This window comes from Bidens hawaiensis, unplaced genomic scaffold (assembly GCF_021521415.1).
Source record: "Bidens hawaiensis isolate Kalapana, Puna unplaced genomic scaffold, B.hawaiensis_p1.1 tig00008011_1, whole genome shotgun sequence".
Lineage (NCBI taxonomy): Eukaryota > Viridiplantae > Streptophyta > Magnoliopsida > Asterales > Asteraceae > Bidens > Bidens hawaiensis.
This window is the reverse complement of record NW_027491561.1, coordinates 3,077-75,165: the sequence shown is the minus strand read 5'-3', so window position 1 is coordinate 75,165 and position 72,089 is coordinate 3,077. Positions and strand designations below refer to the sequence as shown.

Genomic DNA, 72,089 nt, shown 5'->3' with positions numbered 1-72,089 from the left:
AAGGAAAAGGTCCCGACTGGATGTTTGACTATGATGGCTTATTTAATTCTTTTACTCCAACAACCGATCATCCAGATGAAGATTTAGTTCGTGCTTATTTTGAAGAACATTTGGAAATTCCAAGGTTTGCAAGTTCAAATGATGTTGAAGCACCAATTGTTTCTCCAACTGAAGAATCTAATAATGAGTCTCCTGTTCATTATGATAATGCTTCTACTTCATCTGATGATAATGCAGTTGTGGATCAAGTTATTGAACTTGATAGTGATGTTTCATCTCCTGAATTGGGTGAACATTACACTAATTTATTTGAAAATGTTATTGTTTCTGAGAATCCTACTCTCAGGATTCATAATTATCATCCACAAGAAAACATTATTGGAGAACTTGATGTGGGAGTTCAAACGCGACATCAAGTTGCTTCTTCAAGTGAAAATAAAGTTCTATGTGCCTATGCTGACTTACACTCGTCTGGGATTGTAAATCTTGCTAAATTCACTTGTTTTCTATCTTAATTTGAGCCAACGACTCCTCGTGTGGCACTTCAAGATCCTTCTTGGGTAGAAGTTATGCAAGAAGAATTACAGCAATTTGCACGTTTAGGTGTTTGGGATCTTATCGATAAACCTGCTAGAGTAAAGAAGGCGATTCTGACTAAGTGGGTATATAAGTGTAAGAAAGACGATCGTGGGGTAATTGTGAGAAACAAGGCACGTTTAGTGGTGCAAGGTTTTCATCAGCAAGAGGGTATTGACTACACTGAAGTATATGCTACAGTTGCAAGATTGGAGTCGATTCGAATCTTTCTGGCATATGCTGCTTACAAGAATATTAAAGTTTATCAAATGGATGTCAAGAGTGCTTTTCTCAATGGTGAACTTCATGAGGAAGTGTTCGTTTTACAGCCTCCAGGTTTTGAAGATCCTGATTATCCTGACCGTGTTTACCGATTAAACAAGGCATTATATGATCTACATCAAGCCCCGAGAGCTTGGTATGGCACGCTCGCCGACCATCTAACGGATAATGATTTCAAACGTGGAACTGTCGACTGCACTTTGTTTTATAAAAATATTGGTGATGATCTTCTCCTCGTTCAGATTTATGTTGATGACATAATCTTTGGGATTGTGTAAGGAGTTCGAGAAATCTACGCAAACCAAGTTCGAGATGAGTTCGATGGTAGAGATGAATTTCTTTTTAAGGTTGCAGGTTCATCAGTCTGCGAAGGGAATCTTCATTCATCAGACAAAATATGTGAACGACGTCTTGAGCCGATTCAAGATTACTGCCGGAAAAATCCGTTCTACTCCTCTTCCCGTGGGTCACAATTTATCACCGGATGAATTGGAGGATACCGTTGATCCGACCCTCTATCGTGCTATGATTGGTTCTTTAATGTATTAAACTGCTTCTTGGCCCGACATAATGTTTGCTATTTGTTTATGTGCTAGGTACCAAGCTAGTCCCCGAGTGAGTCACCTGGCAGCGGTCAAACGTATTTTGCAATATCTAAGGGGAAATCCTGACATCGGGTTATGGTACCCCAAAGATGATACTTTCGATCTTACCGCTTATTCAGACTCAGACTATGGAGGATGCAAGATCAATTTCAAGTCTACTACAGCGGGATGTCAATTCTTAGGAAGCCGGCTTGTTTCCTAGCAGTGTAAGAAGCAGACAACGGTCTCCACTTCAACCGCTGAAGCTGAGTATGTTGCAGCCTCGAGTTGTTGTTCCCAGGTTTTGTGGATACAACAACATCTTCGCGACTACGGTTTGAAGTTTCTTACTACTCCCATCTTGATTGATAATTCTGCTGCTATTAGTATCACCAAAAATCCCGTACAACATTCTAATACGAAACATATCGAAATTCGATATCATTTTATATAGGATTGTTATGAAAAGAAATTAATTGACCTTGAGAAAGTACATACTGATTTTCAGAAAGCCGATCTATTTACCAAAGCCTTTTATAAAACACATTTTCAATTTTTGCTTGGTTTAAATGGATTGAATACCCTTGCTGAGATCCTAAAATTAGGATGATTATTTTTTATTTTAGTATGTTTTAGTTTCAATTTTATTTTGTTTTTAGGTTTTAGGGGGTGAATCTTAGAAAATACAAAAATATTGTGCTTTTCGTTTGTATAGATAAAACCCAAAAACATTAGAAAATTTTGAAAACTCAAAAATAGTGTGAGCTTTCCTGGTTTTGATATTTGAAAAACCAAAAACATCTTAAAAATTAGAAAATACAAAAAGATTGTGATTTCTGCTTGTACATAAAATTTTGAAAAAGTCAAAAAGAATGTGAATTTCTCGTTTTGTAAAGAAAAATCCGAAAAGACAAAAAGATTGTGTTTTTTAAGTTTATAAAGAGAAAAACCAAGAAGATTTTTGCTTATGTTCGCTGAAAATTATGTCATTTGCTTCTATTTTGAAGGACATATACTTGTATATGTTTGGTCCTGATAATTTCTCGTAAATATTCGGGTTAGCCTTTTACCTGACAAATGGAAAGTACTTGGGGCATTCATTAAGCTTTCTATTTTATTTTAGCAGAGAATTATGTCAGTTATTTAAGTTTGTGAAGCATGCTTGCATGTATTTGTCCTTTTATCTACTTGTAAATGGACATGATAGCCATTAATTTATGAACTTGAAATTAACTGGGGCAATTGAATTTTGTTTATGCTTCTCAAAATTTTGAGTTTTTGAAGCAAAAAAGAGTAAATGATAGTACATTGATTATTTGACCCCAAATCCAACAAGAAATAAGCTTAAAAGACTAAGTGATTAATTGCATTGGTGCATTGATAGGTCTTAAACAAGTTGTTAGAGTAATGTATGTGATATAAACCTAAAGAAAAGCCAAATTGAAAGAGGTGTTAGTCTCTAGCAAAAGTCTCGGTGAGGATGGCAGAAATGTAATTACCGGTCATACTCAAGCCTTATAGTTGTTGGTCACCCAAAAATATAATAAAGAAAATAACAAGCGTTAGGATTCTGGACACTGTGAGTCTTTATGCGGCTTAATCATCTGGGTATTCATATGCATGAATATTTCACTCGCTTTTAGAGCAAACCCAAAGTCATTAAACTTGATCACTGTTGTACTACGTACAATCCAAATTACTGACTTGATCAAAATCCGCTGTTAGTCATACAATTGTTCCTCCATTGCGTGTGTCTTAATACCAATAAGAAACGGACCCCAGGGGATACAATGTATGTAAGCCAACAGATGGACTCGTGCATACTCACTCACAGTAAAGGAAACTTGACGCATTGCTCAAAGGTTTACAATTGGTATCAAAACTTTTGATCAACACTATAACGGTTTAAGTCAAGTTGGGGTGATTTGGCAAAAATCAAATTAAGCTTGAACCGAGATTAGGGGCTGATACTTTCTGATATTCTGTGCGCTAATTGTACTATAAATCATATCACAAAATGCTCGAAGGTTTGTTATAAGATTTAAGTGGACAACAATATCAATGACCGACTTAACGCCTGTCATAATATCGCTGAAATATAAAACTGTGATAGAAGGGCATTTTGGTCAATATGATTCTCTGCTCAAACTCAACAAAAACACAAAAATATGTACTGCTTTTGAAAAATCATAGAAAAACACAAAAATATTGTCTATTTTTTCAAAAGTTCGGATGAGTTCTAGTTGATTCGTTATCCATTCTCAATGAACTATAGTTGATTCGTGTTATCTGTTCGTTAATCTATCTAATTCGTATGACACGTGGTCATCTTGGAATTTGTGTTATAACAACCTTTTCCACGTGGCATTAGGTGTCAGAGTTTGTTACAAACGGTTGTAACAACCTGATTCGCTATAGTTTGATTCGTTATAAACTGTAGCTGGTTCATCATTTTATTTCGCTAAGCTTATCTTAGTGATTCGTGATAGAAAACTCTTCAATTCGCTAAGCTTGTACTTAGTGATTCGCTTAGTCAATTCGCTTACTCATTCGTTGACCATCAGATTCGTTAATCATTAAAATATTCTGATTCGTTACCTGATAAACCTTAACTTTGTTAAGATTTGATTCGTTGATCACTGTTCACAGTTCGCTAAAACTGTTTACAATTCGTTACAATTCACTGTTCACCATTCGTTAACCTTATTCTTCACAAGTTATCCTTGAATTTTTGAAATTTGTCAAAAATGGCTGGTATGTATGCACTAGCTTCTCAAAACATGTTGATGCAACAAATGTTACAACTTGATACCGAGATAGGTTCACATTCGAAATGTCCAAGGTTGATGAAGTTTAGTGACTTTACCAAGTGGGAACCACGGTTTCGTGCCCATATAGGATCAGTTCATCCTGACTTCTCATATTATTTAGATGAAGTTTATACCGTTCCTATGATTGGAGATGAAACTATCGGTTTCAGACCTAAAGCTATATCTCAATACTCACAGGAAGAGAAGAAAGCATTAGAGATAGAAACAAAAGCTTACTATACTCTAACTATGGCTTTATCTGAGAATATCTTTCACCAAGTGGGTAGTATAAAAATCTGTGCCTCTTTGTTTCAACATATCCGAATGAGAAGTATGGGAAACACTGCTGAAAGCAAAAATGTTATGCTTAAGTTTCAATTCAGAACCTTTAATTTACTCAAAGGTGAGACGGTTGAAGAAATGACAACGAGATTCAATCACTTGATTGCAGAGATGGATAAAATGAAGTTGGAAATATCTGAGATTGACAAGATTGATACTATTAAGAGTGCACTACCAAGTTCGTACTCTACTTTTCTAATGGTATTAAAAGAAAACAGTTATTTCAATGAAGACTTGACTGCAAGTGAGTTTTTACAAAATATTAAAGCTCGTGAATATGATCTCAAGTGTCAAAAATCATCCAAGGAAAGTCAAGATCCTGCTTTCTATGGTGGTAGCATGCCTTTAAGTTCAACCATTTCACCGATTACTGCTTTTCATACACAGAATGCTAAAGAAAATGAAACAACCATCTATAGTGATCCTAGAGCATGTTTTTATACTGCTGGTAATTCTGGATCACCAAATGTATATGCTGGTTCAGGAAGTTCATCTACTACAAATCAATATTCATCACCTCCAAATGTCAACATGAAAGTAGTTGAACAAAATTTTGCCTTTTTATCAGCTTTCATGACTTCTTATGAAAATTTGGTTAGTAGCAAGATTGCCACTAGTGATCTGACTGATGAAGACTATGATCAGATTGATCCAGATGACATAGAAATCATGGATTTAAAGTGGAACATGGCAATGATTGTTCGTAAGGTGAAAAAGTTTATGCAAAGAACTGGAAAAGATCTTCCTGCCTTGAACAAGAAATTGGGATTTGACAAATTAAAGGTGAAATGTTACAATTGTCAAGAATTAGGACATTTTGCAAAAGAATGTGACAAACCGAAAAAGGAGTATACTGGTCCTCGTGGTCAAAATCAAAATTCTTCAACACCACGAGGTAATGATGCTGAGAAGAAACCATCAAGTTCTGGGTCATAAGCAATGTTAGCTAATGGAGATGATTGGTCACAACGACTACTGTGTAACGATACTCAAGCTAATTTGGCTTTGTTTGGGCTGACTCAAGACTTTCAAGATACAAGTGGTAGTGAGTTGTCTTCTGATAATGATTCTGGATCTGATTCTGATGACTCCTGTGATAAGCCTACAACTGTCTTTGCTTGCATGGCTAAGATTAATGAGGTTAGTCATTCTATTTCTGCTACATCATCGGTTAAAGTAAATTGTGTTGACTGTGAATCTAATAAACCTAAGTTAGAATCTTTAAAGAATCACAATGATAATTTAGTCAGAGAAATTTCTTCGTTGAAAGATACTTATCGACAATCTCTCGAATCTCAAATGAGATCTCGTGAAAAGATTGAAGCATTGTCGACAAGTAATCATGATCTCAAAGCTGAGTTATCTGTGAAAATGACAATTAATGACCAAAAGTTTCAAGAAATCTTGAAACATCGTTAAAAAATAAACAAACTTGAGAATGAGGTTCTTGAGTTGAAGAACAAATTGGGTAAATTTCGAAATTCTTCTTTTCTGTTGAATGAAATTATTGAAGTTTCTGGAAAACAAAAAAATTCAAAGAAAGGTATAGGTTTTGTTGAAATTCCTCCACCATTTCACAATGATTATAAAATTAACCCTTTTGCTCCAACTGAGGAAGATGTCATTCTTAAAGAACCTGTGATTTCAGAAAAAGCAAAACCGGTTACTAATAAAATGTTAAAATTCAACCTTCAATTCAGAAACCTCATTTTCAAAGTAACAAAGTTTTTGTTGAAAATGTTGACAAAGTTATCATTGAGGATGTGTTCGAACCTGAAATCACACACAAAACAAGAACATTCCAAGTTCAAATCACATACTTTGTGAACCTCATGAATTTGAGGAGGCTGTATATGGTTCATACACAACCAAGGTGAAACAAGATGCTCATGTTAATGTCAAACCAGTGAGGGCTAAGAAACCATAAAAACCCAAAATTTCTGATGAGGATTTGTTGCGTTTCATAAATCCCAATGTCTCTAAGCCATCATCTGCTCGTGTGTTTAAGTTAAAGGGGATGGACACGATGTTCACTGAGAAAGACATTCCAATAAGTATCATTAAACCTGAACTGATTGAGAGTGTGTTTCACAATAAAACCTCCAAGATTCGTGAACTTGAACGCTTGTATGCTCAAGCGAAAACATCAGCTCCCTCTGATCCATTGACTAAAGCAAAGCAAGTTTTAAAACACGCTAAGAAAATTCAATTTGTGAAGTCAACTGGGACAGATACGTTGAAAAGTTTTTCAAACTGTTTTAATTAGATTTCTACTTGAAAAAGAAATCTGAGTTATCTGATGATTTTGCTAAAAGCATGACCAAAAATGGGAGTCATCATTCATCATTCGTGTCACATGTTCCAAATAATTCTCAACATCATCATGTTGACATGCGAAGTTGTTTCCTTTGCGGTCAACAAGGTCATGTAGTGAGAAATTGTGGCCAAAAGACCAATCAGAATCTTCACCCTTTTATCAAGGATCATTCTAAACAGGTTCCTTTGGTAAAAGAGATTCTGAAACGACCTGTGTTGTATGCTGATGATACTCATATTATGTTCTCTACTGTACATCCTCGAAAAGTTGTTCATGTGAATGAAACTCATGGTTCCGTTAAACCTAAGTTTATTCCAGCTGAACCGTTATGCAAAAATGTTAATTCAAATGTAGTTCAAGCTGTGTATCTTAGACGGAAGTCTAAGAAACCTGTAACTTATTCTCAAGTTCCTGAACAACAATTGAATGGAACTAAGTTTAACTTTTCTCAAGAAAACCAAAAGGGGCCCAAGACTAAGGCCTGGGCTGCCTTTTTGAACTAATCATTTTCATTTGTGTGTAGGGTACATCCAAGACCATTTCTGGTGAAAAATGGATCATGGATAGTGGATGTTCTCGTCATATTACTGGGAATCTCGACCTCTTAACAAATGTAAGAAATATTCAAGGGGGTTATGTGGCGTTTGCTGGGAATTCTGGGGGTATGATTACACAAGAAGGTGATGTTTCGAATGGGCATATTACTTTTGAGAAGGTTAATTATTGTGATAAAGTGGACCATAATTTATTGAGTTTGTCGCAAATCTGTGATAAGCAATACACTACAGTATTTACAGATAAAGAGTGTCTGATTTTAAAACCGGGTTATGTGATTCCCGAGGACATGGTTGTCATGCGATCACCTCGATCTAATGATATTCATGTCTTGAATATGAGTTCTAAAGTATCTACATCGATCGAAACGTGTTTTGTCTCGAAAGAAACCGAGAAAGATTCTATTCTATGGCATCGTAGAATGGGTCATATACACGTTCGAAAGATGGACTACCTGATGGCAAATGACCTGGTAGAGGGAGTGTCGTTGAAGAATTTTAAATTACCGATCACTGTGTTGCTTGCAAGAAGGGCAAACAGAAGAAGAAACCGCACCCATCTAAGTTAATAAATTCCATTGATACTCCGCTTGAACGACTTCATATGGATTTAGTTGGTCCAGTGAATCGTGCAAGTATTTCTGGAGACTGGTATTGTCTAGTAGTTACAGATGATTATTCACGATATACATGGGTCTTGTTTATGAGCTCAAAAGATCAAACACCGGGTCTTGTTCAAAACTTAATCACTAAGATCGAATCACTATACAAACAGAAAGTGAGGAGAATTCGAAGTGACAATGGTGTGAATTTAAAAATACTGTCTTGGATTTCTTTTGTGTACAAAAAGGAATTCATCGAGAATATAGTGCCCCATATGTACCACAACAGAACGGTGTAGCTGAAAGAAAGAATAGAACGTTGATTGAAGCTGCTAGAATGATGCTTGCTGATTCAAAGCTTCCCGTCCAGTTTTGGAATGAGGCGGTGAATACTGCTTGTTATACACTCAATCGAGTTCTAACGGTTAAGAGACTCAAGAAGACCAGTTATGAATTATTGAATAATCGTAAACCTAATTTAAAGTACTTGGAACCATTTGGGTATCCGTGTACGATGTTGAGAAAGGATGTGGGAAAGTTTAATGAAAAAGCCATTGAAGGTTATTTCTTGGGGTATGCGTCACCAAAGAAACGGGTATTTAATTTTACATCTGGTTGTGTTGAAGAATGGTACCATGTGGACTGTCAAAAGTACACTACTCCTTCTCAAGGAAAAGGTCCCGACTGGATGTTTGACTATGATGGCTGATTTAATTCATTTACTCCAACAACCGATCATCCAGATGAAGATTTAGTTCGTGCTTACTTTGAAGAACATTTGGAAATTCCAAGGTTTGCAAGTTCAAATGACGTTGAAGCTCCAATTGTTGCTCCAACTGAAGAACCTGATAATGAGTCTCCTGTTCATTATGGTAATGCTTCTACTTCATCTGATGATAATGCAGTTGTGGATCAAGTTATTGAACTTGATTGTGATGTTTCATCTTCTGAATTGGGTGAACATTACACTAATTTATTTGAAAATGTTGCTGTTTCTAAGAATCCTACTCTTAGGATTCATAATTACCATCCACAAGAAAACAATATTGGAGAACTTGATGTGGGAGTTCAAACACGTCATCAAGTTGCTTCATCAAGTGAAAATAATGTCTTATGTGCTTATGCTGACTTACATTCATCTGGGATTGTAAATCTTGCTAAATTCACTTGGTTTTTATATCAAGTTGAGCCAACGACTCCTCGTGTGGCACTTCAAGATCCTTCTTGGGTAGAAGCCATGCAAGAAGAATTACAACAATTTGCACGTTTAGGTGTTTGGGATCTTATCGACAAACCTGCTAGAGTCAAGAAGGCGATTCCGACTAAGTGGGTATATAAGTGTAAGAAAGACGATCGTGGGGTAATTGTTAGAAACAAGGCACGATTAGTTGTGCAAGGTATTCATCAGCAAGAGGGTATTGACTACACTGAAGTATATGCTCCAGTTGCAAGATTATAGTCGATTCGAATCTTTCTGGCATATGCTGCTTACAAGAATATTAAAGTTTATCAAATGGATGTCAAGAGTGCTTTTCTCAATGGTGAACTTCATGAGGAAGTGTTCGTTTTACAGCCTCCAGGTTTTAAAGATCTTGATTATCCTGACCGTGTTTACCGATTAAACAAGGCATTATATGGTCTACATCAAGCCCCGAGAGGTTGGTATGGCACGCTCGCCGACCATCTGATGGATAATGGTTTCAAACGTGGAACTGTTGACTGCACTTTGTTTTATAAGAATATTGGTGATGATCTTCTCCTCGTTCAGATTTATGTTGATGACATAATCTTTGGGTCAACAAACGACAAGTTTTGTAAGGAGTTCGAGAAATAAATGCAAACCAAGTTCGAGATGAGTTCGATGGGAGAGATGAATTTCTTTTTAGGTTTGCAGGTTCATCAGTCTGACAAAGGAATTTTCATTCATCAGACAAAATATGTGAACGATGTCTTGAGCCGATTCAAGATTACTGCCAGAAAAATCCCTTCTACTCCTCTTCCCTTGGTTCACAATTTATCACCGGATGAATTGGAGGATACCGTTGATCCGACCCTCTATCGTGCTATGATTGGTTCTTTAATGTATCTAACTGCTTCTCGACCCGACATAATGTTTTCTGTTTGTTTATGTGCTAGGTACCAAGCTAGTCCCCAAGTGACTCACCTAGCAGCGGTCAAGCGTATTCTGCAATATCTAAGGGGAAATCATGACATCGGGTTATGGTACCCCAAAGACGATACTTTCGATCTTACCGCTTACTCAGACTCAGACTTTGGAGGATGCAAGATTAATTTCAAGTCTACCACAGCGGGTTGTCAATTCTTAGGAAACCGGCTTGTTTCCTGGCAGTGTAAGAAGCAAACAACGGTCTCCACTTCAACCGCTGAAGCTGAGTATGTTGCAGCCTCGAGTTGCTGTTCCCAGGTTTTGTGGATACAACAACATCTTCGCGACTACGGTTTGAAGTTTCTTACTACTCCCATTTTGATTGATAACTCTGTTGCTATTAGTATCACCAAGAATCCCGTACAACATTTTAAAACGAAACATATCGAAATTCGATATCATTTCATACGGGATTGTTATGAAAAGAAATTAATTGACCTTGAGAAAGTATATATTGATTTTCAGAAAGCCGATCTATTTACCAAAGCCTTTAATAAAACACGTTTTCAATTTTTGCTTGGTTTAAATGGATTGAATACCCTCGCTGATATCCTGAAACAAGGATGATTATCTGTCTTTTCTGTTAATTTTGGTTTATTACTTTATTTTGTTTTTAGGTTTTAGGGGGTGAAAATACATTAGAAAATACAAAAATATTGTGCTTTTTGTTTGTATAGATAAAACCTAAAAACATTAGAAAATTCTGAAAAATCAAAAACATCTTAAAATTTGAAAAATCAAAAAGATTGTGTTTTCAGTTTGTACAGAAAACTTTGAAAAAGTCAAAAAGAATGTGAATTTCCTGTTTATGAAGAAAAATCCAAAAAGACAAAAAGATTTTTGCTTACGTTCACTGAAAATTATGTCATTTACTTCTAATTTAAAGACATATACTTGTATATGTTTTGTCCTGATAATTTCTTGAAAATCTTCGGGATAGCCATTTACCTGATAATGGAAAGTACTTGGGGTGTTCGTTAAGCTTTCTATTTTATTTTTAGCTGAAAATTATGTCAGTTATTTAAGTTTGTGAAGCATGCTTGCATGTATTGGTCTTGTTGTCTACTTGTAGATGGATAGGATAGCCATTAATTTATGAACTTAAATTAACTGGGGCAATTAAATTCATTTTTATTATGCTCCTCAAAATTTTGAGTTTTTGAAGCAAAAAGAGAAAATGATAGTACATTGATTATCTGACCCCAAATCCAGTAAGAAATAAGCTTAAAAGGTTGTGTGCTTAATCATTGGTGCATTGATAGGTCTTAAACAAGCTGTTAGATTAAAGTAAGTGATATAAACCTAAAGAAAAGCCAAATTGAAAGAGATGTTAGTCTCTAGCAAAAGTCTTGGTGAGGATGGCAGAAATGTAATAACCAGTCATACTCAAGCCTTATAGCTGTTGATCTCCCAAAAATATAATAAAGCAAATAACAAGCGTTATGTTTCTGGACACTGTGAGTCTTTATGCGGCTTAATCATCTGGGTATTCATATGCATGAATATTTCACTCGCTTTTAGAGCAAACCCAAAGTCATTAAACTTGATCATTGCTGTACTTCATACAATCCAAATTACTGACTTGATCAAAATCCGTTTTTAGTCATACAATTGTTCTTCCCTTGCGTGCATCTCAATACCAATAAGAAACGGACCCCAGGGGATACAATGTATGTAAGCCGACAGATGGACTCGTGCATACTCACTCAAAGTAAAGGAAATTTAATGCATTGCTCAAAATTTCACAATTGGTATTCAAAAATTTTGATCACCACTATAATGGTTTAAGTCAAGTTGGGGTGATTTGGCAAAAATCAAATTAAGCTTGAACCGAGATTAGGGGCTGATAGTTTCTGATGTTCTGTGCGCTAATTGAACCATAAATCATATCACAAATATGCTCGAAGGTTTGTCATAATATTTAAGTGGACAACAATATTAATGACTGACTTAACGCTAGTCAAAATACCGTTGAAATATAAAACTGTGATGGAAGGGCATTTTGGTCAATATGATTCTCTGCTAAAACTCAACAAAAACACAAAAATATGTACTGCTTTTGAAAATCTTTGAAAAAATAAACACAAAAAGATTGTCTACTTTTCTAGTTCGGATAGTTCTGTAAATACATTCTTTAATTTTTATTTTTTTTTACAAAATACCAAAAATATTTTATCTTTACTTTACATATTATTTAATTTTTTTTAAGTTAGGTTTCGAAAAAGTGGAACGTTTTTTAAAGTATTTAATTATCGAGGTACAGGTCCTCGGTAATTCTTTTAAGTTAAATCATTTATTTATTAATTGGATAATATTTAATAAATTCCTTATTTAATTCATTTAATTATTTAAGTTAAAAATTAAATAATGGTCAATTCGTTCATTTTGGATAACGAATTAGGATTGTGTTTTAACGAACTACTTTCTAGTTCGTTCCTCTAATTCGCTTCCGCACTCTGTAACGAAATGCATCCAATTCGTTATGCATACTTAACGAATCAAGACATGATTTGAAGTTATTCTTTATGCCACGTATTAAAATAAGGGTAATGAATCGGCTGATTCGTTATTTAAATCACTAACGAATCTGTTTGATTCTTACATAGGGAAGCGTGTAAGGAGTGTGTATAAAGGACAGCTGTGAAACGATTCGTCCTTCACTGTTCTTTCACCTTCCTTATACCTAAAGCAACCCTTTTCAATTTTTTCTCTGAATTTTCGACCTTCGAATTTCGAACTATCGGGTATTCCACTGTGTTGCTAAGGTATAGATTATCACATCTATGTGATTTACGTCAAAAATGACACTGTATTGATAGTCTAATTATGTGTTTTTGCTATAAGGGTTTTACGGCTTGATAAACTCTGTATCATCGGAGTTATACTGTGTTAATGTAGTTTATTTTGGTTTTATCATGATCGGAATGTGATTCCGAGACCCTGGGTAGACGTTAATCAAAGTTTGATTCTTGTTTTGCCGTGTCGATTGAATGTTTAAGTTTTCGGGGTTTTAGGCTCTGTTTAACACTCCGAGTATACTTAATTTATTTTATTGTGTTGAGCCTCAATCTCAACATCATGTGCTTCGTATTGTATTTCCGAGTTCACTATGACTATTGATTCGGTTATCCAACGATGATTATGGTTTAATTGATGCTGGATTCACGTTGTTGACTTTCAGTGTTCATAATCGAATTTTGACTTTGACCAGGACAGTCAAAGATTAAGCCATTATGGCCATTCGTTAACTTTAGCGAATTGGAACTCGTTCGTGTCCAATTCGTTAAAGATTCAAACGAATTAGATTAGCGAATAAATTATCTAAGAATCAGATGTGGATTCGTCAAATCTTAACGAACTAGATACTAGTTCGTTCCTTTGAATAGTAATTCGCTAAGTCTATTTCGTTAACCTATTTACATGATAGCGAATCACTTGATTCGTTACAGGTTGGTAACGAATCAGAGTGATAATCAAACGAATGACATTTTTTTCCTTTTAATTATTAAAAAGTTATTAACCATTGTAATTAATAAATCATTCCAACCATCTAAACACATCGATATATTGATTACACACGACATATAAACTAATTACACCATCTATAGATAAATATACATAAATGATACCTGTAAATTACATCTCCACATTACTTATACTCGTTTAAATTCTATTCAGTTTACATGGCTGATCAAATGGACCAATATCCACCTGTTGCTCCTCAAGAATTAGAACAACCCCAAGATCAAGAACAACCTCAGGAACAACAAGAGGTTCAATTGCTATCATATGATAAGAAGCACAACATATGTGATTATGTTAATTTGGATGTTGCTGACATAGCCACTTTTGGAAATATTCTGGCATTTCTACGACGATCAGTAATACATTATGCCTTTACTGCCAGACCTACGGTCTATCTGAGTATTATCAGGCAGTTCTGGAATACTGCTGAATTTGTTGAAGCCGAGAATCAAATTCGAGCAACAATCAATCAAATTTCTATCACTATGGATGTTGCGGTGATTAAGAGAGTGCTTAGATTTGGAGACAAAGATAATAAGCCAAGTGAATTTGAAAATAGATTGATCAAGGGTTTATTTACATGTGTTCGTTATGGTAGAAATGTTGAAGAGTCCATGCTTAACAAGAATGGCTTGTGTCCGCCTTACAAGTATCTTTTACACATTGATTCATTGCATGGGTTGTAGTAAAGGTGGTTTTGATGAATGCCGTAGTAGTCTACAATCGGCGTTTGTTGCACTCATTCTCAACAAACCATTCAACTTCTCGGAAATGGTCTTTGATCATTTGAAAGAGCAAGTCCAGCAAATGACTCAGACGAAGAAGTTCTTAATGTATCCTCGATTCTTTCAGTTGATAATTCAAGATTTGATACCAAACTTGGTTGTTGATCAAACTTCATTGGATAATGTTCTTCCTTTGGAACATATGACGGCTGACACTGTCCGTCGAATGAAGATTTACCGTAAGGAGAGACCACGAGACAAGCGTATGATTGGCCATATCATTAACCCTAATTATGTATGTCCTCCCAATGAACGTTGGATTCACGATGACTCGGATTCCGAGCGTGAGGGGGGGAGAAGGTGGGAACGATGACGATGGTAATGATGATGGTGATGGTGGTAATGGAGGTGCTGGTGATGCTGCTCTTCAAGAGCAACAAGATGCTGTAAATGTTGCGTTAGTTGCTACCATTGCAGCTCAACGAGAAAGGAAGAGAAAAGGGAAAGACGTGGCAAGTGGAGAGCCATCAAAGAATAGACGTGTATCAGCTGGGGCTGAGGTAATTATCGGTGTTCCACCGCCTCATCAATCAACTCCTCAACGCCCGGTAGTGCCGCCTACTACTAGCACTCCGACACTCACATTAACGACGACGATGGTGTCTATTGAAAGCTTGGTTTGATTCCCCAGATGGCTTTATCTGAAATACCAAGGCCTCCTGCTACATCTTCTACTATTCCTCCAACACCGTCCATGAGGCCTCCTCCTCCTAGTGATATTTCTTTTATGAGAATTACTCGGCCTCAAGGACCGATTCAACCAGTTCATCCATCCCTGTACAACTTGCCACCTAACCGTCAGACAGATATGTTGTTAAATCTTCTTCATCTGTATGAAAACCAAATGTCTGCAAACCGTCAAAATCAAGAACGCCTTATGGAGAATCAAAGACAGATGATGAGTTATATTTCATTTTGTCAAAAGGAGACTAAATCGCTACGTGCGATTGTTGAGTCTCAGGGGGGTGAAAATGAAAGAACAAGAGGATCTAATCTTGCAGTTGACTTGTAAAGAGGATGCCTTAAAGAAACTCAAGAACAATGATGAAGATCCTGAAGAATATGGTGCAGGAGGTGAGCCTAAACAAGCGCACGGCTCATCTTCCGGTGCTGGTATAAGTGGCGGTGATGACTCGGGTAAGCAGGTTGTTGTGTATCAGGATTCAACTGCAGTTAAGCCGATTGAAAGGATTGAAGCTGATACGGTCATATTTGTGGATGGATAGGGGGTGGTTAGAAGTGTGGTGAACAGGAATGAGATCAAGGTTGGTCAGTTTGTTGATAGGTCTCTGACACGGGAGCAAATTTCCATACTGCTTGGGTTTGAATGATGAATAGTTAACCGCGTTAGAGACAGAGCCTGACGTTGAGGTGGTGAATGAGGATGGTATAACAGATGATCCGTCTATTCAAATGAATACGGATTTTATTTATGAAGACGAGGATGTTGAGAAGGAAGACGTCACTGCTGAGGAGTACCCTGACTTGTTTCAACACACAAATGTTGATCAAGGTACTCCAGTGTTCGATGAGCAAACGGTTAAAGCAGCTGAAGATGATTTGGAAAGGACGTCAAAAGGTAAGAAGGTTGTGGACACTCGGTTCAGCTCGATTGAAAATCCAACCGATGCCCGATATTGCTAAGTTGTTCAGCTTCAAAGCGGCGGGTAAGATTATCAAGGCAAATCAATATGTTGATCAAGAATGAAAAGACGTAGCTGCAGCTTGGGTCAAAGCAAACCAAGTGACCTCTTTCAAGACTGCATCCAAGGTACATGGTGATATCGTCTCGTGGCTATATGATTCCGAGCTTAAGGTATGTAAAATTAAATGGGAAAAGGGAATCCAGTACTACGAAACGATAATGAACGTTCTTACACTACCGCGTTGGGATGTTCGTACCCTCGCGCATCGTCCATTTATCAATCGTGGTGGCTACCGGACAGCTGAGTGGTTTCATCAACACTTACTGTTCGAGGTCAATCATGGTTTCAAGTTCTTCAAGCCCCAGGTCCCGAGACGTAAACGTATTGACGAGATTGATCCAAGGACTGGCTGGAGGAAACTTGTTCTTAAGGTAAAGCCGCCGAAGACGATGAAGAGGGTGCCTATGAAGACGATGCACCAACACATGCATCTTACGTTTGACCGCTGGTACTATGACAATCGTACTGGCGAGGCCGTCATTGTGCTTGGTAAAGGACTGAATACTGAGCTTATCAAGATAATCGACCCGATGTGGTTGGTTAATTTATCTGAGACCGACAATGACGTGCTGCATAAGAACAAGATTCTGTTTGAGCACAATGAAGACTATGACCTGGCTATGCAATTCCAACGTGTTGTGCGTGTTTGTCATGAAAATGGAATTCATAGTTGCAGAGACTGGCAGTCCAAGCGTTTCAAGTGAAGACCAAAGACAAAGAGCTCAAGATGAGGGGGGTGTCTGTTAGTGCACGATTTTGCGTCTTGAGTCTTTGTATTTATCATTAATGTATTTGTCGTTTTGTTTAATGTAATAAACAATTATTTATCTAGTTAGTTCGATAATGTAACGTCTAGTTCGCTAAGGTTGTTTAGTGAACTAATACTTAAGTTAAGTTTCCCCTGATTCGTTAAGGATGTTTAACGAATCAGGGGGTGTTTAGTTAAGTTATTTACTTTGTAATATATGTAACGAAGCGGACTCTAGTTCGTTAGGGGATGTTAACGAACTAGGTTCGTCTTCTATTTATATGTGAACACTGTTCACGAGTTATTTAACTTTTGGGAGATAATTAACGAAGTGCTGTCCAAAATCGCTCTCGATCTTCATCTTAATATTATTCATACATACAACTACTAATTCTGATAATATATACACATATCATACACAATCAAAGGTAATTATGAGCTAGATCCGTATTAAGGTATTAATCGTATTAACACAGATCTGAGATCTGTTTAAAGGATTGATTCCGGGTTCCAACACATTAACTTTTTGTATATACTACTTATTAATTATATGAATGAACTTTAGCTTTGATATGGTACTAATTTATGTTAATGGTTGGCCTAATGTTGTTAATGTAAAATAATCACCAAATTTTATTCTATGTTTGGTATAACTCTAATATGGTAATCTTTCATTTTAGTAGTGATGACTAAAAATTAATACTAACGATGTCTTTGTGTTAGTGTTAGTATTTTATGGTTCAAATTCCATAAAATATTGTCTTTTATATGAAGAAAATAAGATATTATTGTCATTTAAATATTGTCTTTTATACTTCCTAGGTAATTATGATATAAATCAAACCACTTAGGTTAATGTGTACATGGCATGTAATTATGGCTACTTTTCAAGCCGAAAATCAATCAATGATGATCTAGTCCCTATAATTCCAATCAGCTTTGTAAATAGCTTAATATACCATTTCTTTACAAAGCCAAATTTAAGCATATTTATATAATAATTAATAATGGGATTCAATAAATAATGAGAAAATATTATATAATAATGAGACTCAACAAATAATGAGAAAATATTACATAATATATTACAACTATATTAAACTAGTTTAATATTAAGTAACGATGCGAGCCAATGGTCGGTGTCCGTGATAATAAAAAAGGGATACAATCAAATGTAAGCGTTAGCTACACTTGTACAGATGTACATGTTGACAACTTAACGTTTCATATTTAACAAATGCATCAGTAGATTATCAAGAAAGAAATACATACTTTAGTACGTATAATTAAATCCCGACCGTCTATGCGGTAATAGTCATCTCGGGATTCCTTCCCCAAATATTTTTTTGTCTACAGGGGGCAATACATTTTCTTTCTCATAACTAATCACCGTACTAAACTACTCATCTTCGTACGCATGCGTATAAGTTGTTGGAGGATTCTTGATTACTATTGACATTTTTTTATCGAGCTGGTCTATCACATAAAAAACTTTTCGTGCTTGTGAGCCCAATATGAAAGGATCATTCTTGTGTCATAATCTACTAAGTTCAACCAATGTGTACCTAAGTTCGTCTTTCTTTACCCCGTTTTTCTTGTTAACCTAGTCACACTTGAATGGCAGGATTTTTTTAAAATGGTAATCAAGCACCCATATGTCCTGTAAAACCCCATAATAGGTTGTCTCCGTGTAGGTTTTGACTTCTCTAGAAATGTGCAAGTCATTTGCTACTATACTAACCCCACTGTTTTAGTGCACTTTACCTTCTCGAGATTCTGTATGAAATGTAAATCCGTTGATGTCATAGACTTCGTAGCTCAATATGTTTCTATTTGGTCCATATGAAATCCACCTTACGGTCTCTGATATACTTTCTCGTGATTCCGCTAACTCTCTCTCAACCTGATACATATATACTACAAGGGTGAACTTCAATTCCACGTGATCAAATATAATAAGTATTTAACTAGTAAGGCCGTTATGAAATATATAGTATACGTCGTACCTCATATCGTAACCACATACCAAACATTAAGTTGTGCTCTTTCTCTAGCCATGTTGTTTTCTTGTCAGGATGTTGTTGTTCAAGAAATGCCATGTGCCGACTGTAAATAAATATTGACGAATTTTATACACCGTGTAGTAGAAAATAAAATAATATAATCCATGTGACATTTGTCAATTTCGGGTCCTATTTGTAATCGTTTGTGTAGTCGCTTATCACGTAAACCGACCCGATTTATATCCCGAACATTTCAGATATATAAAATATTGGATTTTATGTTACTAAATCATTCCCATTTTTTCAATTTGAAAAACCCCTTTTACGGATTCGAAAACGCTTTTAAAACGATCAAATTACATCAAATACGAACTTCCGGGACGCGAAACGAACCACACTATACGGGCTGGACCAGCCCACCCCACCTTGGGCACGCCGAGCCGCGCATGGCCTAGGGACCACTGGTACATATAATTCGTTTTTTGGCTTGTTATATCACATGTTTAACCCTCTTAACCAATCAAAATGCTTGGAAATCTCTAAAGCAACCTTATGGATAACCCTAACACCTTATCCTTCATAAAACCAAGCCTCACCACTCATTTGAACCTGCTCATACTCACCAAATACTCTCAACCTAAGTTCTAAGCTCCAATCTTCAAATTCTTACTTGTTTGACTTCCAAAAGTCAAAGTGAGTTAAATCTTTCATTCTAATTAGCTTATATAGTCTTATTAATACTTGTTTATGGTGGCACAACATATAAATAACATAATACCCCTTGTTACCTTTGGTAGTTACTTATCCGGCTCCGGTTGGTTAAGTGTCAGGCCTCGTAAGGCAAGGCTTCATGGAGAACTTCGTGTTCTTGATATATATATATATATATATATATATATATATATATGTGTAGGTATTGGATCATTTCAGAAGCTTTTTTACAGCGAGAAGTGAAGGTGTAACTCCATTAATCCCTAATTTCACTCCCTTTCTTATGTGTAGGTGCACATGTATGTGTAGGTACGTATGTTTGTCTATGTGTACGTATATTTGTATATGTTTAAGTATGTTTGTATGTGGGTAGGTACATAGGTTTGAATGTGGCTCGGTACATTTATATGTTTATAGGTAGGTTTGAATGTGTAATTAAGACATAAATACAACCAACCTACATATATGTATGTAACATCATATGAAAGGGATTGAAATTAGTTATTAACGGAGTTATACCTTCACTTCTCGCACTTCTCGCAGTAATATCACTTCTTGCAAGATCCATCCCCGGTATATATATATATATATATATATATATATATATATATATATATATATATATATATATATATATATAACTTGTTTATTCATATTAATCTTACTTAACTTCTGCTAATTTTAGTTTGTTTGTAATATTTTACAAGTTCCATGGTTATAAGTTTAAAGAGTCTATGCTTAGGTTTAACCGTAAATAGCTCTAGACTATAAACCGAACTTTTTTTTAAAGACTTTGTTGTTAACTTTTTGGTTGTAAAACTTAAGTATTTTCATTTGTACATTATTATACAAGTTCTTGGTTATTTGGGCATGTGGAAACCACCAAGTAAGGTATTGTGAGATGGAAACCGAACCAATCCGATATTTTACTCGCTTAAGACACACAAGTGTGTTTTTAGCTATCAAGACTTGTATATTTCTTAAAAAAATAGTTTACAAACTGATTTGAATTATTTTCTTAAGTACTTGGAAATGTTGGATCCAACTTGATCTCATAACAAAGTTTGGACCGACAAAACCGAACACTCGCTTAACGTGCGTTGTTAGTTCTAAAACAATACAACTACATTCTTGGTTAAGTCTTAATAAGTTTTATTGAGTTATCTCATAACATTCAATATTTTGGACCAATTATCAAGACCCGAACCAACAACCCGAACACTCGTTAAAGACCCGTTTTTGTATCTTTATCCCAAAGGAACTTGCACTTTAGCATTTTTTTCCACCTTATTACTTAGCATAGGTTAAGTAAATATTAAGGTTAGATACTTTAACCCGGTTTCGAGCAAACTTACATTTTAAAAGGGTTATTATTATAAATTCTTAAATAGTTACATTTTAAACCTTGAACTTTAATTGTTTACTTTTCGCAACAATTATTTTATTTAAAGATCTTCAAGACAACCTTTCTAAATCCAAGACTTTCTCTTTTATTTAGGCTTCATACGTTAAACTCGTCGTTCTGGCAAATCTCCAAATTATCATCTTTCAAGTTTATTACTTGAATGTGAGTATTTTCATACCCTGTTTTCCATCTTTCGTTTTGGGGGTGACATTTCATACTTATTCAACTAAATGCATTAGACTTGAATCTTAACCCACAAACGTTATTGTATACTTTACTTAAATAATTGCTCGATTTGGTGTTCTATGATTACATGCCTATGTGTTTATCGCTTTTGGTTGGTGGCACTATAAAATCCTAGTCTATTTGACATCCCCTTATAGCAAGGTGTCGTTAACGTAATGCAATTAACGATAATTATAAAATACTAGACTATTTGGCATCCCCTTATAGCTAGGTATCGCTAACGTAATTCTATTAGCGATATCTATTTATCCAAGTTATTGCTTTTATTTATCGTTTCGTATACAAGTTTTGCGACTTTTCTTGCTATACACTTATATGCTCAAACTTATAAATTGCTCACCAACCTTTGTGTTGACAAACTTTATTTTATGAAATGTTACAATTTTGACTTTTGTTGACTCGAGGACTTGACGAAAAACGTTACGAATACTATTAGGATATTAGTAAAACGAACAATATTTGTCTACTTATATTCAATTTGTTTGTATGAACGAGATGTGTTGTTTATTGATTTATGAAATAAAATGAGTTGATTAAATATTGTCACTTTAAATAGTGTCTTGTGTATTTGTTCAATCACGTTGCACCCCGGCATGTTCCGCCGCCTTTGGTCGGGGTGTGACAATCCATGTACATAATACTTACTCAATATAAGGAACAATTTTGGATGTATTTTGCAGCACATAGAAATGTGCTTTCACGAACAGATCTGAAGAAATGTCGTCCAACGATTTGCCCGTTGATAGTGGTACTCCGTCTTTATTACTTGCTATATTCTTATTTTCAATCGAGTTCCTCAAACTATTAGGAATACCAATATTCTTCAAGTCTTTTTTGAATTCGCTCAAGAACTCAATCGTCTCCTCAGCAACATTCTGTTCAGCAATGCATCCTTCTGGCTTATTTTTGTTTCGTACATGCCCCTTAATAACCTTCATACACCTTTTAAATGGATACATCCACCGTAAGCATACGGGACCACTTAACTTAACTTCCCTAGCAATGTGCATGATTAAATGAACCATAACATCAAAAAACGATGGAGGGAAGTATTTCTCGAGAAGGCACAATGTCACAAACAAATCTGCCTCCAATTTGTCAACCTCCTCGACCTCGATCTCCTTGTTACAAATTGATATGAAAAAAAAAACAAAACCTGAAATAAAAAACTATACGGTCATGTAACCACATGCTTTATTCCAACTTACCAAAAAATTCAGGAGTGATATGGTGATATGAATATAAGAATTAGAACAATACCTTATTATAGCATATCTTGTGGGTTGTGGCATAATAAATCGTATTGCAAGGGGCAAAAATTGTTGCATAAGCATATGATAGTCGTGTGATTTAAGTCCTATTAGCTTCATGTCCTTTAGATTAACCAAACTAGCAAAATTTAGCAATACCCTTGTGGGACCCTTAACTTGTACAATGTATCGCAAAACTTGTCATTTTCCTCTGTTGTTAATGTGTAACTCGCAGGCGGAAGCCTAATGTTTGTGTCGTCTCTCTTAGGTGTTAACTCTGGCCTTAAGTGCATATCATCCAGATTGAGTCGAGCCTCCAATCCATCTTTCGTCTTTCCCGGAATGTTTAACAATGTTCCAATCAGACTCTCTGTCACATTCTTTTCAATATGCATAAAATCTATACAATGATTGACAGAATCAAACCGCCAATATCTAAGTTTCCGATGCCAAATGTTAAATTTCTTCCAGTAGGATTTACCGTTGCTGCCTTCTTCTGTTGTATCTGATTCTTTTGTTCCCCTTTGTTTTTTTAATTTCCCACCTCTCCCGTTCGAAGCTTGTTGCGTGGCTGATGCATTGTTCTTGTGGCCCTTACCCTAAATGTGTATACAATATTGCATCTAGTTATACATTTCTACCCCGTTCTTAGGTATTGGTTCACTTCGAAACTTTTGTGTTCCATCGAATCCCTTCTTTTTCTTTCTGAACAGGTGGTCATAAGGTAGATACCGTTTGTGGCCACCATAGCTTTGCTTATTTTATACTCTTAGTCTAACACAGTTTGTTTCTTTACCACAAACTACACAACCAAAGAAGCCACTATATAGACACCACAAAGTGTACCAAGGGCGGGATAATCGTTTATGGTCCATAAGACAACAGCACGTAGCGTAAACCTTTCTCATGCATATGCATCATATGTTTCTACCCCCGTATCAAATAAAGTTGTAGATATTCAATCAACGGTGCTAAAAATACATCAATATTGTTACCCAGTGTCCCCGATATCATTAACGATAGCATGATGAACTTCCTTTTCAAGCACAACCATGGTGGAAGGTTGGAAATGACAGCTAAAACTGGCCAGAAATTCTTGCCCTGCATACCAGAGGTGAGCCGCGCGTCACTAAGCTTTATTCCTGGCCTGCGTGCCGGAAGTAACCCGCATGTCATTAAACTTAAGAAATCCTTTATTGACACATACAAGAAGATCCTAAATCTAACACTTATATTATTCATAAGACAAAGTGTAAAGGATAAAACTTCTTATATTAAATCAAAAGGGATTACAAAATGATAGATTACAAAGCATAGCCATATCTAATCTAAGGGTCTTCAGCAGTTGCACCTTCTGGACCTTGGATCTGGGCGGAAGGAGTATCCGGCTTAGGAGAAGTTGAAGGCGTGGAAGGCGTATCTTCATACGCTTCGTGCAGGTATTCTTTTAAACGTTGAACGCCATCCCCTATCGCAGTAAATTCTGGGAGCATGGCTTGAAGAGGAAACGTCATATCGTCGTACTCCTTCAAGGCGCCTGTTGTATTCCCTCCCAACATTAAGCCCGTGCAGTGGATGCTCCTCAACCGAACGATTGGCCTTCATGTGCTCCACTCCCTCCTCAAAGCCAACCTTGTGACCAGCTTGGTATGAGGTGGTGAGCAAGATAGCAAGACTATCCGTCAACTCACGTCCTTCCTTGGTATGGTTAATAACCTATCAAAAATAAGAAATATACAGCTGTCAACAAAAGGGCAAAGGTAAAACGGAAGAGATAAATGAAAGGAGGAAGAACATACCTGCGTAAGACCCTCAGTCATCAACCAGCGCCGGTCCTCCTCGGTTTTCTTGGCCTTCTTTGCCAATTCCCGGTACCCGTCAGCCATTTGCAAATTATCCTCATGTAATTTAGCCGCGCGTTCCTCCAACTCCTCATGAGCCTTCAGAAGAGCAGCATTGGCTGTGACATTCGTCAATTTCGGGTTCTATTTGTATTCGTTTATCACGTAAATCGACCTGATTTATATCCCGAACATTTCAAATATATAAAATATTGGATTTTATGTTACTAAATCATTCCCACATGTTCAATTTGAAAAACCCCTTTTACGGATTCGAAAACGCCTTTAAAACGAGCAAATTGCATCAAAAACGAACTTCCGGGAAGCGTAACGAACCACCCAAGACAAGCTGACCAATCCCACCCCTAGGGGCGCCGCACCGCGCGGCCACTAAGCGGCAGGGGGTCGCACGTGGCGGCCTCAGGTCTGCAAGTATATTTGTTTGTTGTTGTGTGTGGTTTATATCACTTTACCCAATCCGAATTTTCTACCCATTATACCTCTTGCTTATCCTCTCAACATTATCCCCTATTACCAAGACCCTTTCCTTCATTCATCCTTGCTCTCACTTCATCTTTACTCCAAATTCTCTCTCAATTCTTAAGATTCAAAGGTTGTTCTTCATATTCTTAGTAGTTGACTTCTCAAGTCAAACTAACCATAATCTTTCATTCTAACTTGTTCATATAGTCTTACTAACACTTGATTATGGTGGTAAAACGTATATAAATATAATACCCCTTGTTACCTTTGGTAGTTACTTCTCTGATTCTGGTCGGTGAGGTTTCGGACCTTGTAAGGCAAGGCTTCATGGAGGATTTCGTGTCCTTGATATATATATATATATATATATATATATATATATATATATATAACTTGTTTATACATATTAATCTTGTTTAACTTCTGATCATTTTAGTTTATTTACAAGTTCCATGGTTATGAGTTCTAAGAGTCTATGCTTCGGTTTAACCGTAAATAGCTCTAGACTGTAAACCGAACTTTTGTTTAAAGACTTTGTTGTTAAATTTTTGGTTGTAAAACTTAATTATTTTCATTTGTACTTTATTATACAAGTTCTTGGTTATTTGGGCATGTGGAGACCATCAAGGAACGTATTGTGAGATGGAAACCGAACCAATCCGATTTTTACTCGCTTAAGACACACAAGTGTGTTTTTAGCTCTCAAGACTTGTATTTTTCATTAAAAATAGTTTACAAACTAATTTTAATTATTCTCTTAAGTACTTGGAAATGTTGGATCCAACTTGATCTCATAACATAGTTTGGACCGACAAAACCAAACAATCGCTTAACGTGCGTTATTAGTTCTAAAACAATAGAACTAAATACTTGGTTAAGTCTTACTAAGTTTTATTGAGTTATGACATAACATTCATTATTTTGAAAAGTTGACTTTGGGTTTGACTAATTACCAAGACCCGAACCAACAATCCGAATACCTGTTAAAAGTATCTTTATTCCAAAGGGACTTGCATTTTTGGCATTTTTACCCACCTTATTACTTAACATAGGTTGAGTAAATATTAAGGTTAGATACTTTAACCCGGTTTCGAGCAAACTTACATTTTTTAAGGGTTACTATCATAATTTCTTAAACAGTTACTTTTTAAACCTTAAACTTTAATTGTTTGCATTTCTTATCTTTTATTTTAAAAGTTTCCTAAAATAACCTTACTAATTCAAGGCTTTTACTTTTATTTAGGCTTTGCTCGTTAGACTCGTCCTTCCGTTTTCCCGTCTTTTACCGACCAAGCTTTATACTTGAATGTGAGTACTTTCATTTCCCCATTTTCCATCTTTCGTTTTGGGGGTGATATTGCATACTTATTTCAATCTAAATGTTTTATACTTGAGTCGTAAACCACAAACTTTATTGTATACTTTACTTAAATAAATGCTCGATTTGGTGTTCTATGCTTACATGCTTATATGCTTATGTGTTTACCGCTTTTGGTTGGTTGATTCATAAATCCGTGAACTATCTGGTATTCTCTTATAGAACGGTGCCATTAATGTATTCTTATTAACGACCTCATGAAATCCGAATCTATTTGGTATTCTCTTATAGACGGTGTCGTTAATGTATTCTTATTAACGACCTCATATAAAAATCCTCAACCATCTGGTATTCTCTTATGACAGGTGTCGCTAATGTGTTAGCGATCTCATTATTATCCAAATTGTTGCTTTTATTTATTGCTTTGTGTACAAGATTGTGGCCTTTTTTTATTGTATATATACTTGTTCAAAAACCATGAAATTGCTCATAAACCTTTGTGTTGACAAACTTTATTTTATACAATGTTACAGGTTTGACTTTTGTTGACTTAAGGACGACGAAAAACGTTATCAAGACTTTTAGGATACTAGCATAAAGAACAATATATATTTGTTTACTTGTATTCGCTTTGTTTTGTATGAACAAGATGTGTTGTTTGTTGATTTTATGAAATAAAATGAGTTGATTAAATATTGTCACATTAATGGTGTCTTGTGTATTTGTCCAATCACGTTGTACCCCGGCATGTTCTGCCGCCTTTGGTCGGGGTGTGACATTGGCAACCTTAAGATCCACTTCCCTCTTCTCCATCTCCTCCGCCTGCTCTTTCCGCAGCTTGGCCTCCTCCTCATGAAGTTGGATCAAGTTACCCTGTTTGGTAATCTGAGTCTCTAATGCAGTGTTGGCTTCGAGGGCTTTGGCCAAGTCCGCCTCCTTCCGCTTCGTCTCATCCCGAGCGGCCATGAGAAGAGCGTCTTGCTTTTTGCACGCCTCCTCCCATTAGCGAGCAACGGCGACTTGTCTATCTTTCTCCGATTGGAGGGCAATTCCTGCGTCTTTTAGCTTCCACTCAGTAGTGTTGGCCTTAAGACGTTTCTCCTCATCCACTTACGGCATCAAGCATTGATCCCTCACCGGAAAGAACGCAAAGACAATAAGTAAACACTTTAGACAAAGAGTTAAAGAAAAAGGAGAACACTTACTTTTATCCACGTTTTGGAAGAATGGCTCCAAATACGGCCAAAAGCGTCTCATGTCTGCCCACACCAGGGCCTCTTCCGGAATGGCCTGCATCGGCATAGGCTTCTTCATCAGAACCTTGAACCATTCCTGCCCTTCAAAGGAAGCAATGGCCATCTCTGGAATCTTTTCGTTCGCCGGACGGCGAACCATCATTATCGGAACAACGGCTTCCCACATCCAGAAGAACTTCATCCTCCATTCATATGCACTGCTATAAGCCTCTTGGACACAGAGTCACAGTTGAACCACCCGTCGCGGTCGTGCATCTTATAGAAAACCGAGAATCGGTCAACCTTGGGCACAATACCGGTTGCCCTACATACGAATTCGAAATGGCGAATTCGCATTAAGCCGAAGGGATGGACCTGTGATAGGTGTATCCCATGGACGCTCAAAACATTCCACGGGAACTTGGTTATCGGAAACCAAAGATTCCCGTGGGAGAAGAAGTCGGCATAGACGGCCATCTTGTTGGCCAGAGGTTTGCTGGAGATTGAACCAGCAGCCGGGAATTCGGGTTCCCACTCCGGAGCAATGCCGTAAGTCGTAATAAGCTTCTCGAAGTCAGATTGTTTCCAACTGACTTCGATAATATCTATGTATGGAGATGAAGAAGCTTTCTTTTCGCCAGCCATAATGTCATAAGAAAGAGTAAAGCAGCGAGCAATTGTGAAAATTGGAAAAGGGAGAATCGGATAATTAAGAGAAAATTAAGAAGAATATGAACGATTAAGGGCGATAACTTCCAATCAGATATAACCGTCCTATTTATACCCATCGCAATTAATGTGATGGGAGTTTCGACAGTGGAGAGAGAAAAAGAAGGTCCACTTAGGTTACGCCACGTCATGCAGGAAAACCGAAAAAGCGAAAAGGTGTATAGTGGAGTACGGTTGACAGCCGGCATAGACGTCACATCAACTATTTGGCGCATGCAAGCTGTCACGTCGTCCATTTTCATGGTTATCCTCACCAAACATAAAATATCTCCACCAAACATAGAAATTCAAAAAACCCCAAAACATATCTTTAAGTCCAAAATTTCACCCGCATAAAACTTCACGTGAAAGAAACAATGGACTGGGGGGATAAGTAGGGTAGCAAAAAGACCCAAATACCCATAAAGACTACCCGCAAGTGAAAGAAGATTCCCTCAAAAGTCACCCGCGGAACATTTTAATCACCCGCATAACTCAAGTCAGAGGAAGAATAGTAATAAGACCCAGAGACTATCTGCGGGGTAATCCAGATGCCCTCAGAAGTCATCCGCAAAGTACTATTACCAGAAGGCATTGTTGTAAAAGTCGGCCTAGGCGGCCGAGTACTCGGCGCCTAAAAAAAAGTCAAATTTTATCATTGACCGCCTAGACCGATCTGGACCGCCTAGGCTGATTCAGACCGCCTAGACCCGAGTTGGACCGATTCCGACTATACTAGGCCGAGTAGGTGAAAGACGCTTCAGTAAACAGCCTAGGCGGGCCTCGGCTGTTTACTGAAGCGTCTTTCACCTACTCGGCCTAGTATAGTCGGAATCGGTCCAACTCGGGTCTAGGCGGTCTGAATCAGCCTAGGCGGTCCAGATCGGTCTAGGCGGTCAATGATAAAATTTGACTTTTTTTTATAAAAAAAAAACTAATTTTCTTCTTCACCCCTCATTCTTATTACCTAATCACCAAAAGATGATTCAGTCTCTCAAGACCAAAGGGTTTCAAACTTTCAATCTCTAAAGTTTTTGATGATCGTTTCACACAATCAGGTATGAATTATGATCTATTGACTATTGTATATATGTATTTGCTTTGCATGATGAAACCATTATTATTAAAGATGAAGAAATGGCATATGCCTTTGGCGCTGCTAAGCCTCCGCGATCTTTTGGTCATATTGATCGATTTGTGGATAATACTATTAATCCAGAAGATGTATTGAATAAGGGAAAATGCAAATGTGATAATTTATCAGACAAAATTCATAAGGAACAAATAATTCACGCAAAAGAGTATATATGTAGATGGGCATACAAATGTGCAATTCCTTTTCATGCATATGAAGATGATAGCTTCATATTGATGTTGGAGGCGGTTGGCAAATTTGGACGTGGGCTTCCACCTCCAACTAGATATGAGATGGGAGAAACATACCTAAAGAAAGAAGCTGAAAGAACAACAAATTTGTTGAAACCATACAAAGACGAATGGGAAATTAATGGATGCTCGATCATGACGGACGCTTGGTCTGATAGAAAGAGAAGGAACATAATGAATTTGTGTGTGAATTCGAAGTTAGGAATTGGTTTTTTATCCTCTAAAGAATCTTCCGACGAAGCTCACACGAGTGAACACATATATGAGTACGTAGAAGCTTGCATCAAGGAAGTTGGTCCCGAAAATGTTGTTCAAATTGTGACCGACAATGCTTCAAATAATATGGGAGCGGCAAAGTTGTTACACGAAAAAAGGCCAACTATATTTTGGACATCATGTGCAACGCATACCATCAATCTTATGCTTGAAGGTCTTAATTTTAATCGTGTTTTCTTTGATTTAGCATTATTGTTTTATTTTCTTATCTTTATTTTTTTTTGTTAATATTATTCTTTATTAACATGTTTATTTTTTTCAAAAAGGTATTGGTGCGCTACCTAGGTATAAAAAAATTATCACTAAAGCAAAAGCACTAACCGTGTTCATATACGCTCATCATAAAACTTTGTCTATGATTAGGAAGTTCACTAAAAAAAGAGATATTGTGAGATCGGGAGTCACAACATTTGCTTCTGCATTTCTCACTTTGCAAAGTTTGGCCGATAAGAAGTCCCAACTAAAACAAATGTTTACTAGCGATGAATGGGAAAAGTGTAAGTTTTCCAACACACCAAAAGGGAAAAGTGCTTATAATACGGTGTTGAATACCCCATTTTGGACCGGTGTAGCTTTATGTTTAAAAGTTTTTTCCTCTCTAGTTAAAGTTTTAAGGATGGTTGATGCAGATTGGAAGCCATCCATGGGGTTTATCTATGGTGAGATTAAAAGTGTGGAAGAAGATATAAAGAATGCTTTGGGAAATAATGAAAAAGATTACCAACCGGTTTTGGATATCATCTCAAAAAAAAATGAAAAATAGGCTTGACATGAAGCTACATTTAACGGCCTATCTTCTAAACCCATTTTATCTTAATAACAATTCGAATATTCTAAATGATATTGATGTGTCAGATGCAATTATCGATTTAGTTGGTACGATATATCCAGGAAATCACAGTTTGCAAAACCATATTGTAACGGTCGAGTTGCCGGTGTACAAGGGTAAACAAGAAAAGTTTAGTCGGGATATGGCACTAAAAGGATGTGAGGTGAATGACGACAAATTCGATCAGGGTACGTTATATATTTTAATTTATAATTGGCCCGAGTTAATACTTTATAGTTTGTGAATTATATAAAGTTGTTTTCACAGTTTAGTGAATTTAATGATTTGATAACATGATTGTTTACTTTTCACATTGTATCGAATTGGTGGGCAGCTTATGGTGCATCGGCTCCCGAATTGAGAAAGATTGCTATGAGGATACTTTCTTTAACAACTAGTTCGTCGGGATGTGAACGAAATTGGAGCACATTTGAAGGGGTTAGTAACTTTAATATTACTAGGTGAATATTAGTCAAAGTATGCTTATTTAGTTATTATTTACTTAACCATTTGTTGTTTATTTTTAGCATTTGTAGGTGCATACAAAGAAAAGAAATAGACTACAGGCAAGCAAATTGAGCAATCTTGTTTTCATTTAATTTAATGCAAATTTGATGGAAAGTAACGTAAAAAGGAAGACTAGGAAAATGGAAGTATTATTAGCAAAGGATGCAAGTGAGGCTCAAGATTGGATTGTCGAAGGTGATGTAGAGGAAGGTGATGATGAATCTTTAGAAAACCGAAGAAGTGCTAGATTGATAGAACTTGACGAGGAAGATTTCGTGTCCGAGGATGAAGAGGAATTGAATGATGAGGTAGAATATGAGTAGGATGGGGCTAACATCAATGAGCAATACGGAGACACCTTGGAACACAATGATTAAATGTTTGACATGTCTAATAGTCTAATATATTTTTGAATAGATAATACTTTTTGAAATACGCTAGTATTTGTAGTTTTAACTTTTGATGTATATTTAAACATCTATCCTTTAATGTATTTTGAATTTTCATTATGGTTGGATGCAACGCAATTATTAATTTGAGCATTCATTTGGTTAAATATTGGTATATTTATGATTTTTCACATGTATATTAGTATATAATATCCTAAAAATTAATTTCCTCTATAAATCACCATATCTGAGTACTCCCCGCCTAGGCCGAGTACTCGCAACTCCCCAGTCGGCCGCCCTGGGAGCGCCTAGCGAGTTTTACAACCTTGCCAGAAGGTGACATCAGAAGGACAGCTGTAATTAACTAACTTCATTCTAGAAGATTTACCAAGATCTTTCCTTGGGAAGCACGTGACGTAAAACCAATGAGAAAAGGACAGGTTGCGAGTTTGTTATAACCGTGCACATGGCTTTTAAGCTCGTCCTATCATATGCGGACACGTGTCCAGGTTGTTACAAAGGCATCTTCTGGAAGAGGACAGCTAGACCAATAATATTTCCTAAACCCTTCAGCTATAAATACATTCGTCATTTCCATGAGGTACTCATTCACTCCCAACGATTTACTCAAAATACTTTAAGTACTTTTCTCTCTATTAGAACTGTATTTATTCTCACGTCGGAGGGTGGTTATGGGAAGACCCTCCCTCTTGTTCTTCCCGTAACGAGCTCACGGTGGCTGTTTTGCAGGTTTTCGTCATTGGACTTGGAAGATTGTACTCGTATCGTTAATTTGGTAATTGTTTGACCCGTACCCTGTGGATTCATTGATCTAACTCCTTAAGGATTAGATCCGTGTTTCTTCACCCTTGTTGTAAATGGAGCTAGTGTGATTCCACAATCTAAATAGCAAACACACACATAAAGGTGAAATCTTTGAAATCCGTCATTCTCTCTAAACGTTTCATCTATTATACGCATTCAAGATTAATACTTTCACCAACAACTATGATGACTTATTTTCCTAACTATTTTTAGGTAATTAGTAAGGAAAGTCATTATAGAAGATATAGTTTTGAAATGCTTAATCAATGTAAATTATGTCTTTTGGAAACAAACAATGATTGTAACGTTTACGTGTGTTTAGTCTCAGTGTACATAAAGTAATATTTTAATCAAACAAATATTTTTTGTTGCATAACATAGATTTCAAATAAATTGACAAAACCGGTACAAACTGTTGATCGCATGTCCATGCCCCTGAGGCGAACCGGGTGTGACAACAACCCACTTGATGTAATGGAACGTGAACGACATCAACCCTAGAGTTGTCCAAAATGTCACCGTATCTGCTTTAGATTATGGCGGATTCAGGGAAGTTATTCAATGTAGCAAATTTTGTGGCTTTTTTGAGAGATTGGTTCCCTGTTGTGTATATAGAGGTATTAGGGGCAGGAGATATTGCTTTGTAAACCTTGCAAGTAATATTGCCGCAACCTAAAATGCTAAATCGGATTGGGGCTTCCACCATTACTAGTTTAAGGTTTGGAGAGTGAATTGGGGTTGTGAGGGGTGAAGATGATGGCGGTAGACTATGTTGGTAGTGTAGTTGGGGGTAGTGACGGTGGTCGTGAAAAAGATGAACTGGGGTTAAGACATGATGAAGTGGGTGGGGTCCAAATTATTTTATTTTATTTATACATCTTTTTAGATAACTTATACATTGAATTTAACAGTGTGTACCCTTAATAAAATGACCTAAATACCTCGATTTAACGAAAAAATAGATGAAGGTAACGGATTGTATGAACATTGCAACTTTTAAAAACCATGATGAAAGACGGGAAAAAAAAGAAATTTTGAATGAAAATACGAAATGACTTACTTTAAAAAATATGTGAGTTGACATGATAATACTATTTTATTCTTTTTGAAAAAACAATATGCAATTTACTTTTTTTAAACAATTAAACCTAATAATTATTTGAAATCAAATGGTGTACTCTTGTTAGGGATTCAAGGAAATATCCTTGTTAACAAGACATATCGGATTGGGATTGCCAAACAAAAAGAGTCATCTCAATTCTCATACCCATGACCAAGGTCTTGAACCTGTCAACACAGTCTCTTTTCATTTGAGGTCTAGGATCTTGATTTTGATTTTGATTTGTGTTATGAAATAGTCATTTAACGTAAAATAATCCCCAAGTTTAGGTTAATGGATCAATGCAAATGGAGACAACTATGACTTTCTATTATGCTCGTCTCGTTTACTTTTTTTTAATGGAGATAACGACTCCAAACCAAAGTGAATGGGAAATTTGGGTTTTAGTTGTCATAGATATTATTTAATCTTATTATATGATATTTTTAATCCATGATATCCTTGACTTCTAGAAAGAAAAAAGAAGCGAAAAACTTCGTCTTCTCTTATCATAAATATTATTAAGTGGTATTAGTCTTCTTTTTATGGCTACCTTAAGTCTTGCAGTACTCGTAACTTTTTATTAAAAAAAACTTCGTTTGATTTAAAACCTTGATTAGGAATTTAGCATATATAAGTGGCAGGAATTTGTAATTGGGCAGCCAATCATTTTAATCATCTTTGGCCATTTAATCAATTCAGTTTAGTATCGTTTATGATGGATTAGAGCTTGTTTTTCGTGATACTCTTCTTTTTACGTCTTATGTGCCACACAAACCGGATTACAATTAATACATCTTATAATTAGTTGAAAACTGAGATGTGTTAGAAAACTCATTTGCTTCACATAGTTAACTCGTTTTGCTTCAAAAAAATGGATAAAACAAGTCTAAAAGTTAATCTGATTTGATATATATATATATATATATATATATATATATATATATATATCCATGGTTTCCATATCTTTGCAAAGTTTATTTTTTCTCACTGAACATAAACATTGTTGGAGGACAAAATGTGATCGGGTCAAATGGATCGGACAAAAGTAAACAATAAGGTTAATAATAAATAATAATTATCTAAATAATTAAGATTAAGAAGTAAATAGTATAAATAAAAAACTATATAGAAAAATCCTTTCTCCATTCTTTGCAAATGAGACAAATCAAATAGAAAAAAGAAGTTTCTTTTTGGTCTTCCTTTTACGGCCATCCTTAAGTTTGAAATTCACATATATATTTTTTAATCTTTCTAAAAATAAATTGTACTCTCCCTATTCACATTTTAAGAAGCACATCTTGATCTTGATCTCCAGGAACATTATATGGACAACACCCCCTCAATTTGAAGGTGAATACAAATAGACAACCCCAACTTAGAAATAAGATCTATATGTTGAAGACCAACAAGACTTTGGGTAACCAAATTCGCTAAGCTGATCCGAAAGTGTTATGTGAGAATAGAAGTGAATTAGGGGGGGGGGGGGGGGTAATGTAGCTGCCGACCGGCAGCTAGGTCTCTGACCTAGGTCTCCCCTTTAACTTACACACGTGTAAACTACCGCAGCACCAACCAATGATAATTTGATGTGAATGCGCAAGGAAAGAAAGTTATCTATCAAAAGTGGTGAGGGTAATGTAGCTGCCGACCACCGCTTTTAATATAGTATATATGTGGTATATTATTTAATTATTAAATATAACAAAAATTTATTTTTGTTAACGACTAACCTATAAAGCCTGATGACTCGGGTAACCCAAAGACAAAATGTGACCCTATATGTCCACGATCGCAGATAGTGCTGGGTAGTCAAAGTACATCATCCTATATGCCTACTATGGTAAAACCCGATTAAAATCAAATTCGAACATAAAACTTTACGGTCTCCTATCCAAATCTTCAATTCACCTTAATACCAATGCATGCAGTTAAAACTCATTGGTAAACTCTGTAAATATATATATATATATATATATATTTAGAAAAATACTTTTGAACAAGGTTAAATGTGTTAATTTGTAAATAGAGATATAAACCCAATTTTATGCCTGTCCTAGTCTGTAATTTTAATATTTATAAATTATATATATCCACTGAAATTTAAACTAAAGTTTTTAAAAGTGAGAATAAGGAAAAGTTGTAAATTGGACAATTTGGACTTGTATTCTTTTCCTTATCCTTTTATGAAAGGGAGGATACCCAAGTCAAAATATTGTCTGCATTATAAAAGTCAAATTGTCACTAATACATGTCAAAATATGAAATAGAAAGTCAACAGCGTGTTTGTTGTTTGTTTGCCTTAGCTTTTTTTTTGTTTTTCTATGCGGTAGAAAAACATAAAAATGTCTTGTTAGCAGATCGGTTGGTGGTCACTGGATCCTCTCGTCGCATTGTGTGGGATTGGTTTAGAGCTCCTTGCTCCCAACAGGAGGTGATCGAGAAGCAAGAGTTGGAAGATCTCCTTCAAGGGGTGGTGATGGTTGACCGTGAAGATTCATGGTCTTGGGCGGTTGGTAGTTGCAAAGAGTTCGAGGTTTCGTCGATTAAAAGATGGATGGTGCAGTCCGTTGTGGATGCTGGGAGTTTCGGTTTTCAATTGAGCGATTGGGTCCCGAAAAAATGTAATATTTTTATGTGGAGGGCCGTTCTGGATAGTCTTCCAACCAAGGAGGCTTTAGCTAGACGTCATTTGCATTGTGATGATCATAGTTGCGCTTTATGTGAGAGTAATTAGGAATTGCTCGAGCACTTGTTAACCGGGTGTTTCATCTCTATGGCCGTTTGGAATGCGATTGGTTCATGGTGCAACATCCCTAGATCTTTTGTTTTCCATGTCAATGATTTGGTGGAAGTGCATAAGGTTAGTGGTGCGACGGGGAACAAGAGATTGATTATTCATGGCATTGTCATCATTACTTGTTGGAGGATTTGGCGGGCTAGGAATGAAAAGATTTTTTCGGGCAAGAACACTAAGGTGGTAGAAATGGTTGCGGATATAAAATCTTTGGGTTTTCTTTGGTACAAAAATAGATCTAAGATAGGGGTAGTGGATTGGAAAAGATGGTGTTTATTTGATGTAACGTGATTGTTGTTTTTGGTTTTTGGATTTCGGCGTCTTTCTCCATCTTGGTGATAGTCGTTGGTTGTGTTTGTTTTTAATGAAAGTCAATTTTCAAAAAAAAAATCTACTCGTGTAGCCACGATTGGTGCAGATTTTAGAGTTCAAATTTCTAAAAACATTCTGAAATAGCAAACACAACAAACTTTTTATATTGAATTGTTGATTTGGAGTGGGATCCGGTACAAAAAAAAATTAACTTACTAAACATACAAATAATAGAGTAATTACAATTTTGAATTAAAATAATTATGTTATAAAAAATAATATAGTGTAATACTAATAATAATAATCTAGTTCAAAAGTTATAGAGTAATAATAATTACTCTGGTTATTTGTAAATTTCTCTCGATAAATATCATTTGTATTTAATCCAAACATTTGTTGATTTTTCATAGCTTAATATAAAAGGTTTTTTTAATCTTTCTAAAAAACTCTTTTAAGTCTTATTTTTATCAGACTTGATGGTAATACTGAATTCAATGAACTTGTTCATGAACAGTTCACATATACATACGGAGAAATACAGATGAACACAAATAATATTTTCTTGGCTAGTCGAGAATAGTCAATATCAATGATTTTGTTATGACCACCAAGTTTGTATTAAGTGTTTTGTTAGCATTCATATCCGTACGTTAATTCACATAACACTAATATATCCTTTTGTTTTATAGTTAATTATTTTGCTTAAATCTATAAGATAAAATTAAAAAAGGTCATTAGAAAAACACTAAAAACCTTTAATGCATGAGCGTAAACTAACATGAATAAACAAATTATCGAACGCTCATAAACACAACTGAACGAACACGACTTCTGTTTGTGTTCGGTCATTTAGTTAATCAAACGAAATTTCTTGTTCATATTCGTTTATTTATTAAACGAATGAAACATAGTCAAACTTTATGCCATGGTTCATTTATCTCCCAAATTCCCTTCATTATAGCCACTCAATACTGGAAACAACTGAAAACAAACAATCAAATTGCATGCGACCAATTGCCAACATGGCTGTCCACCTTGGCTAAGATTGACTCGGTACACATCACATAGACACAATTAATTAGGTATGCCGTATGAACCCATTGGACTATCAGACTATGATGTGAACGCTTCATAAGACAAACCGGAATAAATTATTTAGGTAAAAAATAAATTTTTAAATACTAAACAAACATAACGTAAAACTATAAGTTTATTTAAAATGTCTAGTTGGACAATTCATTTATATTCATATACCAAAGATGAAGATCCTATCTAATCTATACATATACAAAAGTTAGCAACGTGCTACTTATGCCTGATTTGGATGGTTAACTTATTTGTATTGGCTCATGTTGATTTTGGATCAAAACTTTGTTTTATATGATATTTAGTCAACCTATTGTATTTTCATCATGTCTTTTCATAAAACGTGATACATATAGATAAAAACTTGATTTAACAAATATCTACAAAAGATCAAATTCCGCTATTTGAGACGGACAACGATAAAAGAAAAGAAACCATATTGTACTTGAACATAAGCGAACTTGTAAAGCTACATGCATAAATACGTTAATAATTTTATTATTTATTTGCTATATATATTTATATTTATAGTTATATTTATATTTATATTCTTGAGTTAAAAATAAAAGAAAGTATCATACCATAAGAGAACTGACCCTACATTTGATTGTTTTCATTTTTATCACGTTATCCATCTCCTAAGTATAAATAAATGATCCGTTTGACTATATCGAACTAACACTTTTAGCTCCTCGTGTTGCTGTATGAATCTTATTCCATCAAATTGATCTTAATATTATTAGTAACTTCACTCTAATATGAAACATGGTACAGTTTTATATTTGCATTCAATCAATTAGATTTCTTGGTTGTACTTATAATCCATATGTTAATTAAAATAAAGGAAAATTGGATTTAAATAATCCCGCATTTAATGGATTGGCTAATAATAATCCCATCTCCGGTATTTCCTGCTGGTAGTCCCACATTTTCAATGTTTTTTGTTTTATAAACCAGCGTTAAAAAAAACTTAACGAGGTTAAATATTTGCTTATATGGCGAGTGACTAGGCTTTTTAATATCCACCTGGCTTTTCCCTTTATATCCCCCCCCCCCTCTCTCCCATTACCTACGTGTAACACTCACAATTTAAACCCCAAACATATTCATGATATTGCAGTCCGTGACAGCGCTCATATCCGCCACCTCAAACCGTCGTTTTCTGGACGGATCTGAGGTTTCGATTTCAGTTTCCGGCACGACGGTGGAGTTAGGACGAAAGTCAATGGTAACGATGGATTTGAGATCGGATCTACGGTCGGAGATTGACGGTGAGCATAAGGTTAGGGTTTCGGCTCAGTTTCTTCTATCTCTATCTTCTGAGCCATTGATTGATTTTTGGGATGAGAGAGAGAGGATAGAGAAGGTCTGAATGTGGCGGTGATTGGTGGTCACCGACATCTTGAAGTTGTGGTGGTGATTTGTTGCCGCCAGCTTTGAGTAGTCGCCGGATTTAATGGTGATGCTTGGTGTTGGTTGTGGATGAGAAAGAAAGCATATACGGAGATGTGGCGTTGATCGCTTGTTGTGACGGTGGCATGGTCAAGCAGCGGTGATGGTGGTGGTCAGGTGGCCGGATTTAATGGTCATCAGAGATGGAGTTTTTTTTTTTGGGGGGGGGGGAATTGATGGCTTGTGGTGGTGACGGTGACGTATGTTGGTGGTGATAAGCGGTGGTGGTGTTGGGGTAAGTGGTAGAGGTGGTGGCCGGAGGAGTGGTGGTTAACCTCAGTGGTTAGTTTTGGGGTTTAAAAGGGGGGGGGGGGATATAAAGAGAAAAGCCAGGTGGATATTAAAAAGCCTAGTCACTCACCACATAAGCAAATACTTAACCCCGTTAAGTTTTTTTTAACACTGGTTTATAAAACAAGAAACATCGAAAATGTGGGACTGCTAGCGGGAAATATTGAATGTGGGATTATTATTGGCCAATCCATTAAAGGTGAGATTATTTAAATCCAATTTTCCTAAAATAAATAAAGAAAGATAGTCATACAAAACAACGAAACACCGTGTTTCGATAAAGAAAAATATCATCACATAACGGTTAATGACCATTCCTATCCACTATCTCCTATTACATCAAACTATGCCTATCTAACAACTTATGGCTAAATTTACCTGTTCCGTTAAAGGCACTAAAAGAGTTCACCTTGATGAGACTAATACACATAAATTATCTTACGACCATCATGGCGTTCCAACTAGCCTCCGTCTAGATTAAACCAAGATATGTAAATCCTGACCAAATTCCGGTTGGACAATTAAAGTTGGCCTGAAACATCAAAAAATGGTTTAGAACCTGTCGTAAAATATGTCTTAAACCACTAAAAATGGTTATTTAAAGGCTCACCCTTTTAGCCTTGAGTGTGTTTTATGTCTTCAATGACATAAACGAATAAAATGATCTGAGCAACTAAACATAGATTGAAAGCCAAAACCAAATTCTCAACGTACTTTTATAGAAAGTAAAAAATATATAATAATTTACATCTATGATATATAATAATTCACTGTACATTAGTTACATCAAGTTTGAACCTTCACCCATGGTGAGAAAAAAAATAGAGGTGACTGCTGTGTTTCTGAGTCTCATTTAAAAAGGAGAGATGAAGGAAATGAGAAGAAAATGTGAATGAATTATGTTGCAGAGATTTTTTAAAGAGGGAAAGGGAAGGGAGAAAAAATGCTAGAAAATTTAATTCCATACTCATCATTCCAAATTAGAAAGATTATGAGAGAAAATGTGTGTGTATAGCATTAACTACCTATTAACTTCTAAATTTTCTTTTTTTTTTTTCTTTCATTTTCATTAAACTCAGTAACATGAAACTAAGTGACACATTTTCTTTCCTCTCTCTTTCTTTTTTTTTAATTCTTCTTCTTTTTTTTTTCTCTCCTTAAATGAAACTCGAGAAAATGTAATTAATAAAAGTATAGGGGTCAATTGTACCATCTGATGGTACGTAAATACGGTCGTCAACAAAACCCTCACAACCGCGTAGAATCCTCCCTCTTCATCTATATTATTATTATTATTATTATTCTTCAGGCACACAGACACACACACACACCAAACCCTTAAACCTATACATACACAAACACATATAATCGATGCTGGTATCTTCAAGATCTATCTAAAGACACAACCCAACAATGAAACTATACGCCCGGCAAAAGCAGCAGCAGCGTGTGGTTCCACGGCGGCTGGAACGACGGAACGCCATCAAAAACATCGAATACGACGCCTCCACGTCACCATCCTTGTCATCGTTTGATGATCAATTCGACGATCAGTCGTCTCACGGATCAAGATCACTTGATATTGCCTCGTTGGCTGACCGTACCAGCTTCCGAATTGAAGGTACCGAAGGTGAATTTGACGCGATTTGCCGCCGGTTAGGGCTTTCCGGCCCCGATGACTTTGCGATTTCGACCGCCGATTGGGAGAAGCGGAGATCATATTCGCCCACTGCTGTAAGCTTCCCGGTTGCTTCTAGGTTGAATAATAATATTAACAATGATAATTTGGTTGGTAGAGAGTTGCCCGAGAGTAATAGTAATTTGTCGGTGAGTTTCGAGAGTAAGGTTAGCTTTAGTGATGATGATGATGAAGAGGTTTTGGTGATGGATAATAATAATAATAATAATAATAATAATAATAAGATTGGAAATTATGGGACGGATAAAACAATTGAGAGGCGAAACGTGGAGGGCGGAATTAAGGGAGTTCGGCCGCCGGTACTTGCGCCTCCACCGGCTATTTCTCGAGCTATTGTGGATAATATGGGTTCAAATTGGGAATTGATTAAGAGTTTTGCTCCTATAGATGATGAAGACTTGGTGTCGGATGGACCAGATGAGGAGGACTTGGGGTTAGATGGATTGGATGATGCGATTGATGAGACAAGAGGGGTGGTGACGTCAAGGAATGATATGGCTGTGTCGCCGTCTGGTTCGGAGAGGATGGGTGATGAGGATGAAGGGTCGTCTAGAGGAGGGGTTGAGGAGCAAAATGCTCCTCTTTCGTCGAGTGGATCGATCAGGGGCGGATTTAACAACTGGCAGAAGGGTGATTTTCTTGGAAGCGGTTCGTTTGGGACTGTGTACGAAGGTTTTGATGAGTAAGTGCATGGTTATTGTTTTTGATATTGTATGCAGTTAGTACTAGTTGGTGTTTTGTTTGCCATATCGATGTTATCGTCTGATATGTTTTTTTGGCGTTTATTTTTGCAGAATGGGACATTTTTTTGCTGTGAAGGAGGTTTCTTTGCTTGATTCAGGTAGCCAGGGAAAGCAGAGCATTCTTCAACTTGAACAGGTGATGTATTATTTACATCATTTCTCTTGTTTATGTTATAGGATTAAATGATTAATATCAACTAAGTCTTGAGTTTCTGCATACTTAACTTTTATTTTTGTCTTTTAATGTTTACAGGAAATATCTTTATTAAGTCAATTCCATCACGATAACATAGTTCGATATCTTGGAACAGATACGGTATGCAATTCTTCTTAGGGGCATAATACCTTGATTTTGATGATAGGCAATGGCATAAGATTTGGATTCCTGATAATATGTTAAGTTGAAATGGTGTTTCAACTTTCAGGATGATGGCAAGCTTTATATCTTTCTTGAGCTCGTTACTAAAGGTTCACTGGCAAAGCTCTACCAAAAGTATGAGCTGCGGGATTCCCAAGTCTCAGCTTACACCAGGCAGATTTTGAGTGGTTTGAACTATTTGCATGAACGAAAAGTGGTGCATAGGTAACCTGTTTATTTATTTATTTATTTTTAATTTTGCTACTATTTTAATGTCATATACGGTTTTTTAATATCACTTTATCACACATTCTAGGGATATCAAATGTGCTAATATATTGGTTGATGCAAGTGGATCTGTAAAGCTTGCGGATTTTGGGTTGGCAAAGGTAATGAAAACACAATGTTCTATTATCTCATTGTCATTTTCTTGTTTTTTTTTGTTCATATGATTACATATACGTTAATGTTATCTTCACTCTACAGGCAACCACATTGAATGACATTAAATCTTGCAAAGGGACTCCATATTGGATGGCTCCAGAGGTAATATTTGTTCTTAAATCTAGTTTTGTCTCTGGCTGTATTACCTGGGACACTGGACCATCCTTGTATTAGGATCCCAGTACTAATTACTATTTATTGCATGCTTCTGTATGTTTTCATTGACAAGTTATGTCCTGCATGGTCAGGTTGTTAATAATAGATCAAACAATGGTTATGGACTTGCAGCTGATATATGGAGCCTCGGTTGCACTGTCTTGGAGATGTTAACTCGTAAAATCCCGTACTCCCACTTGGAAGGGGTATGCTTATCATTTACTTTATTTATCTTTTCTTAAATAATAACAGATTTTCTAATAAATGGAGAACATCAAAACACTCTTATCATACACCCTGTTTTCTTGCAGCTGATTATGATTAGTTGTAACATAATAGTTCTTTGGTTTTGCAGATGCAAGCACTGTTTAGAATTGGCAGGGGTCAACCTCCTCCAATACCCGACACATTGTCTACAGAGGCCCAGGATTTCATACTGAAATGTCTGCAAGTCAACCCAAACGACCGTCCTACTGCCGCCCAGCTGCTGGACCACCCCTTTTTGAGGAGACGAACTTCTATGAACCTTGGCCTTCCGTCCCCACACCACAACTCCACACAGTTGTAGCAGCTTTTAATAATTTCTCATAGTAAACAATACAGGTAAGTTTCGGTCTCTAAATTTCATTTTAAACAACATGTTAACTTGATAAGCATTTTAACTATCAATATGGCATCAAGCCACGCAATGATTATCATTACTTTATTGTAGTTGTTAAGGGGTGGTAAGATAAGCAGGTTTTTTATTGGTTAAAACGGTCATTTTTTTGTCATGAGATGGCCTGCAAACACTTTTTAGACTTTTAAATTATAATTATGGCATTTGTTACTTTTTTATGGTTACGGAAAGAATAAAAAAACTAATACAAATATTTGGATAAAAACCAACACGACCCTTTTGACCCGTGGACACTTGACATATTCCTGTTAAATGGAACTTTTTTATTTCAACTGTTTGGAATAAAGCATAACCTGCTGTTGCATAGTTTTGGAAGTCTATTTTATCTTATTCTGTTGCATGTTTAACTTGTACAGGAATTGATTGTGGTCCACATTATTGATTCAAGCTGTGAAAGCATAGATGTTGGGGTTGTAGTTGTAGTTTAATTGGTTCTGCATTCACAAGCATTTGCAGAGGTTGTATGTTGTTGTAAAGAATGGCGTGTTGTTTTGTAGAGGGATTTTGTACATACTTTGGACAAAACAAAACACAATTGTTTGATTGGGGAACAAGGTTTTTTTTCTCTTTCGTTTTTTGGTTTTTCGTGTAGGTATTAGAAGCCAGAAGCCAGAAGCCATGTTCTTGGTGTTTGTATGTCATTTTGTTTACACTTGCAGTTGTTAATGGTAGTTTGACCCCTTTTGTCTTTGAAACATGTATTTTAGAGAGACAAAAAATATAGTGTTGTGAAAGAAACTGTTGCTTTGAGGCGAGGTGACCGGTCACATTTTGTCTTCATCTTGTATTGAAGCTATAAAGCACAAGAGGCATGTCAATTGTTAGTTATCATATCAATAATAGTTAAGTGCTTTCAAATCAGCTTTTGTGCATAGGACCATAGGATTCATGGTCAAAAAGTAACAAAATTTCCAGCCGTGGGGTTAGCATATGACAATCATGACGGATTGTGATGTTTGATATAATACAATTGTGAATGTATGGAAAATTGCATAATATGATGACAATCATGACGGATTGTGATGTTTGATATAATACAATTGCGAATGTATGGAAAATTGCATGATATCAAACACTGAAAAATGTTTGATATTATACAATTTTCCATAAATTCAACTTTTGCGAGACCGAAAATGCATTGATGGCCGTGAAGAAAAGATAACACCGTTTTTCATTTAAATAGCTCAAAAGATAACAAAAACAAGTTCTAATATGTTGTAAGTTTTAAATATGAAATCATATAGTCATGAAAAAATTTTGTAGGTAAAGAGGTGAAGATTGAAGAGGTTATACGTGATATTAAGTCTTTAGGCTTTCTTTGGTTTAAACATTGATCGAAATAGAAAACAATAGAATGGTTGAATTTGTGTAATTTTGTTTTCTTCATGTGGTGGTGGCGGTGCCTCTGTGGCTTATGGAGGGTGTCTTGTTTGTGTGTTGTTGGTTGTATATATAATAAAAAAAAATTTCACTTGTATGTAGTAGTGTTAGTTGTTTATAATGAGAAAGAGAAAGATAACGATTATTTGGGTATGTAACCGTTCATTCTTTATATATCATATTTCTTGATTTTCCTATTTAGTAGCTTGCCATGGAAATCTTTTAACTTACTAACGGCCGGCTGTATATTTAAGTGACATGCTTTTTCATAGCCCAGATTTACATTAATACCTCAGACGGAGTACATTATAACCATCCATTGTTAGATATGTTTCAGTTTCAGTGTTATACTTAGCTAGCTATCTGTTTCTTTAACTATGCCAATATGCGATGCTGATGGTGATGATATTTGCATCCAATATATGAACCAAAAATCAATTTGTTTTGTCAATGATAAAACTGTTTTAGTTACTTAGTTTCTTTCTTATCCAATCTATCTATCATAATTACTAAGCTGCTTCAAAACCACTACAGTCTCTTTTGTGTTAATTAATAAAAATGTTTTAACCCACAAAGGAGAAACACAAATGGTGGGATCAGTTCTACATGTTGGTAATCGAATACGAACTAGACAAACCAGGTTTTATTTACTCTTAAGAAAAATAGACAATACACCAAAAGGGTAAATCGTTACATTACACAGACAAACACTAACTAAATGTTGCAACTACCTAGTAATCAATATCATGATGTTTTTGTTTGAATCACATATATTGGCCAAAACCTTAAGCATGATCATCATACTCAACTTATACTTGTAAGAATTTTTACACACTTGGATGAGTACACATATGCTCTCACAAAAATGCCACGGGCGAGGTTAATATCTCAGCCGTTGCTAGCAGTAAGTAGCAGCAACCCAATCTTAATCCCTTTGTTCTTGCTTAAACACCCACCTTTGTGCACACTGGTTCATCTATATTGATAGGGTTGGAATGAATGTTTATTGGTAGTTTTGGCCTCAAGCAAAGGGCGAGATTTCTTACGATAAGTAGATCTTTTTATCATGAGAAGATACTGCTAATGTCCTCTCGTTAACCATCACTTCTTTAACTGTCCTCTTGAAGTCTTTCATGAGCCTTTTACCTTTATTTTGGTAAGCAAGCATAATAAGTCGAGAACCTTTTTATATTTGAGTGAGTTTTTTTTTTGCAGATAGACGTATTAAGGCGAATCCCTCATGATGGAGAGGTGTATCAGCTCGCCACATGCCCCAAGATCCTTTTATTATTGCCACCAAAACATCAAGTTCAGAAGTCCATATCTTTGATTACAGGAATCATCCAGCTGAACCTCCTATCGGTGGCACAAGCAAACTTGTTCCGAGGCTAACGGGCCACAGAAGTGAAGGATATGGATTATCACGGAGTACAATAAATCAAGGTTTTTTATTAAACGAAGGGCAGAATCTGTTTGTGGGACGCTAATTGGGCCCGTTTCTGATTATGTCCATCTTATGGTTTGTTGGCTGTCCTTTGGTTCCTGAGATCTTAAATGAGCCGGCCCGTTTCTGATTATGTCTATCCTATGGTTAATAGGATCATGAATCTTTTGTGGAAGATGTAGCATGGCATTTGAAGAATTGGAACATATTTGCTTCAGGTGGCCGTGACCGATATTTGTACATATATGATTTACGGTCTTCACGCTTCACCAGGCCTGCCCAAACTTTACTAGCTCACCAAAGTGAGGTATGCAGAAAATGTTAAAAAAATTTTAACTGAATTTGCTGTTAAACTTAATCGTTTGGATTCACATGTGAAACGGGTCAGAATCTTGGCTGGGGTCTGATTTGGGTTAAGAATGTTCTAGAGTCGTTTTTGGTGGTTAGTTTATTTCGGGTTTGTTTGTTTCTGGAGTTTTATTATAGGATTAAGATTTTGGATCTTTATTTAGTTTCCTCTCTGATTTGTTTTACGGTTTCTTGTCTTTCAAGTTTTGGGTCTGTTTAATGGCTTGCTGTCTTTGTTCCTTCGGAAGAAGATTATTAATAAAATTGGTGTCGTCTTTTTGGACCCTATTCAAGTAAATTTGTGTGTATCAAATCTGACCTGGTTCATTAATTTTGACCCTATTCAAGTAAACTTTTTTATAATAGTGTGGTCATTGCGTCACTTAAAGATTTTATGTAATATGACTCATTTTCCACTTTATTATGGTTTTATGGTAGATCCAGTGCTTGTCATTCAAATCTTTTTTTAACAAGTGGCTTGTGACAACGGGATCCAACGACAACTATGTGAAGTGCTTTGATATGAGAAGACTCGTCCATCCTCTCCATACCTTTGACATCACGTGTAAGATTTCTTGCTCGTTATTCAGATATTATTTGACATGCATACTTTTTTAATCTAATCGGTTGTGTTGTTGCAGTGATCCGGTTTTTCAGATTGTCACAAAGAGAACATTTTAGCTTCTTGTTGTGACGATGGGAAGGTCATGATATGGGCTACTCATAGGTAACTTCTTGAAATTTGCTAATTTCGACTCATTTACGTAATGATGAGTTTGTGAATTGTGTGATAACTTAGCTTTTGACCCGTTTCAATGCACATGAACGGTGAATATCATTATTGTTGAGAGTGGTGATTATAATAAAATTTAAAAACGCAGGATTGGGTGGGAAGAATTAAAAGAGGATGTGCCACCGGAGTTGCTGCATACCCATGGTGGGCATTCTGATAGAGAGACTGATTTTTCATGGAACCCGGTTGAAGATGGGATGATTGCTAGTATTTCTGATTATTATACCCTCCAACTCTGGAAGCTGGCTGACCATATTTACAATGATTATTACAATTAAATGAACAATTGAATTTTAAGTTTGGTGAATGCATATCATATTTACCTCTAAATTTTGAGTTATCTTTTAAAACCAAAATTCATTTTTAACTGTTAAGTCTTAGGTCATGTTAACAGCTTGCTTTTGTGGTCATTTCTTGAAAAAGTAAAGCACCTGCCTTGATTTTGAAAGAACATTGTAATCAAGTTAAATTAGCATAAAACTTGTATTTGAAGTCTTCAAAGTTAAATTAGCAAAACATTTCAAACAAGTGTTTTATCAACTCTTTAGCCTTTAGGGGTGGTTTTACTTTTACAAACTGGCAGAGTGGTGCTTGTATTGAAACTGGTTCGTTGATTCCAGTTAACGAAAAATTTTATGGGTAAGTGACGTTTATCTATATCAGCATGTGTAAGACCATCGTCATCGCATATCACTGTTTTAGTTGTTAGCCTTAAGCCAGTCTAATAGTCAATCTTTAGATTGTTGATTGAACATGTAGATTGAAATCAAGATTACAAAGTCACCCTCATGCTGGATCTTTATTCATGTTGAAAGCATAGTTACTTCAACTATTTGGCAAGATGGGCGAGTTGGGTAATGGGTTGATTTTTTGCTAGGAATTGGCCAGCTGCCACTTTTTAGACTTTCATAAAAATCACAGGTTGTTATAATTAGAGAACGATTGTTGGGTTTGTGGAGGCTTGGGCTTCGGTTAGTTGAAAATATGTTTGGGTTCAATGAAGATTTGAAGACATGAGAGGCCTTAGGGTTGACCTCATATATTTTTATTAGGATGTACTTTTGTTTTTGTTAAGCTAGAAACTCTAGACTAGTAATCACTATATTCATATCATTGTACTAGTAATTCCTCATCACGAGAGTATTGAGCAATAATATATTATTGGTTGCAACTCATGAACGTAGGTTAACTTAGATCGAACCGCATGCCTTGTGTCTTGTATTATTTTATTTTATGGAGTTTGATTGTATGTGTGTTTTGCTTAACCAAAATCTTAACAACGATTATATTATATTATATTAAATCAAATTATATCATATTAAAAAATTAATGTAGAGGTCCAATGGGGGTGCCGAAGGAAGTGATTTGAAATTGGTCGGAGCTGACGAAATAGGTCGGAGGTGGCACATGTCGTCTAAGTTTTTTTTTCTTTTTTGGGGGGGGGGGGGGGGCAAGGTCCTGCCACCAAAAAATTATTGTGTCAAGAACTGGCACGCATTATAGAAGATCATACATGTGAAGGGTGTAGAGAAAATGACTTCCTCTCAGACGAAATGATAGAGGATACACGTGAATTAGACCGTACGCATGGGTACATCGATTAAAGAAAAGCAAGCATGTGAATAAAGCAGGCTAAGCGACAGCCTCCAGTGAAATAATGGAGGACACGTAATTAAGACCCCACCCAACTTCAATTATGAAAAAATTACGTAAGCACTTACGTAAGCAAAGAGAACTTTACTCCCGAGTTTCATTTAAGGAGAGAAAAGAAAGGGAGGAGAATTGAAAGAGAAAAGAAAGAGAGGGGGAGAAAAATAATCACTTCATTTCATGTTCCTGAGTTTAATGAAAAATAGAAGAAAAAGAAAGAAAATGTAGGAGTTAATAGGCAGTTAATGTTATACATAAACATTTTCTCTCATAATCTCTCCAATTTAGAATGATGAGTATTGACTTAAGTTTTCTAGCATTTTCTCTCTCCTCTTCTCCCTTCCTTAAAAATTCTCTGGAACTTGATTCATTCCCATTTTCTTCTCATTTCCTTCCCCTCCCCTCTTTAAATGAGACTCGGGAACACAGCGTTTCTCTCATCAAAACTATTATTTTTCAAACAAAAGAACATAAACACAAATATTTGTTTGATTAAATGGACATGCATTTGTTCATATTCGTTTGGTTAATTTACAGGCCTGTCGTAAAAAAGCTCGAGCCGAGACCGAACCCAGATATCTAGGAGGAGTTGACAACTCGTGAACCGGGGGCCTATTAATAATAATAATAATAATAATAATAATAAATCCGGTGGGTCTGTGTTATGTATGGTTGATTCACATCGTCTTCATCATCATCATCATCATCATCAATCAATCAGTTATTCCTTCATCTTGAGCCAACGGTAACCCTAATTTCTCTACTTTACTTATATTTTATGTACACATGCCAATAACACTGCAATATGATTTCATAGAAGAATATCCAATTGATTTGATATGTTTAAATTCAAATGATAATAGAATTAGATATCTTTCTGTTATCATAATTAATTAGCAATTTGGTTTCTTACTTACTCATAAAACTATCACAGTTAGTTAGTTAGTTAGTTAGTTAGTTGATGTTCATAAGCTGCTGCTGCAGTTTCTTCAGAACCACTGCACTCTATTTTGTCTTAATAACAACCACCCGTAGAAAGATGTTGTGGTAGTCGAATACGTATCAATTAGATAAATCAAAAGGGTAGATAATTAATTACACACACCCCTCATACACTAAATGTTTTCATTTTTTTATTTTATTTTTGTTCACATATATTTCCCAAAACCTTAAGCATTATCAGTTCTGAAATGATACACTGTTAGCGGATTACACATATAATCTAACAAGATGTTGCTACGACTAATATATCAACCTTTGTGCACAATGGCTCATCAATTTCGATAGGATTGGATTGGATTGAATTCATATGTTTGCAATCTTTTAATTGCACTTTGCAAACAGGTTATTTCTCTTGTACTTGTTTCTCATGTAGCATTCATTAATCAACTCAAAACAGAATCTTACACCAAACAAGATTCTTGTTTCTAGTCAACAACATAATATTTTTGTGTGGTCATCTATCTATGTAACATTTTACTCTTTTATCGGTTCGTAAAAGTTGTATTGCGTGATGATCGTGCTTAAGGTTTTGTCCTCAAGCCAAGGAATACATGTGATTCTAAATAAATATATTTATGTATGAGGATTGTGTTTTGTCCATAGTGAAATTTTGAAGGATGTTGCATAGAAGGAATATTGAGAAGTTATTGCTTATTGGTTGAGAATAAAAGATTTTTAACTTAGTAAGGTATGAAATTAGCATGAGGGGTTCCTTTGGTCAGTGGTTCCCCAATAAGAAAATTGCATGTATATATGTGAAAACTATATATGCATTTCCAATCCGATTGATCCGTAGTCAGTACCCCACCGCTTGACTAACGCCTAGCGAGTTCTACAACACTGTCTTTGATTATAAAATATGAATGCATGTTATTCAATAAATGCACTCACCATAGTTGCCAAATGCCCTCTTTGATGAGTAAGGAAAGAATCTACATTTGAGATTAACAAGTGTGAGATGGTAGATACGTACATGATCTTGTACATCGAAAGGTTCATTTATTTATCCTAGTATAATGGCATGAAGACACTTTCCTCCGCTCCAAAAAGGTGTGGGTGTATATATATATATATATTTGATGTGGGAATAGGCCCAAAAAGGCATTGAGCTACTGATCCATAATGATTCCTTTCACCGGTCCATCATCACTTCCGAAGCCCAATCTTCTTAACAATCTTTCATGTATAAAATCCCTAGGATTTTCCCAAGGAGACATTTTTTGCTTGTTTCTCTGTCGAAATCCCCTCCTTCCCCTTACATTTATTGCCTAAAGAGACACCTTTTTGCCCCCTCCAGTTATGGATAGTGATAGTGACAGTGTCAATTCAGAGGTTGATCTCGATGATGAATACAAAAATTGGGAGAGTTCAATCCCATTTATGTATGATTCGCTCATTAGGCATTCACTCAACTTTCCTTCAATGACAGTCGAGTGGCTCCCTTACCGGATACAATCATCAGACAGGCGCTATACATTCCAAAAGGTTATCCTCGGGACCTATGCTGCAAATGGTGCACCTAATTACCTAATTATTGCAGAAGTAAAAATTCCTTCTTGGGACGAGTCTGGTGTTGGCGGAAAGGTTTGAGATTTCTTACTATAAGTAGATCTCCTTTTTGGAGCATGCTATATTGTGTAGTCGTCGTGTTCCCATCAACTTTTGCAATTTCAACTTATGCGCTAGTTAAAATATTTTTTTCGTTAGTGATTCTCAATAAAGTAAAACTGATTTGTTAATTGTTATCATGATAAGATACTAGTAGTGCTCTCTTTAACCATCTGATCTGTAACTGTTCCTATTGAAGTCTTTCATGAGCCTTTTACCTTTATTTTGGTAAGCAAAAATAATAAGTCGAGAACCTTTTTATATTTGATTGAGTTTGTTTTGCAGATAGACGTAGTAAGGCGAATCCCTCATGATGGAGAGGTGTATCGAGCTCGCCATATGCCCCAAGATCCTTTTATTATTGCCACCAAAACATTAAGTTCAGAAGTCTATATCTTTGATTACAGGCATCATCCAGCTGAACCTCCTATCGGTGGCACAAGCAAACCTGATCTGAGGCTAACGGGCCACAGAAGTGAAGGATATGGATTATCATGGAGTACAATAAATCGAGGTTTTTTATTAAGCGGATCTGATGATGGCAGAATCTGTTTGTGGGACGTTAATCGGGCCCCACTGAATAAAGCTTCAATAGGTGCTTTGGAAATGTTTAAGGTACATTTCATTAGCATATTGGATATTGGTTAACCACTTAACATGTTGAAATGGGTATTGGTTGTCCTTTGGTTCCTGAGATCTTAAATGAGCCGACCCGTTTCTGATTTTGTCTATCTTATAATTAATTTTTTATGGTTAATAGGTTCCTGAATGTAGCGTGGGAGATGTAGCATGGAATTTGAATCATTGGAACATATTTGCTTCTGGTGGCAATGACGGATATTTGTACATATATGATTTACGGTCTCCATGCTTCACCAGTTTACTAGCTCACCCATCCGAGGTATGTAGAAAATTTCATTTTTTTTAATTTCTGTATTAATCTATCGTAGGGGTATAACTAGTAATATTCCATTTTTTTTAACTGAATTTGCTATTAAACTTAATAGTTTGGATTCACATGTGAAGCGGGTCAGAATCTTGGCTGGGGTCTGATTTGGGTTAAGAATGTTTGGAGGCGTTTTTCGGCTGTTAGTTTATTTAGTTCTCTTTTGATTGCTTTTACGATTTCTTGTCTTTCAAGTTTTGGGTCTATTTCATGGGTCGATGTCTTTATTCATTCGGAGGAAGATTATTAATAAAATTGGTGTTGCCCAACAGTTCTTGATCAAGCATCTGCGGTTTTTTTATCCTTTTGTTTCTGTTCTTCTTTAACTGAATCTTACCTGGGCCACTAATTTTGACCCTTTTTAAGTAAATTTTATTATAATAGTTGTCTGTTTTGACCCGTTGACATATTTTAGTAGACCCAACTTGACCTGTATATAGTGTGGTCATTGCCTCACATAGAAATTTCATGTAATATGAGTCATTTTTCACTTTATGATTTATTAATTTAATATGGTTTTATGGTAGATCAATTGCTTGTCATTCAATCCTTTTAACGAATGGCTTGTGGCAACGGGATCCGAAGACAACACCGTGAAGTGCTTTGATATGAGGAGACTTGTCCGTCCTCTCCATACCTTTAATCATCACATGTAAGATTTCTTGCTCATTATTTCAAATATAATTTGACACACGACGGATTAGTGTAATGAGGGATCAAGAGACGTATGCCTTTTTTAATCTAAATGGTTTTATTATTGCAGTGGTGCGGTGCTTCAGATTGGTTGGAGCCCACACAATGAGAGCATCTTGGCATCTTGTTGTGAAGCTCGGAAAGTTATGATATGGGATACTGAAAGGTTGCTAATTTTGACTCATTTACTTATAATAAATGTAAAAATGGTTGTGTTTTTATCTCAAACGAGTCAAACAGGGTGAAAGTAGGTTAAAAGTCGTATTTAACTCATCCACCTTGTTTGTGTGATAATTTAGCTTTCGACCCGTTTCAATGCGCATGACTGGTGAATGTTATTATTGAGTGGTGATTGTGTTTTAATTTAAAAACGCAGGATTGGGAGGGTGCAAATAGATGAGGATGTGCCACCGGAGTTGGTGCATACCTACGGTGGGCATACTGATGGAGTTTCTGATTTGTCATGGAACCCGGCTGAAGAGGGGATGATTGCCAGTGTTGCTGATGATTTTACTCTCCACGTATGGAAGATGGCGGATTATATTTTCAGTGATTACTAATATAACAAATGCACAGGTTTCTGAGTTTTAAGTAGGGTGTGAAGATGCATATCATATTTATAGCTGACTAATATTCCAATGTGTACTGTACAAGTGATTGATGCATGACTTAATTTTCTTTTCCTTTTTACTAGGTGAAATTTTATCACATTGTGTTCTCATCCCATAATGTAGCTAAAAATCTCTCTAATTTTTATTTATCTTCTAACATTTTCTTACATCTTAACATTGTTAGGATTAAACGCACACACGAAACCGAACACGACACGAAAGCAATAAACGAACACGAGGATTTAACGTGGTTCGGTCTAAACTGACCTACGTCCACGGGTGGCAACTAGGTATATCTTTATTGAGTGACCACGATTACAATTACATAACAATCATATATATAGAGAAACACTTAGGGTTTGTATCTTATTAAACAAGAAATTCAAACCGGGCTGGGCCTGCCCTTTGGACTTCAAATAATAAACCGGGCCTACACCAAAAAGGCCTACGAAACCCAACAAACTCCCACTCGGAGGCCTTGAGTACTCTCGTCTGCACTCCTGATTGTACTTCTGTAATCCGAACATTAACCATCTTCTAGTTTCCACCGCCTTCTCATCAATTAACCTGAAGGCTTGTTGAAGCTCCCCGGAGCTCCAACACGTCAGTCACGGCTAAAACTGCCCTTGACCCGTTCTCTGTCCCTACCGGCTCCCACTGAAACAAACTACCGGATCCTGAGATACCCTGAGAACAAACACTCTCCATATTCAGCAAGTAATTCACTGGAAATACTTTTACAGCTGGAATACTGGTTTTCTTAATCCACTGTCGACCTGGAACTGTAACTGAAACACGACCTGTGCTCCCACTGTCACGATGTCCTCTAACTGATTTAACCTTCCTAGCTCGTTCATCCTGAATCTTCACTTTGGCTCTGGGTTTGTTACTTGCAAAACGAACCTTCTTCTGCCCACGAGATTCTGTGAACCGGACTTTGTCTTTCACCAAAACTGGATCCACTCCTTTCGGTGACATATCGATCATATACAACGAACCCATTTTCTTGCCACGAGCAACCACGAGATTCCCTTTGACTACTTTCCACTGCCCATTCCCGAACTTAACATCGTGCCCTTGGTCATCCAACTGCCCAACTGATATCAAACGTTTCTTCAAACTTGGAATAACCCTCACGTCTTTCAAAGTCCAAGAAGTACCGGCTGAAGTTATCAAATCAACGTCTCCCATACCCGTAACCTCTAAAATATCATCATTCGCTAGTCGAACCTTTCCAAAATCCCCAAATTTAAGATTCTTCATCGTTTCACTACAGTGAGTGGCATGAAACGATGCACCAGAATCCATCACCCAAGCATCAACGCTACTCTCAACACTACAAACCAAAGCCTCATCACTACTGACCCCGTCATCTGTGTCGTCTTCTGTAACGTTCACCTCTTTCTTACCATTCGGACACTGATTCCTGAAGTGTCCTTTCTCTTTACAACCCCAACATTCAATATCCTTACGAGTCTTAGACTGACTCCTCTTCCTGCTCCCACTGCCTCGCTGTTTTCCCCTACCTCTACCTTCTGTGACTAGCATATTGCCTGATGATTCACCTGAACTTCTGCGTCTTGAATCTTCTCCCAGAATCAGATCTCGAATCCCATCGAAAGTAATATTTGTAGACGAACTACAAACTGCAGTCACTGTTTGCGACCAACTGTCGGGCAAAGAGGATAATAACAAGAGGCCTTGAACTTCATCATCAAACTTAATGTCAACTGACACTAAGCGGGACAAGATCGAATTAAGATTATTGATATGAGTTGTAACTGACCCACCCTCTTTCATTCTGGTTGTCACTAGCTCTCGGATAAGATAGACTTTATTCGCTGCCGAAGGCTTCTCATACATGTTGGATAGTGCGTCCATCATACCACGGGCTGTGGTTTCTTTCATGACGTTAAACGCCACATCTTCCGACAACGACAATGTAATACAAGCCCTAGCTTTCTTGTCTAACTTCTTCCAATCTGCTTCTGACAACTTTTCTGGTTTTTCATCCTCAAGTACTACATCCAAGTCTTTCTGACAAAGTAGTGCCTCAATCTGCATCTTCCACCAACCGAACTTCTGTCCGTCAAACTTCTGTATCGAAACCTTTCCGTCTTCTGCCATAACAATGACTAAAACGAAAAACTGGATAAAAACAGAGACAGACACAGCAACACGAGCCTGAACTTAACGACTGTTCTACTGAACTCTGTTAAAAAATCAACCTATTTAAACCGCAGCGGAAATACGAATTGTAAATCAGAAACCGAAACTTTAAACTGAAACGATAAACCTGACAAACGCGGTTGGCACTGGTTCTCCGTTTCTTTAACGCTTCTTCTGACTTGACAACGATTATTCAACTAAAATAGGATCTTGATTAACGCGTTCCTGGCTCGTACTTTGCAAAATATGATCTCGTCCCAAAGAAAATATATGAATTTTACCCAAATAATTGTTTATTGTCTAAAGTGCTAGGCCCTCTCAAAAAATTAAACAATCTGGATAAAGTTGGTGGCCATTGAACTCCCTTGTCAACAAAATAATATTGTTTTTCCTTGTCTTTTCCTAGTCTGGCATGAATCTCAAGAGAAAAATAATAATACAAACCCTTCTTTTCTTCTCTGTTCAAACGCCATTAGCGGAAACAAAAGAGACAACCTGGAATCGAACAATACGATGCTTACAGCTTTCAAACGGAACCAACAAAAAAACGCAGATCGCGCGGGCTGGGTTTAGTAGCGGCGAAACGACGGCGGAAACCCTAACGGCGATCGGAAAACCGTAGGAGGCGGCGGAACCCTAGCGCGGTAGGGTGGCGGCGGCTGGATGGTTTGGCGGCGACTCGGCTGGTTCAACGTGTTCTTCGCGTGATCTGAACCTAAGCTCTAGATACCACTTGTTAGGATTAAACGCACACACGAAACCGAACACGACACGAAAGCAATAAACGAACACGAGGATTTAACGTGGTTCGGTCTAAACTGACCTACGTCCACGGGTGGCAACTAGGTATATCTTTATTGAGTGACCACGATTACAATTACATAACAATCATATATATAGAGAAACACTTAGGGTTTGTATCTTATTAAACAAGAAATACAAACCGGGCTGGGCCTGCCCTTTGGACTTCAAATAATAAACCGGGCCTACACCGAAAAGGCCTACGAAACCCAACAAACATGTGGTACAATCCGTATGGCACGTTGTAGGTGAAAATGGTATCTATGAACAGGGGAGATGACGCCATCAACAACCTTGAGGGGCGGTTTTACAAAATGGCAGGAGAGTGATTGTATTGGAACTGGTTTGTTGAGTCCAATTTACGAAGGTTTCGATGAGCAAGTGACGTTTAGTTATCATGAACATGTATACAACCATCATAATGATGATGATCATCATCATCATCATCTATAGGTTTCTAATGTTTTGCATTAGTTTCCACACCACGTGTTTGTTTAGATATCCCAGTGGTGTGGCATCTTTAGATCGTTGAAACAATTTCTGGCATCAAACCATGAAATGGTTATCGGTACATTATTATGATTGGTTATATATTTGTAGCTTAATGGCTTGTTTGTTTGCTAGGAGTTGGATTATAGAAACGAATACAGTAACAACATAAAGATCTGTATATAAACCATTTAGGTGGTTGAATGCATTAAAAATAGACTTCAGCCTGGCTTTTTGTTTGTATCTCTTTGAAACAAAACATGACCTATACTGACCCGTTTATATGTGCAGTTTTGTAGATTAAATTTCTACACATTTTGGCACAACTGTTTTAACTGGTGCATGAGTTGATTACGGCTGGAGAGCGGAAATCTGCCTTTCCCAGAAATTGTTGATTCCACCTATGAAAACATACATGCTTGTGTCGTAGGTCGCAAACATCTGCAGAGATTGTATTTTGTTGTAAAGATTGGGATGCTGTCCGTAGAGGGATATTGCACATTTGCACATACTTCGGACAAGAAAACACAATTGTTCGATTGCTGAACGGCTTTTTTTAGGTATTAGAAATCAAGTTTTCAGAGTGTACACTTACAGACGATAAAATAGTTGTTTCACTTTTATAAATGATAGTAAGAATAAAAGTTAATAGCTGCGGCTGTAAAATGAAAGAAACGAATGGGCCATGGGGAATACGAGTTTTTTTAAAAGAGAGAATAAAATTTAGAGAGAAATATGATTATTAAGGGGTGTTCATCAGATCGGATAATGGATTATTCGGTTCGGATTTGAAAATTTTAGATCATATTCAAAATCCGAATTAGGGGTGCTCCTATCCGATCCAAATAACACGAAATAAAACATATAACAAACATTCAAACAAACGCATAATTAAAATAAAACACAAAAAAAGTCAAAATTCAAACAAAAGTCTAATTAAATCCATGATCCATCATAATTTTAAATAATTAAAGCAAACTTCAATTATTAAAGCAGTACAGGAATAATGCCAAACTTCAAATAATTAAAGCACTTGTTATTTTTCGGATTATTCAAATGTTCAAATAATCCAAACTATCCGATTTTTTTTTTGAAATACCTATCCGAATCCAACCTGAATCCGAATTATTTATTCGGATATTGGAATCTTCCGATTCGAGTATCTGAATAAGAATTTGGATTGAATTATTCGGATTTCCTTTTTTTTTTGAATTTCCTGAACACCCCTATTGAGATTATTAGCTAAAATTACATAAACTTTTACTTTTCAAACAGGGTTCTTAGATAAGCATCAATCACTTGCACACTGCAAACTTCATTCTAATAAAATATCAACTCCAACAAAACAAGAACAAGAGATGTATGCATCTTCACAGTCAACTTTGTCAATTGTTCATTTAATTGTGCATCTGTTGTATTAGAAGTAATCATCGTAAACATGGCCCGCCATCTTCCAGACTTGGAGGGTATTATCGGCAGACACGCTAGCAATCATCCGATTTTCAGACGGGTTCCATGAGAAATCAACAACTCTATCAAGATGCCCACCATGGGTATACACCATCTCCGGTGGCTCATATCCTTCTTCCTCTTCTGATTGTTCCATCCCAATCCTGCGTTTTTAAACTATATAATTATCACCACTCAACAATAAATAATATGCAATCTTCACGTGCCAAATCATATTTTCAAGCATGTGTTGAAAGTTTCAATTATATCACACAAACAAGACTTTGACCCGTTTGAGATAAACACAACCCATTATACATTTACAAGTAAACGAGTCTTGGAATTAGCAAATTTCATGAAGTTACCTATTAGTATCCCATATCAAGACCTTCCGACCTTCACAGCTAGAAGACAAAATGTGCTCAGTGTGCGGGCTCCAGTCAACCTGAAGCACTGAACCACTGCAATTACATAACAGAAGCAACCCGAAGATTAAAAAGGAATACGTTTCACATAATATTTGAAATAAGGAAATGGGAATCTTACAGGTGATAATCAAAACTGTGGAGAGGACGGGCAAGTCTCCTTAGATCATAGGACTTCACGGTGGTGTCATCGGACCCAGTTGCCACGAGCCACTCGTTAAAAGGATTAAAAGACAAGCAGTTGACCTATCACAAAAGTATAATAAATAATAAATCATAAGAAACTAAGGGTGGAAATGGGTCATATTTGTGAAACTTTATATGTGAGGCAGTGATCACACTATCTACAAAAGTCTACATAAATAAGATATCTAAATTATGCTACAGATGGAAATCTTGTGGTCGCACGAACTCACAGCTGGTACCTAAGGTGCAGTTCCTACCAAGGGGTCAGTTGACTCACATCCTAAACAAGCTCGGGCCCAAATTTCACTTAACAAGCTCGACCGGTCTCACGAGCCTAAACAAGCCTCGTTTTTTTATATATGCTAATTTAATATATGAAATATATTTATACAATAACTACTATATATAAAACTATGATAAAAGTACCTAATATTATATATAGACACACACGTGTGTGTGTGTGTAAATTATAAATAATATATGCATATATATACACGCACAACAAACAACGTATACAAATTATTTAACATACAACAAATTTCTAAGGACAACGCAGGTTACCAGTTTTCTTCGCGATTAACCTGAATTGAATTTCCAAAGTTCAATGGGGATGATTTGACGGCATGGTTGTACAAATGTGAGCACCAACATGGAACTGTGGAATGAACTCAAAGAAGCTATTCGGTAATCTTTTTTATGATCCAATGTCAGAATTGAAGAATTTGAAACAAACTGCTAGTGCTAAAGAATATCATGATGCCTTTGATATAAGTGATAGTAAACTACAATGACCTCCTGAGTATGCCGTAAGTTGTTTCATTGCTGGATTAGAGGAAGAGATACAATTACATGCTAGAATTTGCAACCCTAAGACTGGTCAAGGAGCTTACAGTTTAGTTTCAGTTACAAGAAGCTTCTCAAAATCTCAAGAAAACCAAAGTATATAGTAGAAGCAATTTAGATACATGTAGTTATGGTAATGCAAGGAAAAGGTTTATTACCATATGTTAAACCTATAACAGCAGTGGTCATGTTTGTAAGGGGAAGAGACCTCAGTTGTAGCATATTGAAATAGAGATGTCTGATGATGAAATTGAAGAAGAACAAGAGTTGATTTAGAGTTTGCTCAAATATCTGTAAGTGCCTTAGAAGGAAGTGAAGTGCATCGGCAATGAGGGTGACTGGTCATATGGGTAAAACAGATATACAAATTTTAATGTATACTGGAAGTTCACATAAATTTGTGGATGAAAAATTAGCGTGGAAATTAGGATGTGAAATGATAACCAAACCTGCTATGATTGTTAAAGTAGCTGACGGGGGTCAAGTAATATGTGATAAAATGGTTAGTAGGTTTAAGTGGAAAATGATATAATGCCTTTAGAGGGTTGTGATTTAGTTTTGGGAGTTCAGTGGTTTTCCAAGTTGGGTAGTATTAATATGAACTACCAAGACAAGACTACTGAATTCAAACATAAAGGGCAGAAAGTGGTGTAAAGAGGAGGAAATACGAAGAAATCAATAGGGGTAGGTAATATTAAGAAACTGGTGCAACAAACGAATGAACTTTCTATGTTGCAACTCTGTGCAGTTCAAGGCCTGACAACACCAACTTCAGTTATCCTTCAATAGCTTGCCCATAGTTAAGATCAAACTGTCATAGAAAAAATGACAACAGAACATTTAGATCGAGAGGTGATCAGGCATAGCAATAGCTCCTTTGCTTCTCCGGTGGTATCAGTCTAGAAAAAAAAAGGGACGGAGGGTGAGCTTTATCGTACAAGGTATTTCTCTAAATTGGATCTCAAATCAGAGTAATATCAGTTTTTGGTAACCCCCTTTGGGCTTTGTTACTAATGCCCCTTCTACTTTTCAAAGCCTAATGAACCATATGTTTTCGACCCCATTTGAGGAAATTTGTCTTGGTGTTTTTTGATGATATCCTGATCTATAGCCCTAGTTGGTCAACTTATTTACAACATCTATAAACTGTTTTAGCATTATTAAGGCTAACAAATAAGGTTAAGGTGATTCAAGAGTGGCCTATACCTGTTAATTGTAAGCAACTTAGAGGGTTTTTGGGTCTCACCGGATACTATAGGAAATTTGTTAAGAACTATGGAAGTATATCCAAACCTTTGACTCTAATGTTAAAGAAAGATGAGGCCTTTTTACGGACTGAAGAAGCTATACAAGCATTTGAAACCCTTAAACCAACCATGAGTCAACCTCCAGTATTGGCTCTACGGCTCTACCAGATTTTAATGCCACCTTTGTCATTGAAACTGATGCTTCAGGTTATGGTATAGAAGCAGTATTAATGCAAAGAGGCCATCGGCCATCCAATTGCTTTCTTGAGTAAGGCTCTTTCTCCTAAAAATTTGCAATTATCTACTTATGAAAGAGAACTATTAGCCATCATACATGCCATTCAAAAATGGCAACCTTATCTCATGAATCGCCATTTTATAATCAGATCAGCAAAAAGTTTAAAGCATTTGCTTGAGAATAAGATAGCTGCCACTGTTTAACAAAAATGGCTCCCTAAGCTAATGGGTTTTAGCTATGACATTGTATACAAGAAAGGATCTGATAATAAAGTGGCTGATGCTCTATCTAGAGTCATGGGAAATTATTACAATTAGCAGTTTCTAATATTCAGCTATCGCTGCTGCTTTCTATTCAACAATTATGGTCTACTAATCCTGAGTTGAAGCTGATTATTAATGAAGTACAGCAGAATTCAGTATCTCACAAGCATTACACCTGGTCCATAAATAGAAGAAAGGGAAGATTAGTTGTGGGACAAAGATTTTAAACATCAGATTTTATCTTGGATGAATAACTCTTCTCACTGGGGGCACTCTGGTGTCACAGCTACTATTCAAAAAGCTACTAGATTATTTTATTGGCCTAAAATGAGAAAAGACACATTAATGCTGCATATCCAGGGTTATCACAGCCCTTACCAATTCCTATGGAAGTGTATGGGAGGATTTGCAATGGATTTTGTATAAGAGTTGCCGAGGTCAAAGAGTAAAGATGTAATTTTGGTAGTGTGGATAGATTGAGTAAAGCGGGTCACTTTATTGTTGGATTAATTTCTATTCCGGGTCACAAGTCAGTGAACCGGGCCTAAGAGGTTTTAACAAGTCGGTTAAAGTCTAAGGGGTATTATGAAACATTCCATATGCTTGGTGGCCAAGTTCACCTTGTTGCCCAAGTTCACCTTGGTGGCCAAGTTGAGTGGTGACCACATATTATGCTTGGTGACCAAGTTGGGTTACTAGTATAAATAGATGTACAAAGTTAGTGTTAGATACAACACAACAACATCAACAACAAACACAACAATCACCACTATCACTACCAAAGTTATTGTAATCAGTTTTTTGAGTTATATTTTCTGGTTATAATATAAGTCGGTTATTTATAAGTTGTGCGTTAATTATCGTTTATCATTCTTGAATTGGTATCAGAGCTCGGTTCAAGAACGCGATAATTAACGGCCACCAAAGAAGGTGTCTCGATCAAACAAGTTGGTTTGATTTCCTGAAGAAGTTGTTATCGTGGTTGATCGAACAAGTTGGTTTAATCTCCCCAACAAGTTGTTGTCATTGTCGATAGCATAGTTCGTTCAGTTGTTACTTTATTCAAACAAGTTAGGTTTGAGTAGCCATGGGTGACACGACTCCACCGCCGCCGCCAAAGGGTAAAGAGAACGGGTCATCCTCCGTTCAATGTCCAATGTTAACTGCAACGAACTATACCGTGTGGGCTACGATGATGAAAGTAATCCTAAGAGTTCACAAAGTTTGGGACACCATCAACTCGGGTGTCTCTGATGAAGACAAAAATGACATGGCTATGGCCTTGTTGTTTCAATCCATACCCGAAACCTTGATCATGCAAATTGGAGATCAAGAAACTGCTAAAGCCATGTGAGATTCAATTAAAACCCGACACTTAGGTGCCGAACGGGTTAGAGAAGCACGTCTCCAAACCTTGTCAATGGAATTTGACAATATGAAGATGAACGAGTCAGATTCCATAGATAACTTTACGGGTAAGTTATCGAGAATTGCCTCGAAATCAGCGGCTCTCGGAGAAGTTATAGATGAAGCAAGGTTGGTAAAGAAGTTTCTCAAAAGTCTCCCAAGATCGAAGTATATTCAAATGGTTGCTTCGCTTGAGCAAATGTTGGATCTCAATAAAACGGGATTTGAAGATGTTGTAGGCCGACTCCGAGCCTATGAGGAGCGAATCCGAGAAGAAGAAATTCAAGGGGGTGACCAAGGTAAAATTTTATTCGGCAAATATGTAACGATTCCGGCAAATCCAGGTATACCCTAGCCGGTATATACTATTTACGTGTCATTTAATATTGATTATATGAGTTATGTACGTTTATACGAGTATATATGATTCATAGTACGAATCATACTCGATTATATAGTGAATCGTATTGGAATTACAATTAACCAATGAACGATCATTGAAACCCGAACGAATCGGGAATTAAATTATAGACGAAGTATATAATGTTTAGTGATGTTTACGAAGTATTAATGCTTCGGGATAAGTGAATTATAGCACAGAAAAAGGATTTCGATTTATTAGTACGTCGGTACGATAAACGAAACCTTTAACATCAAACCAAGCAAGAGACGATCGATCAAGCCGAAAAAGATGCGTAATTATTAATAATATGATGTTTTAATGTCATGGTTTAAGTTTTTAAAGTTTTTAAGTCGGTTTTATGTAAATTTTATTTTAACCCGAAAAACAACCATATTAGGCTCGTTTTAAACCGAATTACGAGTTTAAACGAGAAACGAACTGAACCAGATTATCCACAACATTATCCGGATTGCGTAATCCGAATGTGTGGCCTAGAATGGATGTGTGGGACCCACCCCACCCCATAAGGTGGACCGATCGGCCCCCTATCCATTATTATCAATTCATTTTTCTTTTTTTTACAAGATCAAAACTCTCTCAATTCCTTCCATACATTCAAGTGTTCATCAAGATCATCATTTTTAACCAAGAACACAAGGTATAAGCATGTTATAATGCAAGATCTTTGGTGTTGATTTCTTAATTTTGAGTTGTTTTGCAAGAACAAGAGGTTCCAAGTGAAATATGGGTGAAAACCCGAGATGGAACCGATCCTTGCTAGATCAAGTGATGTATACAAGTTATACACGGGATCTTGATCCAAGAAACGAGTTAGAAGTGTCAATAACGAATTTTTACGGTTAAAATCTTGTAAAATGAATTTCTATGTGAAAGACGGGAGAAAACCCGAGATGAAACCGACTCTTGCATGATCAAGAGATGTATACAAGTTATACAAGGGATCTTGGTCTAAGAAATGAGTAAAAAGAGTCGAGAACGGATTTTTACGGTTAAAACCTTTGTTTTTATATCAAAACCGACACTATGAAAGAAATGGTTTGATTGTTGGTGTAACTTGCTTGGTATAGTGTTATTGTGCTTGTAAGTGTTGTATCTAGTGGCTAGCAAAGGCTAGAAACCAAGATCTTTGCGATCTAACGCTAGAAAACACAAGATAGTTCGGTTTTCGTGTGATTTAGTGAGTTTGGACAGATTGTAGTGTGCTTAGAGTCGGGTCATGAAATTTCACAGAGATGATCTACACATGAAAATATGAGATCTGTGAATTTTTGGTAATTTTTGGATAAAAGATGAATATTTGGTGAATTTAATGCTCGGTTTTGGCCAAAAATGGTGAAAAATAGTTAAACTTGATGAAAAATTCTGAAAAATTTAGGATAAGCTTTTTATAACATATAAAAGTCACACACAAAATTTGAGCTCAGTTTGAGAAGTCTAAGGGGGCTTTTCGGTAAAACGAGTTCTAGAGCTTTCTAGCTCGGTTTTTGTGAAAATGGCTTGAAAAATGAGTTTTGGGTTCTGGAAAAATTCCAGGGAGTTATGACGATGGCAGGGATCATCCCAGTAAAATTTGGGATTTTTCTAAAGTCTTTTGGTATTTTTGACATATTTAGTGTTTTAATTAGGTTTAAAAATAGATAAATAAATGTAAATATAAGAAAATAAATCTGGAAAATTTTTATAAAATTTATTACTGTCGAAATAAGTTTTGTGCAAAATTTCAAGACCCGAGACTAAACGGGTAATTATTTGTGCTAAAAAGGACATAAAAACAAATTTTTAAAGCTTAAAACGTGTAAACCGGCAAAACTCGCATAAGCGAGCTGACTGGTATATAAAAACCTAAAAATAGACCATTTTCATAATACTAAGTAAATTAAATAAAAGAAAATCATCCGAAAATAATTCGGATGATTTGGGTAATTTCACCCGATTTAACTGTTTCCGGCACCTAAATGACGGAAACGGGCCTCGCGGCCAAACGGGGTGTCCAAACCGAGCTCTAATTTCATCACTTTAACTAAAATAACAGCCAAACACCATTTTTGGGTCGGTTGTAAACAAACTCATTTTTGAATCTAAAAACGGATAACCGTGCTAGGCACGCAAATCAAGGAAAACATAAAAATGATAATTTTGACCGTCCGACTCTAAGTAATGTCACAATCTGGGTCCTTAGAAGTGTCACGGGGTTAACATAGTCCCCGGATCGAGTACAGTAATGGGTTAACAATGTCCCCAGATGTACCGATTGACACGTATTTAATTTATGGGAATTATATAGTAACGACTAGATATTATATTACAGATCCAGGCTTATAGCAGTTCATTGTATCACGTCCCGACTCACAGAAAGGTGAGTTTTCACGAGCCCCTTTTACTGAACTGTTTTAAATATTTTCCCGGGGCGTAAAGCATGTATTTATTAAAGTATTTAAGTACATACTGATCATATGGAAACACTTGTATATTTAAATATATATATGGTTTGATGCATAGAATAAATAAATTGTTTATCGTGTGGGATTGTTCTGGGGTAACATAGTTCCCAGAGGTTATTATTGTTCTGGGGTAACATAGTTCCCAGAGGTTATTATTGTTCTGGGGTAACATAGTTCCCAGAGGTTATTATTGTTCTGGGGGTAACATAGTTCCCAGAGGTTATTATTGTTCTGGGGTAACATAGTTCCCAGAGGTGATTATTGTTCTGGGGTAACATAGTTCCCAGAGGTGATTATTGTTCCGGGGTAACATAGTTCCCAGAGGTTATTATTGTTCTGGGGTAACATAGTTCCCGGAGGTTATTATTGTTCTGGGGTAACTTAGTTCCTAGAAGTTATAAATGTTCTGGGGAAACATAGTTTTCCGCATAATTACATTGCTAATAAATGATTATTAAAATGATCTGTCAGTGTTTATTTAAATTAGTGAAACTCACCAACTATTCGTAGTTGACCCGTTTTCTTTACATGTTTTCTAGGTATGCCCAAGTTGGAATGATTGATATGTGCTTAATGATCTGTGCTACTTGTTGGAAGCTTGCTGATCTATATTTTGTAATGAATATATTAATGTCTTATCGGTAAAACTCGTGTGTAACACCTAGACAGTAACGAATTAGCAACAATGTAATATGACATAAATTAATGTAGTGTTATTTTCTCTATAAGTAATGCTGTTGATATCAGATGTGTCTGTTGCATCCCGTGTACGTTTCCGCTGCGGTTACGGGGTGTTACAGAACTTGGTATCAGAGCCATTGGTTATAAAGAATTAGGATGTCTGAAAGAGATACCTAAAATATAACCAGTAGCTCAAGTATTATAGGATCTGAATATCAACTAATAATTTATTGTGACGGGATCTGGATGAACTTGGATGGACAAGTGAGTTATTATGGTCCGGAACATAATAACAGACTTGTCTGCACGGGAGAATTCAGGGGAAGTCACGAGGAACTTTAAATAGGTAAAATTGGCAACATACGTGTAAATATATGATAATATTATTATGTGGTAAAGTTGTATAAATAAGTATGTATTAATTTGATTATGAATTACACTATGGAAAGAACTATATGCTTGTTAACTTGTGTGCAGGTAAAAATGTCAAGCCCGCATAGCTTATCAGTAGAGGAGGACCCGGAGGAGGTTAGCCCCGGAAACTCCGGGAGCCTACACGTGTCATCCGACTCCGAGCCTAGCGAGGCGAGTCACAGGAGCTCGAGCCAGTCCTCCCCGGCCCGGATCGTCAGATCCCCTACTCCACTCGCACCGCAGGCCACCTCTGTCCCTCCGGGATTTGGTCCCCGCCTTACGGCGCGGATCAACATTCCGCGCGTCCCACCGACCTCTCCCCCACCCCGACCTGCTACTCGTCGGGGAGAGTCCTCATCTCAGCCAGAGCCGATGGCTCCACCTGTCTGGGGCCTTCCTAGACAAGAGCGGGATGCGGCGGCCTGGCTACGAGTGCTCACAGAGCAAGTAAATGAGCACTCAGCCGCCCTGACCGTAGGGGTACAGAGACGGGTGTACCTTGGTGACCGCATACTGGATTGCCAGTATGCAATCGACCGGTTGACAAGGGAGTGCTCGTACTCCCGATTGATGATTCAGCGGTTAGAGGCGTGGCTCCGGGGGGGTGATGGCAGTAGTGGTGGCGTTGGTGGCAGTGATGATGTGGTGGGCATACCACCATGTTTAGTTGTTTTGGGTTTGGGGATAGACAGGGACCATTTTTTTGATACTCTGTGTAAGTAGTTAGTGGTGATACTAACACGGAGTGAATCTTGTTTAGTTATGATACAACCACTGGCCCCTAGGGTGGGTCTCTTTTGGGGCATATCTTTATAGATACTTTTGGGTATCATTCAAGCACTGACCCTTTTACGGGTTATGTCGAGATGATACCGACATAGGGCCCTTGTATTAAAACTTAGTTGTGTAATGTTGACTGGAAAGTATGTAAACTGATGTTTGTGTAATATGTATCAATGTTTACTAATGAATGAAATATGTATTGTGTTTTATAATTTGAGATGGTATTGATTATATGTATTTCTTGATGTTGTGTAGAATGGCACCGAAACGATCAACGAAAATATCGGAAGTAGATGTGAGCCGTTTGATTGCTCAACAGTTGGAGGCGGCGATACCGGATATAGTATCGCGCATCGCCGCCAGTATTAACAACTCGACCAATCCAACCCCTCCGAGCAATCAAACGCCCATAAATAATGACGGGGAACAAAATGCTAACCTTCCAAGGAATGATAACACTATTCCGAGTAATGACGCACCGCCTAGGGTGGTCGTTACTGACAGCAATGGCCCTATACCTACGGTAGAGACAAACCGTACTGAACCAATTGGTGCATCCAGGGGATGTTCGATCAAGGATTTTATGTTGTGCAAGCCATTAGAGTTTAGCGGGTCTGAAGGACCGAATGGGTTAGTCAAATGGATAGAGAAAATAGAATCAGTGGTGAATATCAACAACTGTCCCGAGGATTGTGTCGTTAAGTACGCCACCTGTACATTCACCGACCATGCCTTGACATGGTGGAACACCATAGTACAGACTCGAGGTCAGGCGGCGACAAACCACATGACCTGGACGGAGCTTAAGGCTCTTGTGTTGGAACATTTCTGCCCAAAGAATGAATTGCAGAAACTGGAAAATGAGTTGTGGAATCTGGAGATGAAGGGGGCGGACCACCTGGGTTATACCAACCGGTTTAATGAACTGTCACGATTAGTACCGTGGTTGGTCACCCCAGAGACGAAGAGGGTGGAACGTTATATTTGGGGACTTACTCCAGTAGTGAGGAGTATAGTTAACGCGGGGGGACACCAGACGTATGAAAGTGCAGTGACACAGGCTGGCATTGTCACGTATGATTTCTTGCGGAGCGGATCACTAAAGGTGACAGGAGAATCCGCTGGGGGAAAACGGGGTACACATGATCATAGAATCCAGGAAAAGCAGCAAAGCAAACGAGCTAGGCCCGCTGCCCAGAGCTATGCCATGACTAGTTCGGGCGGAAGGCAAGAACCGCAGAAGGGAACGTTTCCTAAGTGCGGGAAATGTGGTTACCACCATGGTGGCGTGTGCAAAGAGGTGGTGTGCCACCGGTGTGGCAGGATTGGACACTACGCACCAAATTGTAAGACAAATCTGAACAACCTGAACCGGCAACCGCAACCTATTTGTGCGCAACCATTTAGAACTCAACCAGCCCGACAGCAGAACCCGCAAGGAAATCAGATGGTGACCACTAGCCGTGCTTGCTACGAATGCGGGCAGCACGGATCACTTCAAAAGGAACTGCCCGAAACTGAACCAGGGAGGAAACGGGAGACAACTCACGGGTCAGGCATCGTCTTCCAATCCGGCGCGAGGGCCGAGCATTCGTGATGGGGGCGAACGAGGCACGCCAGGACCCCAGCGTAGTGACAGGTACCTTCCTCGTCTCTGATCATTACGCTTCTGTATTATTTGATACAGGCGCCGATAGAAGTTTTGTCTCCGTTAGATTCCTTTCGATAGCAAACCTTCCTATTGGCGAAACCATAGAACCTTACACCGTAGAAGTCGCTAACGGTAAAACCATGATAGTTAATCGGATAGTTCGGAATTGCCCTTTTATTCTGAACGAACAATCCTTCCTGATTGACTTATTACCGGTAGAATTGGGTAGTTTTGACGTGATAGTGGGAATGGATTGGTTGGCACGTAACAGGGTAGAAATAAACTGTGAAAGAAAACCGTCAAGATCCGGGGTGTCGGATGACGAGGAGGTATTAGTACATGGAGAAAAATCCGGCACCATGATACCATTTATATCCCACCTCAAGGTGTTGAAATATATACGTCAGGGATGTGTGGCGTATCTAGCGAACCTGACGGCCGCTAATTCTGAGGAAAAACGGGTGGACGATATTCCCGTGGCACGCGAATTTCCACAAGTTTTTCCAGAGGAACTTCCTGGATTACCGCCAACCCGACAGGTCGAATTCAGGATCGATCTGTTACCTCAGGCTGGCCCTGTTGCTAAGGCGGCCCTACCGACTTGCACCATCCGAGATGCAAGAATTATCCAACCAGTTGCAGGAATTGTTGGATAAAGGATTTATACGTCCCAGTTATTCCCCGTGGGGTGCACCTGTTTTATTCGTGAAAAAGAAGGACGGGAGCCTTAGAATGTGCATTGATTACAGGGAATTGAACAAGTTGACAATCAAAAATAGGTATCCTCTCCCCCGAATCGATGATCTGTTCGACCAACTACAAGGTGCGAGCTACTTTTCAAAAATAGATCTTAGATCGGGATACCATCAGGTTAGAATTCAGGAGGAGGATATCCCAAAAACCGCATTCCGGACTCGCTACGGCCATTACGAATTTTTAGTTATGCCTTTTGGGCTAACAAATGCGCCGGCAGTATTCATGGATCTCATGAATCGAGTCTGTAAACCCTATCTTGACAAATTCGTCATTGTATTTATTGACGATATTTTGATATACTCGAAGAGTAAAGAAGAGCATGAGCAACACTTAAGGTTAGTTTTAGAGCTCCTGGATCAGGAGAAGTTATTTGCAAAATTCTCCAAGTGTAACTTCTGGTTACAAGAGGTGCAATTCCTCGGTCACGTTATAAACCACCAAGGAATACACGTTGATCCGAGTAAGGTTGAAGCAATTAAGAAGTGGCAAGCGCCTAAATCTCCAAAGGAAATCCGCCAATTCTTAGGTTTAGCTGGATACTATCGTCGATTTATAGAGAACTTTTCCAGCATCGCCCAACCTTTAACCCTCCTGACTCAAAAGGATCGGAAGTATGAATGGGGTGAGGAGCAGGAAACGGCGTTTCAAACGCTAAAACAAAGATTGTGCCAAGCGCCAATCTTAAGTCTCCCCGACGGAGACGATGGTTTTGTCGTGTATTGTGACGCATCTCGGAGAGGGTTAGGATGCGTATTGATGCAAAATAGTAAGGTTATAGCCTATGCTTCTCGACAATTAAAAGTTCACGAGAAAAATTACACTACTCATGACCTGGAACTGGGAGCGGTCATCTTCGCACTTAAAATCTGGAGGCACTATCTCTACGGTACAAAGTGCACCATCTTCACTGATCATAAAAGTTTGCAACACATACTCGATCAGAAAGAACTGAATATGAGACAACGAAGGTGGGTCGAGTTACTGAGTGACTATGACTGTGACATCCGATATCACCCCGGCAAGGCTAACGTTGTAGCCGACGCCTTGAGTAGGAAAGATCGAGTTAAGCCACTACGCGTGCGAGCGTTGGGAATGATAGTCCAGTCGAACCTTTCAGATTTGATTCGAGTCGCTCAACGCGAGGCGTTGAAAGGGGACCAATTGGAAAAAGAAGGACTTTTCTGTAACGAGAAGAATTTCGAACAGCGTGGGGACGAAATTCTCTATTTCAAAAATCGGAATTGGATTCCGACCCTCCATGACCTTCGTGAATTAATCATGGACGAAGCACATAAATCAAAATATTCCATACATCCGGGATCAGATAAAATGTACAAGGATGTGAAAGAATTTTACTGGTGGCCGGGTATGAAAAAGGATATAGCCACATACGTCGGCAAGTGTACGACGTGTGCGAGAGT

The 72,089-nt window shown here is 37.1% G+C and overlaps 3 protein-coding genes, 1 long non-coding RNA gene and 1 pseudogene across 4 annotated transcripts; 4 read left to right on the top strand and 1 right to left on the bottom strand.

Annotated features, from left to right (window-relative positions):
• The first annotated feature begins 29,335 nt into the window (after positions 1 to 29,335).
• Positions 29,336 to 30,623, top strand: LOC143636567 (uncharacterized). Its single transcript, XM_077104132.1, has 2 exons — positions 29,336 to 30,014; positions 30,127 to 30,623. The coding sequence occupies exons 1-2, from the start codon at positions 29,336 to 29,338 to the stop codon at positions 30,621 to 30,623; spliced, it is 1,176 nt and encodes a 391-aa protein (XP_076960247.1).
• Positions 30,624 to 40,797: 10,174 nt separating this feature from the next.
• On the top strand, positions 40,798 to 44,096 carry LOC143636582 (mitogen-activated protein kinase kinase kinase 1-like). Its single transcript, XM_077104147.1, has 9 exons — positions 40,798 to 41,828; positions 41,941 to 42,025; positions 42,143 to 42,205; positions 42,315 to 42,472; positions 42,564 to 42,636; positions 42,734 to 42,793; positions 42,940 to 43,053; positions 43,203 to 43,450; positions 43,883 to 44,096. Exons 1-8 carry the CDS (start codon positions 40,861 to 40,863, stop codon positions 43,413 to 43,415), a joined length of 1,734 nt encoding a protein of 577 aa, XP_076960262.1. The 5' UTR covers positions 40,798 to 40,860; the 3' UTR covers positions 43,416 to 43,450; positions 43,883 to 44,096.
• Positions 44,097 to 46,174: 2,078 nt separating this feature from the next.
• On the top strand, positions 46,175 to 47,769 carry LOC143636565 (histone-binding protein MSI1-like; annotated as a pseudogene).
• A 3,135-nt stretch (positions 47,770 to 50,904) lies between these two features.
• Positions 50,905 to 54,089, top strand: LOC143636581 (histone-binding protein MSI1-like). Its single transcript, XM_077104146.1, has 6 exons — positions 50,905 to 51,727; positions 52,037 to 52,366; positions 52,512 to 52,652; positions 53,225 to 53,349; positions 53,461 to 53,556; positions 53,767 to 54,089. The coding sequence occupies exons 1-6, from the start codon at positions 51,443 to 51,445 to the stop codon at positions 53,948 to 53,950; spliced, it is 1,161 nt and encodes a 386-aa protein (XP_076960261.1). The 5' UTR covers positions 50,905 to 51,442; the 3' UTR covers positions 53,951 to 54,089.
• Positions 54,090 to 58,665: 4,576 nt separating this feature from the next.
• LOC143636571 (uncharacterized) lies at positions 58,666 to 59,959 on the bottom strand. The gene is made up of 3 exons (XR_013154264.1): positions 59,456 to 59,959; positions 59,275 to 59,370; positions 58,666 to 59,073 (listed from the first exon to the last, which is right to left on the bottom strand). It is a non-coding gene; the product is annotated as an uncharacterized LOC143636571 (long non-coding RNA).
• Between the last annotated feature and the right edge of the window lie 12,130 nt (positions 59,960 to 72,089).

Excerpts from the sequence above, each read along its gene's own strand:
- LOC143636567 (XM_077104132.1), top strand. The coding sequence starts at position 29,336 with ATGGCATATGCCTTTGGCGCTGCTAAGCCTCCGCGATCTTTTGGTCAT. Across the intron at positions 30,015-30,126 it reads CATCAATCTTATGCTTGAAG|GTATTGGTGCGCTACCTAGG; the intron begins GTCTTAATTTTA and ends TTTTTCAAAAAG.
- LOC143636582 (XM_077104147.1), top strand. The coding sequence starts at position 40,861 with ATGAAACTATACGCCCGGCAAAAGCAGCAGCAGCGTGTGGTTCCACGG. Across the intron at positions 42,206-42,314 it reads GATATCTTGGAACAGATACG|GATGATGGCAAGCTTTATAT; the intron begins GTATGCAATTCT and ends TTCAACTTTCAG. Across the intron at positions 43,054-43,202 it reads CGTACTCCCACTTGGAAGGG|ATGCAAGCACTGTTTAGAAT; the intron begins GTATGCTTATCA and ends TTGGTTTTGCAG.
- LOC143636581 (XM_077104146.1), top strand. The coding sequence starts at position 51,443 with ATGGATAGTGATAGTGACAGTGTCAATTCAGAGGTTGATCTCGATGAT. Across the intron at positions 51,728-52,036 it reads AGTCTGGTGTTGGCGGAAAG|ATAGACGTAGTAAGGCGAAT; the intron begins GTTTGAGATTTC and ends TTTGTTTTGCAG. Across the intron at positions 52,367-52,511 it reads GTGCTTTGGAAATGTTTAAG|GTTCCTGAATGTAGCGTGGG; the intron begins GTACATTTCATT and ends TATGGTTAATAG.